Genomic DNA, 72,089 nt, shown 5'->3' with positions numbered 1-72,089 from the left:
TTCCGCGCTTTGGCAGGACGGTCTTGAAACCTTGTTTCTTAGAAGGAAGTGGAGAATTCAAAGACTCCCCCTTCCTCTTGTTTTTATTAATACTCATTGCTGAGCGTGGAGACGTGACCTTCTAAGAGGTTTTTTCCCAGAACGGTGTCCCTGCAGGATTACCACCGCTTGTCGGAATTTTACTTCCGCAAACGGGTCCAACGTAAAACGAAGGCACGGGTCCTTGCAAAGATCGTAACGGGATCAGTGGGTACAAATTGCGCTGAGAAGCACTGTTGAAATTAAAATAGCTTAGTATTAAAAACTTCCTTCCGCAAATAGAGAAAGAACCGCACAGCACGAAAGCACGATGCGGTCATCATGATGATTTATATTCGATAACAAATTATGAATTAATTTGATGTTAAAATCAAAATATGTTTTCTATATGCTCTCCAGGTAACCAATTTTGTTGGTATATTGTTAGTGTATTGTTAGGCGTTGCTCGAATATTGATTCCCTGATGCTCTCATTATGTTTTCGTACTTTTATAGGCTATCTAGCCTAAAGTTATTTGGCGGAGAATGTCTTTTGGTCGAACAGTTCATTTGGCTGAAAAAATCGTGAATATGTCCTTTAGCCGAAATAGTCGTTTGGATGAAAGGGTCATTTGACCAAAATGGACATTCGGTTGAACGAAAGTGTCGTTCGGCTTAATTGGTCATTTTGGATATTTTCAGGAACTTTCTGAATTTCGCCTGAAAAATTTGATGAACTTCCCCAGAAAATTCAAGATTTTCCAGAATTTTCATTTGAAAATTATTTTCAGATGTCCCACCACGGGAACTACACAGCAAATAATTTTGAAAAGTCAACGACGTGTAAAATTGCAGCTTATCCCATCAAACGAGTTAACATTCGATATTCAATTAAATTTGATTGAATTTTACAAGGAAGAACCATTTAAATATATTTCGATTAAAAATAATAGTAAGATCGGTTGAATGTTAAGTTTATTTGCATGCTCCAAATATGTGCATCAAAATACATTTATAATCACAACATATTTTTATCTGCGTACTTGCAAGTTTCGATAATTATTTGGAATTATCAAGAGGAGCTCTTTGGATTTACCAAGGAAATTGTTTGGGATTTACATGAGAATCTCTTCAGAGTTTTTACGGAAAGTTGATCTAAATTTCTACAGGAAAATCTTCAGAATATACACGAAAAGTTTCTATTGAGTATTCTTTGAAATTCACATAGAAAATTGTGACTGGTTAAAGATATGCTTTAACGTTGACTTCCTCAATCTAGATTAATAAGGACGGTTAGTTTTTTGTATCTTTTATTAGAGGGATTTTTTCGCAGCGCATATCTCGGATACTTATTCAAAAGGACGTATGTGATTTTGTAAACAAAAATTCAAACATCGATTTGTCCAATCTGATAGCACTCCCACGCAAACCATCACCACAGACAGGTAGGGGGAGCTTTCGGCTACCTGTTGGTGGTGTTGATTTGCGTGAGAATGCTATCAGAATGGACAAATCGACGATTGAATTTTTGTTTACAAAATCACATACGTCCTTTTGAATAAGTACCCGAGATATGTTACTACGGCGACTAGCCAAATGTTATGCAGATAAAAACAAGAAAAAAATGTTCTGAATCAATTTTGGTCTTTGATCCAAATGTTATTGACTGAGCTCGTACTGAACAGGTAATATGGTCAGAAGTGGCTACTTGTTTGGCGAAATGGCCTTTTTGTCAATTAACCATGGTGCAAAACTCCGTAGTCTCTCTATTTTTAAGGTCAATACTGGCCTAGACAGGTACCATTTAGCAAAACTAAACGTTTCACGGAAACTTAGCAAAACTAAACGTTTGACCGAAAATGTTGTTTGGTCGGAAGCGATGTACAGCCAAAAGGAAAATTTGGCTGGACTTGTAAAAAGTTGTTTACCCGAATAAGTCATTTGGCTGAAAATACCGTTCGGCTGAAAAAGTCGTTTGACCGAATATACATCATTTGACCAAAAATGCCGTTTGATAAGAATTGTCATTTGACAGAAAGAGCCATTAGGCCCAAAAATGTCCTTTCTGCAAGCTTCATTAAAAAGTGTCGTTTGGTTGAATTGATAATTTTACCAAAAATACGTTTAGCCGAATAGGTCATATGACAGAAAATGCCGTTTGACCGAAAGAGTTGTTTTGTAGAAAGGACATTTTCGGGTCATTCCTACCAAACGGCATTTTCGGTCAAATGTTCTGTTCGGTTAAACGATTTTTTTTCGGCCAAATTACCAGTTGCGTTGCGTTGCGTTGTAACGGAGTATTTCGTAGATTGCATACTGATAGTTGTCATGTATATTCTTTACCTTTCTTACCCCAATTGCTTATGGATTTCCATTTGGGATTCAATGGAAATCCAATTGGGGGTCCAAAATGATAAAACATGAAAGCTATCATTGCCGGCCACGCCCATCTTCTCCGTTACTAGGAAAGGGAAGGAAATCTCGCTTAACTTTTCAAAAGATCCTAAGTAACATTTTTTTCATGAATTAATTTGAATAGCGCAATCAACAGAAAAACATGAAAGCTTTTGATTGCAGTAATCAAATTGAATCATAAAAAAAAAATGTTACTTAGGTCTTTTTGAAAAGTTAAGCGAGAAATGATGATATGACATCTACTTAACGAGAGGCCAGCGACTCACCGACGCCCTCATAGATGTCAAGGAATTGGATGGTGGGTAGGGTATGTGGTTTAGGAGTATATATTTGTGGAAATACGTTGGGAGTGACTTTGCTTAGAAATTTATGTCACTCCATTATCCTTGCCGATGATTTTCCTCGGATGGGGCGAAGGTATTAGCCTTGCCCTGGCTAATAGCCTAGGTTTAAGCGCCTTTGCTCGCTCTCTGAAACGAAAAAAGAGCAAAAAGAAATTAAATTCCCCTTCCCCCCTGATATGATAATGATTTTGATCAACAAATGAATTCTAAGTGGATGAATAAATGATCAAACGGCTGCAAACAAGCCTCTATTTTAGCATTCAAACGCGATCGACTGTTGTTCAATTTCGATACACATAGTTGGGTAGAGAGAAAAGATGTGAAATATTGCTAAAGTAGGATTCGATGGATAGATAAATTCCTGATGATACAGGCTTCTGCATTTATTCGTCAGCACAAGTTCATTTGTCAACAAAGTATTGTTGTCCCATATACAACAACTCTATGTTGGTGCCGATCTACTGAACAGACGTTGATGCGAAAGCCTCCGATATCATTGAAACCGGTGAAATGTAGAAAATATTTTACAAGTCTGTACTTAAAATATGGACACAAACACCTGGAGACAACATAGAGTCAGCCCTTGCAACTACCGAGCGGCAACATACGCATACATCATTCACACAATGTCATATAAACTAATCTCCTAAGAACAGGGCACTCACAAAAAATAGAAAAAAAAATGTGCAAAACTGGTACCCAATTTTTCAATTTACAATAAAAAAAACATGTTTCGTTACTGATAGTAATATGAAGATGATGAAAATGAGTTAAAAGGGTCTAATTGGTTGGATCTTACTTGAATAGTTCAATTATTGGCGTCCACTCCTCGAACGATGGTGTAGACTTGCATGGGATTCAAACAGCATCACTTCGCTTCACCGTCGGCTGCTCTTGAATAAGTCGCCTCAGTTCCACAACGCAGAATTCCGCTGTATGCCTCCTTAACCTTTCCCAGTACATACATGTCTCATCAATTTCGCTGAATCTTGGGCTGCATGAAATTCTTGGAATAGGTCCCCAGGGTGAGCTGATCCTTGTCTCCCATCGTTCAAAACAAATGTCACTCCTCGCTATACTTTGGATTGAAATTGTCCAGGTATGCTTTTTTTAAATTTATTTCACTTCATTTATTTTTTGACGTGAGGAAAAAGTTTTACGTCCAAATTTCACCAAAGCTTGCTGAGACTCCGATTTTTTTCGGCCAAATTACCAGTTCGACTGAATGTCCTTTTCGGCTGTATGTCGTTTTTGGTTAAACTACATTTTTGATGAACCATTTTTGATCTGATAACAGTGTCGGATAAACCTTCAATTTGGCCTAATGGGATTTAGTTCGATGGCTTTTGGCTTAAAGGTCAGTATCGACTTAACAAGTAAAGAGGTTACGAAGTTTTGTTCAACGTTCATTTGACCAAAGGCCTTTTCAACGTAAATGTCATTAGGCCAAACGGATGGATATTTTGGACTAAATTACCCCAATCAATTATTGACTTTTGGCCGTATGACTTGTTGGCATACACATTTTTTTGGACAAATGGCCCATTATGCCGAACGACCATTTCGGCCAAACGGCATTTCTAGGCTGATGACCTATTCGGCCAAACGACCTGTTATAGCAAACGACTTTTTCGGCCAAATTACCAGTTCGGCCGTATGTCGCTTTCGGCCAATGGAATTTCCCTAGAATTTCCTATGGACAATACACTAGTCGTTCGATAACTGCAACATGTTTCCGTTTCAGTTAGCAAATGGAGTTTACGACGCATTCTAGTCGTCAAACAATGAACCACATACAGTGGCTGGTTTCATACTCGATGCTGCATCCAGACGCTAACGTAAATGTGAAAATTGCCAGCATGAGTTAACCACCAGAAGTTTGTATGGCAAAAGAAATCTAACGCAGGTTTTCTCAACAGTAGAAACTTTTCTCGAAAAACTATTTGGTACCAGGCCTACCAAATATTTTTTCGATCAAGATGCTTGTTTTCGAGATATTAAACCATAGATGCCTTTCGCCATACTGATTTCCGAAAGTTAACTCCTAGTGTGCCGCTGTAAGTACGCTCAAAGTAGGCGATTCATTGTCCGACGATGCACGATGGGCCACGCCGGGAAATTATTTTCACCTTGAAGATGATATTGTAGGAACAAAGTGTCGTCAGCGAAGTCAAAGCTTATTATTTAAACTTTATTTTGAAGTTGAATGTTCTACAAAGTTGTTTCTTATTTAAATTTAAGGCACTCGGCTGAAGAAACCATTGACATACGTCGTTTGTATAATTTGTTTGGGCAATTTCAAATAATAATATTAGGGTGACCCTAAAAAATCAATATTTTGATTGTGTCTTTTTATGGGAAAAGGGGGGATCCATTTCACCCTGGGTTAGACAGAGGAAGGGCTAAGGATTGCTCTGCGTATTTTGGAACTGGTTAATTTGAGGGGATTCGAGGTTTTTTCATCATTTTAAAAAATGGCTTTTTGTGCGCCACTGCCGTCGATATTTTTGCAACAGCATCGCGTGTCGCTGACCATCAGTTACCACAAATTGAAATTTCAGCGGAAATATAGTTTATAACAAAAAAAAAGCCACCCACGATACAGTGCCGCGCAAAATAACTGTAACCTATGTACCGAAGCGGGCGCCATTTTTCTATTGAATGGACTACATTAGTGTGTAACACTACCATTCTAACAACGAAACAAGCTTCAAATCCTTGAAAAAGGTAAAATAAATTACCGAAACCGTCGGATGCAGAAGTAAACTTGTTTTTGCTGCTTTACAAGACTGCAACGGCCGAAAACGACTTGATTTTCAATTAAGTTTTCCACAGTCGCCAAGAGTTTTTTAATATTTTCACGCTCCGTATCATCCTGGAGCAGGTCAACGAATTCCGAGAGCCCCTTTACTTGGTATTCATTGACTACGAAAAAGCTTTCGATCGTCTCATTCACGAGAATATGTGGGGCGCCCTGATACGCAAGGGAGTACCTGAGAAAATCATAGGCCTAATCGAAGCACAGCACGAAACATTCTCGTGTAGAGTGCTGTACAATGGGGTCCCTATCCGGGTCATAGCTGGTGTGAGGAAAGGATGTATTCTATCACCGTTACTGTTCCTCATCGTAATCGATGAGATTCTGGTAGATGCGATTGACTGTGAACCAAACCGTGGGCTGTTATGGCAGCAATGGAGCACCTAAGCGACTTCGAATTGGCTGATGACGTTGCACTCCTAGCTCAAAGGCGCTCTGATATGCAGAGTAAGCTCAACGACCTTGCCAAGCGCTTCTCTTCGGCAGGTTTAGTCTTCATATCAACAAAACCAAATCGTTGGATGTTTCATAGTAGCCGGGCAATCAGTGGAGAATGTTGAAAGCTTCCAAAATCTTGGTAGACAAATGGCGTCAGACGGCGTAACCAAGATTTGCTTTTGCTAGTTTAAGAAATATCTAGAAAAACAGAAAGAAACGTGAACGCACCAAAATTCGAATTTTCAACTCTAACGGGAAATCTGTGCTGTTATTATATGTTAGCGAAACATGATATGTTTGAAAGGAGAACAATCAACGGCTGCAGGTGTTCATCAACAGATGCCTGCGGTATATAATTCGGGCCTGGTGGCCTCACAACTGGATCTCAAACAACGAGCTCCATCGTCATTGTCACCAGAGGCCGATAGCAACAGAAATTCTGCAGAAAGAATAGCGAAAACAAGTTTTGAAAACAAGCACCGGATGGAGGCTGGTGACTTTGTGGAGGGTCACGAACACGATGGCTGCATGTGGTGAAATCAGACCTGGGGACCGTAAGCGTATGGGGAAACTGGAGGAACATAGCTCAAGATCGGCAATTAACAAGTTCTTCAATGCACCAGGCGTTCGTGTAACCTGTAGCCAACCAGGTATCTTTCAATCGCTTTTCAATCATATTTTTGAAAGTAAAATTTTGATCACTTTTTCATAAGACCTTTGTTAGACATCATTTTGTCTAATATGTCTCCTTTGAATAGTTATTCAAGTTTCTAAAGAGTAACTCTGGGTTTCGGAGTTTATAAGACCTATAACCCTTAACAACCAACCCACTTAACTCCACGCTACGGCACTCTTCTTCATTGGCATTACATCCCCCACTGGGACATTGCCGCCTCGCAGCTTAGTGTTCAATTAGCACTTCCACAGTTATTAACTGCGAGGTTTCTAAGCCAAGTTACCATTTCTGCATTCGTATATCATGAGGCTAACACGATGATACTTTTATGCCCAAGGAAGTCGAGACAATTTCCAATCCGAAAATTGTCTAGACCGGCACCGGGAATCGAACCCAGCCACCCTCAGCATGGTCTTGCTTTGTAGCCGCGCGTCTTACCGCACGGCTAAGGAGGGCCCTTCGCTACGGCACTGCAGAAGGAAAATATATCAGAGATAAACGCTACCCTTCGGTAGAAACCTAAAACACCCAAGACATATGTACACTAGACGGGTACTTTGCCATTAACCTACGAAGGGCTTCCGTCGGTCTTTGCAGTTAAGAAGAAAACCTACAAGGTGAATGACATCAAATGAAAAATAAATTCTCCACTTTAGAACAAAATTTTCTAAATCTGTTTAACTTCCAAATTTACATATTTTTTGTCATTGTTCGAAACAGCCAAAACCCAGGAAAAGTCCAGTCGATTTCCGCAATTTGTTTCTAGATTTTTCCAAATTAATTTTCTAGATTATCAATGTTGAATCGATTTGTTTTTAATCGAAAAGGACGAAAGATTATCTCAAACCGAGAGCGACAAAGTAATCTGCCACAATACTTCCCGCAATGTTCTCATGACCCCGAAGCAAGGTTTTATCCTCACACCGTCATAAAAAAAACGGATTACGACCGTTGAAGAGAGTATGAAAATTCTCATAAAACCCCCACAGAAATTGTAGGATCTGGTTGTGCTGCGTCTATCGCCGAGCTGCAATCGTATCAGCTCCGAGTCCACATCAGACCTGACGATCGTTCTCGTACTTGCCTCATCATTTGTGTTTCTCTGGTTGTGTCCAGTTGAGCCAGCAGCCGCCATTCGCGCGATCCGATACTTTATCCCTCCGCACAAATCTCCGGAACGTATTTCTAAAAATAACAAACTCATACACTAGCACAAATAAACAGCCAGCCAACATCGATCCGATAGGATGGGGTTATTCCTGCCTGGGCGTGTGATTGCTTGCGATCGATTCCCGGAGATTTTCGGTGTTTTGTGCTGCGATTGCCGAAAAGCGTCAGCGTGGCCAGCCGTGCCGCGGGCAGATCGGCTCATCGCACAAGACAACCTTCAAATGGCAGGGACTCCCAACTGCACTATGGGGCGGCTCCATACAAAGCGGTGGCCAATATTTTTTTTTTTGGTTTGGGCATCGCATCCGGAAGGTGTAACTAATATTTAACCCAGTACTCTACAACTCTACAGTACTCTCTACAGTACTCTTGAACAATAAACTTGAACGATTGTTTTTAATTTTTGGGCCAGTTCAAATGATGCAAATTAAAATAGAATAAGGTTGCTGTGCATAAGATTAAATTGGAGAGGTACAGGTGGAAGTATGTAAGGTACACTGGGGGAAGTGGAAAAGGAAAACTCGATAGCTCATGTTCAAATTATTGTAAAACCAATTTAAATTATCTAAATGCAATCAATCATTATGGGCTCTCAAAAACAGTCCATTTTGCACCAACGGTGCGGTAATTCATACCATTTAGCCACTTGAAATTTATAAAAATATATTTGAAATTTGGGAGTTATTTTTCCACTTACCCTATGGAATGGGGTAAGTGGAAAACCCAAGTTATCTTGACCTCCAATTGTCCAAAGATGTTTTTTAGGGAGAATGAGACTTACATAGTTATAAACTTATCGACTCAGTTTTACGAATTGACATGATGTCTGTGTGTGCGTGTTTGTATGTATGTGTGTGCGCATACACGTACAAAAATTATCACCTATTTCCATGCACTTGTTCCTACCCGATTTGTTCGCAACAAATTGCATTCAACGGCGAAACTTGTTATTAATATAAATGAATATGTATTATGGAATATATTTACCTATCAGTGCTATTTTTATCTTTCTCGTACATGTTTTTTCATATGTAAAAAATGTGAAAGGCATCAATACCGATAGGTGGATTGATTAGGCGTTTTCTTATGTATATTAGTCCAATCACCACTCAAATCCCAATGATAACAAAGAAGGAACATATTAAGATTCACAGCTATCAAAATAAACCCTGGAGGAAAGGAAAAATTTGCGTGATGAGAACATTTTCCACTTCCCCGTAGTGTTTGATACCAGGGGTAAGTGTAAAATCTTTAAATTATTTGGTTTCATGGTACAAACCACTACAAATTGAACGTGATTAGTTTAATTGTATTATAATGGTCACCTGTGGTGCAAAATCACCAGGAAAGGGAACAATTTACGCAAGTAAGAATTGATTTTATGAATGCATAAATTAACTTCTCGCGAAACCTAAAATGACAGGTCCAGCGTAAACTGTGTTAGTGTAAGTATAGCACAGATTTTAACATAGTATTAGTGTGAACATTAAAGTATATTTTTGCACAATGTTATGGTGATGTAAAAACTGTAAAGTCTTTTCAATTGAAATTTTTCGAGTCGATTTTTACACTTACCCCCGTTTTCCACTTCCCCCAGTGTACCTTACTTAATGTCCTATTTGATTCCGCCTCTTGATTGTTACTTAATAGATGTCTATTTCGACCTCAACAGTAGGGCCGTCTTCATTGTGTCGTTTGCATGAACGTCGTTTGGTCGAATATTCTCGAATAAAATCCGATGAACTACCCGTAGAAATTCAAAAGAACTTCTTATGGAGATTTCGATTTTTTTGTGAAAATTCCGAATAATTTCCCGTGAAGAGAACATCTCACGTATTAAAATCCTGGAATTTTCCATTTTTTTTGTATCTTTATTAAAGAAAAGATACAAAAAAAAAAAAATTTCCATGTGAATTGTGAAGAATATTTTAAGCTAGATCATTTTTATTTTTTTTATTTTGAACATTACGCATCACTGCTTTTATCTTAGTACTTAACTCCGATCAGACCGAAAATACTTTGTGTCCATGGGCGCCACACAGACTTTCGTGATTCAGACAACAGCCCTTCCGTAGTCAATGAATAGCAAATAAAGGGACACTTCAAACTTGTTGACCTGCTCAAAAATGATGCGGAGCGAGGCAAAATATTGCATAATAGTATTAAAAAAAAGGCCCGCACGGCGGTAATACTGATTTTGACCATGCATCGGTACTGAAGTTCAAACATATGTTTGCTTCTTCTTATGAGTTCTGAATTCGTTTTTGTACAGAGATCTGATTTCATTGCGTTTGGCATTTCGGAATCTCTCCTTTACACAGTGCTTTAATCAGTCAGATGGTTCCGCAGATCCACCAAATTCGTATTCGCTTCTTTCCTAATTAATTAGCGTTCTGGAGCTTGGAGATTCAGGTCGTCGGCTTCGAAACCAGCCCAAGATTGAGTTACGTTTTTGTAATATACTCCATTGACTTCATCCAAACGGTGCTCCATGTTCAGCTGATCCATTTCCAGAGGGGACAAATACTAGTCCTGCCAACTTAAAGCGGCTCTAGAATCAAGTCAAATGCTACTGCAGACGGGGAAAGCGAGTAGACTCCCCAGCCGACATTGCACTATGGTCCAGGATACAGATTTACGCGAAAAGATGAATTTTACGCCAAAACTATATTTTTTAGAAAAAAATATTGTTCTACAAAATTGTTCGAAACAGTAAGACTATCATTATCGTTCTATCAAAAAATAGGGTGGCCCATCATATAAAAAAAATAGAAAATATTTTTTTTTATTTCTCAGAATATTGACATGTTATGTTTTACAAAGTTGTAGCGCAGCTTATTCCAATCAATTTGGCTAGAAAAACTTTTTCTGTAGCTCTTGAGTTGGTTGATTTAGAGCAATTTTACCTAATTGGATTAGGGTGTACCTCAAGTTGGCTGATTTAGAGCAATCTCACAAATGTCATGTTCTAAAGACTTTTGGGGCTTTTTAAAACGCGTGTTTTGCTATAAGAATATCGTCTGTATCTTCTTCCGTTGTCGAGTTATCTCAATTTATTTGAAAAAAAAAAACATGATTTTAGTAAAATTTGAGTTAAAAAAATAACATATCTCCAATTTTTTGACACAATAAAGAATATGAATTCCTCTTTCAGATGCCGTGTGAAAATATTTTTTGGTCTGCCCTAACCGGAGATATCAACTTATGAAAAAAATGTAATTTTGACAGAAAAACGATTATAACTTTTATTGGGAAAATATATTGAGCATATTTATACATCAAAAGTTGCATTTTTTGAGCTCTAAAAGTCACCTGAACACGACGACATGTCAATATTCTGAGAAATAAAAAAAATATTTTCTATTTTTTTTTAAATGATGGGCCACCCTATTTTTCGGTAGAACCATAATGATGGCCTTACTTTTTCGAACAATTTTGTAGAACAACAGTTTTTTCTAAAAAATATAGTTTTAGAGTAAAATGCATCTTTCCGCGTAAATCTGTATCTTGGACCATAGTGCATTGGAAGGAAAGCTGTCGAGCAATCGAACAACCTCGACCCAGATGATGATACTGCTCTACCAACGCAACAGCGCTCTACCGTGTAGAGTAAACTGAATAATCTGGTCGTACGCTTCCACTCATCAACGTCAACAAGAACAAATCGTTAGATGTGAACAACTCCAATTAGACGATAACCGGGCAAACAGTGGAGAAGGTCGAAAACCAAAGCCAGCTAACGTTAGGCGGCGGAGCAAGATCAACATAGAACATGGAGATCCAATCGGTCCAGGCAATGCACCAAACCTCTAATACTCAACTCTAACGTGAAATCTGTGATGTTTTACTCCAGTGAGACTTGGTGCTTATTAGCAGAGATCACATAGATTTGTAAGTATTCAAAGGCCGATGTCTACGTTTTACAGCTCGGGCCTGGTGGCCTCACAACTGGATGCCGAATGCTGAGTCGCTTGGACAATGTCATCGAGATTTTCATATCAATAGCAACTCCAAAGTGCGAATGGAGGTTACACGGCCAGATACCATTAAAAAGCGAAGATGAAATCTACGAGCAAACGTTGAACTGGAATCCAACAGGACATCGCTGCAGATGCAGACCAAGAACCTCCTGACAACAAAACCCTAACAGAGATATAAACGAAGTCGATAGGAATCAAACCTGGGCCCAAGTATGGAGATCTTTTACGATGGCCCTATGTATCCCTAAAGGTGCTCAGAACTCAAGAGTGAGTGTGTGAAAATCGAATCTCACTTAAAGAATGTCACATATACATGGGTGCTGAGAAGGAAACCAATCATAATGCCGTATGATTTATGTTTTGTGTATCGTTGATTAGCTATTTTTACAAAGTTAGAAATTTGGGGCCCTCCTTAGCCGTGCGGTTAGACGCGCGGCTACAAAGCAAGATCATGCTGAGCGTGGCTGGATTCGATTCCCGGTGCTGGTCTAAACAATTCTCGGATTGGAAATTGTCTCGACTACCCTGGGCATAAAAGTATCATCGTGCTAGCCTCATGAAATACGAATGCAAAAATGGTAACCTGGCTTAGAAACCTCGCAGTTAATAACTGTGGAATTGCTTAATGAACACTAAGCTGCGAAGCGGCTTTGTCCCAGTGTGGGGATGTAATGCCAATAAGAAGAAGGAGAAGAAGAATAGAGATTTATTTTAGAACTTGTTTGAAAGAAAGTTTGATTTTTCATAAAACGAGTGGAACTGTAACTATCATAAGGTAAACGAAATTTTGCAATCAGTACCTGAGAAGATACATATCTCAGATCGTGTGGGGACTGGGAAGCGCCCAGAAAGCAACCGCGCCCTGCATGAGCCGGAATGATCTCCTTATGACTGTACCGAAATTTTGGCAGCTCATCCGCGAATGATTCTTGCATTGTGAGTTTAGCGTCATTGCCTCCTCTCTACGAGTTTGTCCGAGGTCGTCCCAACAAACAACGACAAGCATCTAAATTGAATTATTGTTTATTTATGGTCTTCATAGCTGAATAAAATTGTTGCTAAATAATACGCTAAACGGATTTCATTTCAGCATTTAATCCAACTAATATTCTACAGCACACATGTTGCAAAAAAAATGTATGCAACCAAATTAAGTTACATTTGAGTTGCTGCAACCAAATCGGTCAGCATATTGGAGAAGTTTAACAATGTGCAACATCTTGTACAGTTATTAATCAGCTTTAGTTTGACGGATTGTCTTGCTGAATAAGAGTCCTGTTATGATTCATATTCAGTAATCATCTGCGAGTTGTGGGGCTTTCCTAGGATGTGGTGAGGTCTGACAGCTCTGTACACACTTAATTTTTTTCACCGAGATCTCAGCATTTTTTGTTTATTTTCCCGAGGTGGGCACCGCCGAGTTTCAGCAAACATGATTTTTGCCGAGATCTCAGTAAAAGTGACGTTTCAGTTGCTGAGATATGGTAAATATTTTGCCGAAGATCAGTAATAGACCAAATTTTATGCCGAAGTTCAGTTCAAAAATTTACTGAGCTACAGCGGTGCCCGATTTTGCCGAGCTCGAGAAAGAAAAACTTAGTGTGTAAAACTTTTAAAAAAGCTGCACATATCCACAAGCAGGCTCCGCTAAAACGATTGTGCGCTGCTCAAAGCGCACAAGCCCGAGTCCTGGTGTCAGGTGGGACACAAAACAGACCTGACACGACGGCCCTCCGACGAGACGAGGTTTGCGTAGGCCCAATAAGCCGCCTGGAAAACCAATAATTACAAGCAATATAAGAGATAATACGACTCGATATAATCGGCAAAGACTTCTTCTTCTTCTTATTGGCATTACATCCCCACACTAGGACAGAGCCGCCTCGCAGCTTAGTGTTCATTAAGCACTTCCAAAGTTATTAACTGCGAGGTTTCTAAGCCTAGTTACCATTTTTTGGCGACAAATAAAGGAACACGATTGGAAGCTCGGAACAAGGAACTGTAAGTTGCTAGGTTTCGCAGGTTGCGACAGGATGATCTACGATGAATAACATATCCGCAACTTCGACGTCGTGGCGCTGCAGAAGATTTGCTGGACAGGACAGAAAGTGTGGAAAAGCAGGCATCGAGCGGCTACCTTCTACCAAAGCTGTGGCACCACCAACGAGCTGGGAACAAGCTTCATAATGCTGGGTAAGATGCGCCAACGTGTGATTGGGTGGCAGCCATCAACGCAAGGATGTGCAAGCTGAGGATAAAAAGTCGTTTTTTCAACTATAGCATCATCAACGTGCACTGCCCACACGAAGGGAGACCCGACGACGAGAAAGAAGCGTTCTATGCACAGCTGGAGCAGACATACGATGGATGCCCACTGCGGGACGTCAAAATCGTCATCGGAAACCTGAACGCACAGGTACGAAGGGAGGAAATGTATAGACCGGTCATTCGACCGGATAGTCTGCACACCGTATCGAATTATAACGGCCATGCATAAACTTCGCAGCCTCCCGCGGAATGGCAGTCCGAAGCACCTTCTTTTGCAAAAATATCCACAAGGCCACATGGAGATCACCTAACCAAGAAACGGAAACCCAATCGACCACGTTCAAATCGACGGCAAATTCTTCTCCGACATCACGAAAGTCCGCACTTACCGCAGTGCGAATATTGAAACCGACCACTACCTCGTTGCAGTATGCCTGTGCTCAAAACTATCGATGGTCTACAACCAGGTTTGACAAAACTCCTCAAACTCGCTAGTGTTAAATAAAATCATCATCAGCAAAATGCTGCGTTCGCATCCTCACGAATGAGAGGAAGCGTAAATGAAGTAGAGGCCCGAGCAAGCAGAGTGAAAAAGAGCGAAGCAAAAACACAAGCGAGTGTGGCGTCGGGTGGAAGAGCACTCATTAAGCCTCCTTTTACGTGTGAGTGAGAGTGAGTCACACAAGAAAAAGATGAACGTCAAACTCCCTCTTGTTTTACGATGCACATGCTCGGGTTGGATGATGCTCATTGTTGTGAGTTACAAGGCGGTAGACTAGCCCAAGGATACGCGCAGCAGCTGGAAGTGGCACTCCCAACGGAAGAGCAGCTAGGCGCAGCGGCTCTTGAAGATGGATGGAGAGATATTAGATCCGCCATTGGTAGCAACGCAACCGCTGCCTTTGGCACGGGCCCCCGGGTCAGAGAAACGACTGGTATGACGGAGATTGTGAGCAGTTAGTGGACGAGAATGCAGCATGGGCGAGATTGCTGCAACACCGCGCGAGGGCGAACGAGGCACGATAAAAAGGGGCGCGGAACAGACAAAACTCGATTTTCCGGAGGAAAAAGCTTTAGTAGGATGATAGAGACCGTGAAGAGACGGAGCATCTGTACCGCGCTAATAACACACGAAAGTTCTATGATAAGTTGAACCGTTCACGTAAGGGTTACGTGCCACAGCCTGATATGTGTAAGGACATACACGGGAACCTTCTTACGAACTAGCGTGAGGGGATCCAGAGGTGGCGGCAGCACTACGAAGAACACCTGAATGGCGATATGGCAGACGAAGATGGCGGTATGGTGATGGACCTGGGAGAAAGCGCGCAGGACATAATTTTACCGGCTCCGGATCTCCAGGAAATCCAGGAGGAGGTTGGCCTGCTGAAGAACAACAAAGAGCGCTGCACTGGGTCATTTCTAAGATTTGGGAGGAGAAAGTTTTGCCGCAGGAGTGGCTGGAAGGTGTCTTGTACACAAAAAAAAGCGATATACTAGAAGAGTGCGGTTTTTCCAAACCTTTGCATTATCAAACGCTGAATAAAAAAAGATTGTGGTGACCCATTTTGACCTTAGTGGTCACCGGAGTTTCTCCAGAAGATCTGGAACGTCGGTAAAAGTGGTCAATTCATGAAACTTATCATAGAAGAGTGCGTTTCCATTTCGAACGCTGAGTAACAAATGATGGTGGTTACCCATTTGAATGTACTTGAGTGGCTACCGGAAGTCCATTCTGAGAGCCGGAATATCCGTAGCAATGTTCAATTCATGATACTCACCATAGAAGTACGCGGCTTTTTCAAAGCTTTCCTTTAACGTACTCTGAGCTATAGATAATTATCGTTACCCATTCTTATGAACCTATGGCTGCTAATGTTCGAACACCGGATTTCCGGATAAACTGACACGGTTGATCAAGGCATTCTCGAGTCCATTTGAAATGCGCAGAGGGTTACGGCAAGGTGATGGTCTTTCATGTCTGCTATTCAACATCGCTTAGGAAGGGGTAATACGAAGGACAGGGATTGACACGAGTGGTACGATTTTCATCAAGTCGGTTCAGCTATTTGGCTTCGTCAACGACATAGATATAATGGCACGTAACTTTTGCAAAGATGGAGGTAGCCTACATCAGACTAAAGAGGGAAGCTAAACGGATTGGACCAGTCATCGACATGCCGAAGATGAAGTACACGATAGAAAGAGGCTTAAGAGAGGACAACGTAAGCCACCCACCGTGACGAAATCGAGGTGGTTGATGAATTCGTGTACTTGGACTGGTGACCTCCGATAACGATACCAGCAGAGAAATTGGGAGACGCAACATGGCAGCGGCAGGAAATCGTACGTACTTTAGATTCCGCAAAACGATCCGATCGAATAGAGTTCACCGCTGTACCAAACTGACTATCTACAAAACGTGTTTTAGACCGGTAGTCCTCTACGGACACGAGACCTGGACGATGCTCATGGAGGACCAACGCGCACTGGGAGTTTTCGAAAGGTAAGTAACATCTATGATGGGGTGCAGGAGGCGAATGAACCGTGAGTTGTATGAGGTGCTGGGAGAACTATCCATCGTTCACATCGTGAGAATCTGACGACTACGGTGGGTCGGGCACGTAGCCAGAATGTCGGACAGTAACCCGGTGAAAATGGTTCTCGATAACGATCCGACGGGCACAAAAAGACGAGGAGCGCAGCGAGCAAGGTGGATTGATCATGTGGAAGATGACTTGCGGACCTTCTGCAGACTGCGTGGTTGGCGACGTGTAGCCATGGACCGAGCCGAATGGAGAAGACTTTTATGTACTGGCCAGTCCACTTTGACCTGAATAAATAAATAAATAATATAACTTATTGTGATTAGAAAGGCTAAGAATAAGTGTCTTAAAATAAATGAATATTTGGAATGCATTTAGCGAATATAAAGCCTCCTGGATAAGATATTTTAGTGATACTTTACCGATTTTGATACGATTCCCAATTTGTTTTCATTTATTTCGTGTAATGACAGGTCAACAAATTGATAGTCTACATGGCTTGCTGCGTTTAACGCGTAAACAATTTTTGTGCGAAAACGATACTACCGCAACTATAGGAGCACCCACCCACGACTATCGGAGGTTTTACCCTACATGGATTTTTAGATTTGTATTTCCATCATATCAACTGTATCCATGTATATCCAACTGCAGTCGCGTTTAATTGAAGTTGGAACACTTTTCGGCCACAAACAAATGAACGGAAATCGAGGGTGACCACTGTGTCTGTCATTGCTGGGTCTAGACTCGCATGCACGTAATTCTGGCGGATGAAAGCTCAAACGATAATTCTTTTGAAAACCTTCTAAAATTAGTCTTTCGTCAATTGTATATTATTTAAGCACGTCGCAAAACTGTTGTTACATTCATATGAAGATATTCAGTGGAATGTGTTTACAAGCTGAAAAAACTGTTTTCCCAATTCAATATAATTCGGCCCATGAGCTTCAAACTCGAACAACATGTACAGTTTTTAATTATATAAGAAAAAAACTATATTAAAATAATATTAGAAAAAAACAGTACATTGAGTAAGGCAAAGTGCACTGTAAGTACCTCAAGTAGGTATGGTACCTCAATGAGGTATTTTCAGGAATTCAGTTGGCTATTACAAACACATCATACTTGTTGAATAACTTAACTTAGAAAAAGTATTGATTTGGTATTCAATATCTCTCGCATACCTGATGTGGTTATTATCAACAATGACTACTATTTAAGTATTATTATGATAGAATTCATCATTCATTGGTTCGCGTTGTACATATATTTTTGGGCTATTATTATACTTTTTAGAGAAGGTGGAAAACTTCATTCAATATTTTATGGTAAAGAGCATTGATTAACTTCCTGATCATTATCAGAAATGGTTTAGAAGAAAATCGTTGGTCTAGGACGAACTGTACAAAACGACCATTCACGGATGTTCCAGATTTGCGGAAAAGCCGTCTGGTAGCCAGTCGTTGCAGAGTAAGAACTGTGATGTGGTTTATATGCAGGCCATCTATGCCTTTCTTTGCTCGTCTGACATCAAAGTCTAATACCTCATTTTTTTCTTTCTCAGTTTTTTTCTTGTCTCTGTCTTATTATTCCGTGTACTATGAAGCTCTGGCCATCCGGAAGATGCTCCCTGAAGAACCATACCTCGAGCACGATGCTACGCTACACCAGTCATGTCAAATAGCCGGATGAGCAGCTGAAATACCTCAAACCTAAATCCCAACCCCGTCCGTCCTTAAATTACGTAATCTAACCTTGAGTCGCCACGAGTATCTTGGTCTATGTCCCTTCCTCGTACTAACTGCAAATAATAATGATATCAATTGTAAACATCAAAAAGAATCTCGGCTCCGTTAAGTGTTATACACGCCTGAGCCTGTCAAATAAATGCAATAGATAAAAAAAAGAGTACATCCTTAGTTTTTATTTCTGCAGCTCGGCAAAAATCCGCACAGCCGTGCGCCAGCAAAATAATAAACTGATATTTCAGCAGAAACGACGTTTGTTAGCTGATTTTCGGCAACATATTTGCTGATTTTCAGCAATTTTGACAGAAATCTCGGCAAAAAACATGATTGCTGGGGCACGGCTGTGCGAATCTCGGTAAAAGTTGACAATTTTGCTGAGATCCCGGTAAAAAAAAATTAAGTGTGTAAGAACTGTGAATTAACACTAAGGCCACCATCAAAAATGTCTTAGAAAAAAATGCACTACTCTAGGACGGACCATCCAAAATGACCATTTTACGGATGTTCTAAATTATTCGGAAGGCCGTCTGGTGGCCACCTGCAGTAATAGCTGATTAAGACTTTCAAATATCTCCAAGATCACCGTCAGAAATGGTTATGAAAAAATTGCGCTGCTCTTGGAAAAACTTTCCAAAATCACCATTTCAACGGTCGTTCCGGATTATCCCATTGGCCATCTGGTGGTCACCTGCGGTCATATCAGAGTAATAACTGTGAATTTCCTCCAAAATCACCGTTAGAAATGGTTTAGAAATATTGCGCTGCTCTAGGACGAACTTCATAAAATGACAAACTTTTACGGATGAATATTTGGAATGCATTTAGCGAATATGGAGCCTCCTGAATAAGATATTTTAGTGATACTTTACCGATTTTGATACGATTCCCATCCTGTTTTCATTTATTTCGTGTAATGACAGGTCAACAAATTGATAGTCTACATGGCTTGCTGCGTTTAATACGTAAACAATATTTGTGCGAAAACGACACTACCGCAACTATAGGAACACCCACCCACGACACGATCGGAGGTTTTACCCTACATGAATTTTTAGATTTGTATTTCCATCATATCAACTGTATCCATGTATGTATATCCAACTGCAGTCGCGTTTAAATGAAGTTGGAACACTTTTCGGCCACAAACAAATGAACGGAAATAGAGGGTGACCACTGTGTCTATATAGTCATTGCTGGGTCCAGACTCGCATGCACGTAATTCTGGCTGATGAAAGCTCAAACGATAATTCTTTTGAAAACCTTACAAAATTAGTCTTTCGTCAACTGTGAATTATTTAAGCACGTCGCAAAACTGTTGTTACATTCATATGAAGATATTCAGTGGAATGTCTTTACAAGCTGAAAAAACTGTTTTCCCAATTTAATATAATTCGGCCCATGTGCTTCAAACTCGAACAACATGTACAGTTTTTAATTATATTGTGGTATAAGAAACAATAGTCTTTTTGTTAACCAGTTAGATTATTTCACGAGCCCTGTGATTTTCCACTTTGCCAAATCACATAAATTTAAAACTCTGACAAAGAAAATTGCTCCTATTTTCCCAAAACACCTCAATTTTTATTTGTTGCTTTAATAATCCTTTTCGGATCTCTAAAATATCTCGAAAATATTATTCCGTTAACCTTTAATTGTGTAACAGGAACTTCCGGAATCTAATAAACGTTTTCGTTCTTCAAATTAACAAATTTCGATTTTCCATTTTATTTCATAACACTCTGCAACTGAAAGTCTTATCGTTAGCCACAGAAAAAACACGATGTCTAAGAGTTTCATTATATTTTTGTTGGGATCTTTACGTCTTCAATATTCTTTCCACGCATTCACACCAGAGTCGCTTTTTACGCAGATTTTGGGGATTCACATTGGAATTTTTCGTCTAAGAAAAATCTACTATACCAGCTGGGTCCATGGCCCACCTAGGCCGTGACTCTAGTTACGCCTATGGAAATCACCCAGACATTTTTCCGTAAATACTTTAAGATACTTTAGGAAATTCATCTAATATTTGTTTCGGAAATTCATTCCGAAATTCTTTCAGGCATTCAATCAGAAATTCTTTCAAAAAATAATTCAGGTGTTCCATTGGAATTTCCTCTTCCGTTGGAAATGAATCGAAAATTCATGAAAACTGTATTTATGAAAATCTTTGGTAATTCGTTAAGGAGTTCTTCCCTATTTTTTATATGAGTTCCCTTATGAATTCTTTAAGAGAAATCCTGAAGAATTCATTTGGAAATTCTTCCAGAATTTTATTTAGGAATTCCTTTAGAAATTTCATTCGGAAATTATTTCCGGAATTCCTCCGAAAATTCGTTCAGGTTTTCCTCCGGGAGTTACTACAGCAATTCCTTAAAAACATTATATTGAAAATTCCAGTTTTTCGGAAATTTCCACAGTAATTCCTTCAGTTTTCTCCAGGAATTTCAGAAAGAATTCTTGAAGAAATTTCTCACCTTCCTTCAAATATGGCCTCAAGATTTTCTTCGGGAATCTCTAAATAAGTGTTGTCCTACACTCTGTGCAAAAAAATATGCTCTTTGATTTTACTCCATCTAAACTTAACCTTCCACAACTCGCTTCAACTTTCATAACTTCGCGTGTTGTAAAAAGTACAACAGTAAAATCCGTTATAATGAAGCTAATTCAAATGATATCAACGTGATTTTTTCGGGAAAATAATAAAGGGGATATATACTCTCATTGAGGACATTTTTTTAAGTTCAATGGATCTTCTGATGGTCCTCCGGAAGATCCGGAACCAACGGAACACCGATGAAAATAGTCCATCTTCTCAATAAATGGCGCAATGTTTCTTATAATAATTCTAAAAACTCTAGAAACTAAGAAAAAAAAACTCTAAATCTATTTATAATCCCATGTTGCCCTATGAGTCAAGAAAAAAATTGATTTAGAATTCTTCCACTGCGCGGCGCTAGTGTATATAAAAATACCAGTTTGGTTCGATATCTAGGCATCTGTGGGAATTAGAAAGTTGCCGACTTCTACAAAGTTGTTCGAGGATTGAACACCAATATGTTGATAAACTGTTTAGTTCAGAATTCAGCCGTAAGGCGGCGCTAGGGGCTCTCTTTAGCCGTACGATAAGACGCGCGGCTACAAAGCAAGACCATGCTGAGGGTGGCTGGGTTCGATTCCCGGTGCCGGTCTAGACAATTTTCGGATTGAAAATTGTCTCGACTTCCCTGGGCATAAAAGTATCATCGTGTTAGCCTCATGATATACAAATGCAAAAATGGTAACCTGGCTTAGAAACCTCGCAGTTAATAACTGTGGAAGTGCTTAATGAACACTAAGCTGCGAGTCGGCTCTGTCCCAGTGTGGGGATGTAATGCCAATAAGAAGAAGAAGAAGAAGAAGAAGGCGGCGCTAGTGTATACGAGTTATTAGTTTGGTTAGATATCTCGAGATCTATTGATTTTTGAAGTTGCCGTCTTCTATAAAGTTGTTCGAGCATGCGAAACCAATATGTTGAGAAACTGTTTAGCTCAGAATTAAGCCATAAGGCGACGCTAGTGTATATGAGAGATCAGTTTAGTTCGATATTTCAGGATCTGTGGAATTTAGAAAATTGCCGTCTTCTACAAAATTGTTCGAGGACTGGAAACCAATATGTTGAAAAACTGAATAATTCAAAATTCATCCGCAAGGAGGTGCTACTGCATATGAGGTATCAGTTCTTCGAATCTTGGGATCTGGGGGATTTAGAAAATTGCCGTCTTCTACAAAGTTGTTCGGGGATTGGAAACCAATATGTTGAAATATCCGTCTTCTTCACAGCTGTTTAGAATTTTTAGAGAACTGTTTAGTTTGGATTACATCCGCTGGGTGGTAATATATGGATCAACCAGTTTTGTTAGATATCGCAGGATATGTGGGATTTGAAAGTGCCGTCATTTCCAGTTATTTAGGATTTGAAAACCAATGTGTTCAGAAAAGTGTTCTTGCCATATAACTACCGTTTCTGCCTCATACACGGGAGGCCTTGGGTTCGATCTCTGGTCCATTTCATTTGCCTACTTTGTATCATTTTGTATATTTCTCATGTTACAGTAATCGCTAGAACAGGAAATGGATTTCCGTGTCGTTTTCATTTCAATCCTGTACCTTCAACTTGACTAGTCTAACAGTAATGCAGGAAAAACTTGCTTCTTACATCCCATTAGAATTCCGTATTTTGCGTTCCTATCACATCCTAACAAAGTTTTTAGCTGAAATAGCTTCTTTTTGGCTAAATAAGACCTTTACCAGCATTCAATGTTTGTTGGGATTGGCCACTCGTTATTATTATCAAAAAAACTGATCATACTTGCCAGGATAAACCTAGATTTATAGTACATCGAGTTTATTTATAATTTAAAAATCACTTTAATAAAGAAATAAAAGAAAAAGAAAAAAACAGTACATTGAGTAAGGCAAAGTGCACTGTAAGTACCTCAAGTAGGTATGGTACCTCAATGAGGTATTTTCAGGAATTCAGTTGGCTATTACAAACACATCATACTTGTTGAATAACTTAACTTAGAAAAAGTATTGATTTGGTATTCAATATCTCTCGCATACCTGATGTGGTTATTATCAACAATGACTACTATTTAAGTATTATTATGATAGAATTCATCATTCATTGGTTCGCGTTGTACATATATTTTTGGGCTATTATTATACTTTTAGAGAAGGTGGAAAACTTCATTCAATATTTTATGGTAAAGAGCATTGATTAACTTCCTGATCATTATCAGAAATGGTTTAGAAGAAAATCGTTGGTCTAGGACGAACTGTACAAAACGACCATTCACGGATGTTCCAGATTTGCGGAAAAGCCGTCTGGTAGCCAGTCGTTGCAGAGTAAGAACTGTGATGTGGTTTATATGCAGGCCATCTATGCCTTTCTTTGCTCGTCTGACATCAAAGTCTAATACCTCATTTTTTTTCTTTCTCAGTTTTTTTCTTGTCTCTGTCTTATTATTCCGTGTACTATGAAGCTCTGGCCATCCGGAAGATGCTCCCTGAAGAACCATACCTCGAGCACGATGCTACGCTACATCAGTCATGTCAAATAGCCGGATGAGCAGCTGAAATACCTCAAACCTAAATCCCAACCCCGTCCGTCCTTAAATTACGTAATCTAACCTTGAGTCGCCACGAGTATCTTGGTCTATGTCCCTTCCTCGTACTAACTGCAAATAATAATGATATCAATTGTAAAGCTCCGTTAAGTGTTATACACGCCTGAGCCTGTCAAATAAATGCAATAGATAAAAAAAAGAGTACACCCTTAGTTTTTATTCCTGCAGCTCGGCAAAAATCCGCACAGCCGTGCGCCAGCAAAATAATAAACTGATATTTCAGCAGAAACGACGTTTGTTAGCTGATTTTCGGCAACATATTTGCTGATTTTCAGCAATTTTGACAGAAATCTCGGCAAAAAACATGATTGCTGGGGCACGGCTGTGCGAATCTCGGTAAAAGTTGACAATTTTGCTGAGATCCCGGTAAAAAAATTAAGTGTGTAAGAACTGTGAATTAACACTAAGGCCACCATCAAAAATGTCTTAGGAAAAGTTGCACTACTCTAGGACGGACCATCCAAAATGACCATTTTACGGATGTTCTAAATTATTCGGAAGGCCGTCTGGTGGCCACCTGCAGTCATAGCTGATTAAGACTTTCAAATATCTCCAAGATCACCGTCAGAAATGGTTATGAAAAAATTGCGCTGCTCTAGGAAAAACTTTCCAAAATCACCATTTCAACGGTCGTTCCGGATTATCCCATTGGCCATCTGGTGGTCACCTGCGGTCATATCAGAGTAATAACTGTGAATTTCCTCCAAAATCACCGTTAGAAATGGTTTAGAAATATTGCGCTGCTCTAGGACGAACTTCATAAAATGACAAACTTTTACGGATGTTCCGGATTTTCTAGCTACTGCGGTCGTGACAGAGTAGGAGCTGTGTCTTAACTTGAATGTCACCGTCAGAGGGGGGCAACAAAATAAAATTCGGATAATTTTGAGGATTTTCAGTACATTCCTTAACAAAGCCGAGGAGTTTTTCGATTTTTTTTTCATTTTGATATTTATTTTTTATTACCCCCCCCCCCTGGATCTTTCGGAGACCAGTAGGACAAAATGTTAATTAAATATTTGTAACGGCCTAAAAATATTAGAATTTTCTGAAAGTCATGTCAAACTGTCAAAAAATAGCACGCCAGAGCCACAAGAGCGCGCACACTGAAAAAACACTGGAGTTCCTGAAGTAGTTTTTCACTGAATTCCTGGAGGAATAACCGATTGAGTTCCTAAAGAAAAATCTGAAAGAATGAAAGACTTTTGGAAAGAATTCATATTGGATTTTCTAAAGAGGTTTCTACATGCCTCCATGATTACTTGCAGGATTTTTTTTTCAAAATTGCATACAGATTTTTTTTTTGCGAAACTAGTTTTTCTAGAAAACAATTGGAGTGAATATTCAAAATTAAGGAAAAATATTCAATTCAGTGGGTTACATACGCCATTTTGTCCATTTTTTCCAGTTCACAAGAAACAAATTCCTGCTGTGCTTGAAAGAGATAGTATATTAAGGTTCAACAGACAGACGGAAAACCTTATGACATGCTTCTTCTTCAGTTCTGAACAGCTTGTCCGTGGCTCATTGTTTTTTAATTAAAGCGTGTACTTTCGACTCATTGTTATTATTATTGTTTTTATTTAAGGGCTTTCAGCTCTTGGCTGGCTCACCTCTGCCTCTCGACTCCCCATTTGAACCTTTGAACAAACGATAGAGACACAACCTGCTCAGTTTCTCTTTGCCCGATTTCCCTGATTGCCCTACGAATACCCTGATAATTCCTTGATTTTTCCAGGTTCACAATAATTCCCTGATGATTCCAGGTTTTCCAGGTTTCTTCAGGTAGTCGACACCCTGGAGTTGTCCCAAGAATTATAGGAAAAAATCCTTGGAATTTTCTTGGAAATAAAAAAAATCGTGGGATTTCATTAGAATTTGCCATGGACATAAAGAATTACCCGTTGAAATTAAGAAGATGTTCCCATTGAAATTCATAATTTGAGAACCGCTCGATTCGATAAACGCAGCCCCGAAATAAGCCGGAATGGCATGCGAACGGGCTCTGGGATTGGGATATAGGATTTCCATCGACCGATCGCGCGCGCTGGCTGGTGGGCAGCGGAATGAGAGAACAAGTGCACCATACCGCACCATACCGTGTAGTGCGTGGGCCGGCGGAAAATTGTTGCTTAGCAAGGCAGAAAAAGTAAAACGGGTGAAATGGAAAATGTCTTGTTTGGTTTTTTGTTTGTACCGAAGGATTTCTCAAATTAGTTCATCGTTACGCTTCGTCGAGTTCGGTCGTGTGCGCAACCAGCTGGGTCTCATTCTCGTGGTGACCTGGGACGCGAGTCAAGTGACCTCTTGGAAGACAAATTAACTGGCTGTGGTTGATTTTAATAATCTATTAATGCGGAGCAAATATTTATTTTTTGTTTGATTCAAGTGGCCTAAATATTTACGAATAGCCATTAAGTTTGTTTAATCTCATGTTTGTGGAAGCTCGTGCGGGTGTTTACAGGATTCGTCCGGTGTCTAGTGAGGAAAACGTGTTAATTGAATATTGTTGTGACTGATTGGTGAATTTATAGATTTTTGTCAGAAAATGATCAAAACGGAAGAACATGCGGACTCCAGTACGTTGTCCGTGTCTGGAGGTTATCATTACAGAAACATTTCTTCAAATATTGTAATGGCTACTCCACACATAATCGAGAACCCTGCGCTTCAGAACATGGATAATCATTATCACTATCATACGTCCATTTCGTCGTCACAAATAGACGTGAAGAATGAAATGGATGAGCGTAACTCCCCTGCCTATCACGTGTCTGACGTGAAGATGGAAACTGAAAAAATCCCTTCGATGTATCACCACTTTGATAAAATATCATCGTACTACATCAATCGATCACCGTATCTCATCTCACAAATCAACGACGATGCGGACTACGGCGAGCCCCGTGCATCTTATCTGTCCCAACTGGACAACTCAATTAACTCCATGAAGCTATCGGACCCAGTTGGTATCCCTCCGTTGATTAACTATCAGTCCATAACGCATCCCGATATGACCACAATGCAACAGCGCTGCCGAAGCAATGGCAGCAGTGGCGGTCATATTTCACCCACTTCGTCAATGAACTCCGGATCCCTGCCCACGATCAGTAGTGTACAATCGATGGCCAGCAGTACCAGCGGGGGTCACATAACGATCGTCCCGAACACGATGCTGCACAAGTCGCAATCTACGTCGCCGATAACGCCGTCGGCATCGCCCACCTTGTCCAGCTCGTCACAACCGACGGCGGCGATGATCAACGGTAGTGGTGGATCGACGCCCATTTCGTCACAGAAGAAATCCCCGCACGCGGCCGTCGGCAACGGAAGTGGGGAACAACAGTTGACCAGCACCACGGGATCTGGGGAGAGTCCTGGATCGAAGAAGACGAACGGTGGCCGAAGGCAGGAAAAACCACAACTCAGCTACATCAACATGATTGTGATGGCGATCAAGGACTCGCCCCATCGGCGGAGGACCCTCAGTGAGATCTACAAGTATTTGCAGTCGAAGTGAGTAGCTTGTAGCTTAAACATTTGTTTCGAGTAAGTCCATTTTTCTTAGTCGTAGTAGCAAAGTCCCATCTTAATTTTGTCTACCCCCCATTTTGACAACATTTTCTTCGCGATTTCGGCAACATCCTCAAAAATAATTTTTTTATGTCTTTGTGCATTCGTATGTCGAATGGGAAGGGAAGTCAAAAAAATGTCCAATCCGGAAATTTCCTAGGCCAGACTGGGAATCGAACCCAGCCACCTTCAGCATGATTTTGCTTTGTAGCCGCGCATCTTAACGCAAGGCTAAGGAACGCCCTAATATTTTCCTTAATTTTTTTTAGTATCAATTTGAAAATATTTGAATCTTCTTAGTATTAATACGAAATAGGATAAATGAAATCAAAGAGAATGTCATTGAGGATTATACGCGTATTATAGACTCTTTACAAATAGTCACAGATAAAAATATGTTGTGATTTTAAATGTATTTTCATGCACATATTTGGAGCATGCGAATAAACGTAACATTCAATCGATCTCACTATTCTTTTAAATCGAAATAAATTTAATCGGCGCTTGCTTGTAAAATTCAATCAAATTTTACTGAACATCGAGTGTTGATTCGTTTGATGGGATAAGCTGCAATTTTACACGTCGTTGAAATTTCAAAATTATTTGCTGTGGTGACCACTGCGACAGGAATAATGAACCACCACTTTTATCACTGCTCGTTCCTAACAATTTCTAGTGAAGATAATCTGTACTTCTTATTCGCGTTTTTGTGTTCCTTTTTACACTTCCATCATGTAACCAGCCCACCGTAGAACGTCTTATTTTTTCTAGCATTCATTACCAGCAAACTTGACCTACACCATTATACATAGTGCAACACCTGTTAAATAAAGCCCGCTTGATGTACACTCTGCAATCGATACTGCATGAGTGATCCAAGAGCATGCAAACCCCGGAAGGTTCAATTGCTAGTGATTAGCATATTTGATTATCTGAATGCGTTATTATTTTTTGCTACCGAATCGTTTTGCTCGTACTGCGCTCTTCTTCTGGTATCATTCGGATAACTATCGAGAACCATTTTATCGAGTTCAGCATTCTGGCTCTATGCCACTGGCGGAGTTAAGCTGGGGCACGATGAGGAATCTGACCCACCATATCGAATATTTTCCCTCTTTAATTATATACGACACGATTGATCCGACAAAAAGAAACAGATTTTTCGGTAATTTTTATAATCTCTGTATAGTATCTATAGGAATGTCCGAAGGTCTTAAGGATTCATTTAGGAATTGTTTGACAAAAAAAAGTTGAAAAAGTTCTAAATCCAATTTCCAAAAGAATTCTCTAAGTTATTCACAAACGGAATTCTCCTAAAGGAATTGTGCAAGATTTTCGTGAAACAATTCAAAATTGGAAATACAAATAAATTTCCAAAGAAACTTACAAAGCAATTCCTAAAGGATTTTCTAAAGGAATTTCCAAAAGAATTTTCATTCCAAAGCAGAAGTTGCGAAGGAACTTTCGAAAAAATTTCGAAAGGAATAACCGGAAGAAATTTGGACTCTCCATAGGAATTCCTAAAGAAATTTTCGAATGAATTCCTAAAAGAATTCGTAAAGGAATTTCCGAACGGAATTCCCAAGTCGAATTCTGAATGAGTCTCCCACATTTTTTAATTTCTGCAAAAACAATCTTTAGACATTCCTCCAAGAATTCTTTCGGTATTTACTTCAGGGATTTCTGCGGCAAATCTCCCGGAAAATACTGCGAAGATATGTATATCCAGAAATTTCTTTGGATACTACTCAAGATATTTCTTCTACAATTCAGGAAAAGAATCTTAAATTTATTCGGAAATTCATTTAGGGGTCGTACACTTATTACGAAAGCAATTTTTCTGGGTTTTTCAATCCCCCATCCCCCCATGTAAGATTTTTTCCATATAAAAGATTTTTTACTTATATGACGCGTAAGAAAACACCAGACCCCCCTCCCCCCAAAAGTGCTTACGTGATATGGGTACGGCCCCTTACGAATTCTTTAAGAAATTCCTTCAGTTTTTTAGAATACCCTTCAGGAATATCAAAGGAATATCTAAGAATGCCTTTGGAAATTCCCTTAGAGTTTTCTTTGGAAATAGATTTGCGAAATTCTTCGAAATATATTTCAGGTATTCTTCCAGTCATTTTTCAAGAAATCCTATCGGATTTTGAATTCTTTCGATGTTTCCCCCAGAATTTCTTTCAGAACTTTACCCAAAATTTAAAAACAAATTCTTTTGAGAATAATTTTGATTATACCCCTGGATTGTTTTAGCAACTCTTCTGAAATTGCTTTAGACCTTTGGAACCTCCTTTGAGGATTCTTTTTTCAATTGGAAAAAAGAGCTAACCTCGGTGAAGGTTGGTACTCGGATTCTAAAGGGTTTTTCACAAACGCGACCAAACGTGGTCTTGTTGAGTGGGGATTATTACGCCTATCTAGAGAGTAGGTGGTTGAGGGTTCGAGTCCCTCTTATCAATTTGTTCATTCCGGAAACATGTGCTGTGCATATGCGCAGCCAAGTTATTTGACAATAAGATCATTCAGATGAGGTTTCATGAATTTATCCAAAAGCTCGTTCGGAAAATCTTCCAGACATTTTTCTCGTTAGAAATACTCCTAGGAATTAATTCGGTTAGTCATCCAGAATTTCTTTCAGGAATACCATCGTAAATTTCTCTATGTAATCAATTGGAAATTCCTCCAATGCTTCATTACAAAATTCCTCAAAAATTCACTACAAATAAACCTAGAAAATAAAATCCAAAACTCTTTCGAAAATTCGTTCAAAATATCCGAACGAATGATTAAAGGAATTTCCGAAGAAACTTCTGAAGGACTTTCAGACATTCTTCAATTTCTCTAGGCATTCATCCTTCAGAGATTCTTTCCAAAAATTCTCTGGAAATTACTTTCGAGATATAGCATAGCATAACATATGTAATTGTACAAACCGTGGGGTGCTATACAATGCTCAATTGAGAAATCTACTGTATATTGTCGCAAATTGGTACGCAAATTGGGATTAGTATTTTTTTCCTATACAGTAGCAGTTGTATACCTGGCTACGTCCTTACAATCACGGAAGGAAGGGAAGGAATGTTAGTTCAACATCTACTATTGAAGATGCAGGGAACCTATACTACCTTCATAGATGTCTCGGAAAAAAAATGTTTTTTAGTGGGTAAGGTGAATAATAGGGAGTTCTATTCGACAATATAGAGCGTTTGTCAATAACAATATATGCTGAAAAATTATTAAAGTATATTCATTAATTTACTTACGAACCGTCTAGAGCAGAACAAAGTAACTCAGATCTTGAAAATGATTCGCATCATATACAGCGTCCTACCTAAAAAACGTCCGATCGCGCACCAAATGCTTACTCACTCGACCGCGCGAACTATCAGACTACTGAGCAGAAACAAGACAAAACAGGCACTGATTGGTTTTTATTTTGACCGCTACTCTGGTAATTACTTTCGAGATATATCCAGAAATTCCTTTGGAAATGCAAAGAAAGCATTCAAAGAAGGCATTCCTTTGAAAATTCCATAATGATTTTATTTAATTTCTTAATTTCTTCGGAAATTGTTATTAAAATTCATTTGCCAATTCCTTTGGAAAACTCTTCAGAAATAGGGGAACGACCCGATCTCCATCTCACTGAACATATATTCATCTCATCGCGCCATAAACAAATACTACATCAATTTATTCGCTTCTTTTTGTCAACATGCGTGCTCACTGCTTAAAAAATCACAAAAAAAAGAAATTAATCAAATATATTTCCATTGCTTTGTTTTTGATGAAATGAACATCGGAGCCATGATATGAAATCCAGGAGCAGTTGCCCTACCTACGGAAATTGGTTCAGGAAAACCTTTCTAAATTCCTTTGAAATTTTTTCAGGAATCATTCGGAAATAACTATAAGAGTTCAATTGGAAATTTCGTTTCAAAATTTCTTTGAAGTTCATTTCTTGAAGGGGGGGGGGGGGTGGGAATCTGCTCAACAGACATCCTGGGTTGTCCAGGAAGTGCGGGGTTAGGGATCACGTGCACCCCAAATTGACCTTTCTGCGATAGGGCCTATTCGCCAGCACACAGAGGGACTTGCCGACGCGGTGCCTGCGCCTGCCCTAGCCTTGACGAGGACCCCTTTCCGTCCTCGGGCTCGGAACCCGCCCGGTTGACCGACGCCGCGAAAGCGACGATAGCATGTTGTTCTTCGCGCGGCCACTTGTTCGATAAAAGGATCGAGTTCGACCATAGAGCATGACCACCGGTATGACCCATGAAGCCGACTCCGATCCCTTGGACCACCTCTTATTTGCGCCTGAACTAGCCATCCTTGAGTCCACGCGCCATCTTCTGTGTAGCTCCGAGACGATTTGGGCGATAGCCGATAAAACGGCGTTCCAGCCAACTTCATCTTTAGACATCCTCCGAACTAGGTTGTCCGGGGTAGTGTCCAAACCACATGTGGCAAGCATGTGGACACGCATTGCGCGAAAACGTGAGCACACGAACAACACGTGTTCCGCCGTTTCCTCTAAACCTGCGCACACCAAACACTCGGGCGAGGCCGAGCAAGCCAGCTGCGTTACCTGCACTGTGATTTTGCAGCACGCTTAAACGCCGGGCACATCGAACCACCTATGGGGTGCTTGCTGTTCACAGCTTTGCTGGAACAAATCAAACAATTGGGAGGGTTCGTGCAGCATTGTGCCTTATGTCCCTCCACTCCGCAGCGTCGGCAGAGATTGCTTCTGTCAGGAGCTTTGCAGTCCCATTGCTTGTGCCCCGGTTCCAGGCACAGTTGAAGCAAACTTCGGGTTGCTCGTATATGCCCACAGGGCACATCGACCATCCCACCTTGACGCTCCCTAACTTGACTACCTTGGAGGCGTCCGCTGCAGATAGCTGAACCAATACTACCTGCGTCCCTGCCGGACCTTTCCGTAGCCGAACGGCTGCGGTGGGCGTCTCCACTTCACACTGTCGCCGCAGTGCCGTGACGAGCTCTTCGACTTCGGTGATCTCGTTCAGGTTCACCTCCGTAGTGAGTGCCCTCACCTTGACCGTCTCGCCTAGGACTTCCTCCGCCAACTTCTTGTAGGCGCGCCCTTTTGCGAGACGCCCCGCTTCAGCTCGAGGATCATCTCGCCCATCCGGGTACGTCTTATTCGACGTACGTCGGCGCCGAGTTCACCGAGCTTGACGTCACTCCTCATCGCCTTCAAGACTTAGTACTTAGTACTTAGCCTCGTCCGCCGTGATAACTAGGGCATCGCCCTTGGAGCGATTGGCGCCTACCCTAGACTTCTTGCTACCCTCATTCGCCTGGGCCTTCTTTTCGGCCCTTGACGTCTTCGGTTTCCTCTTGTTCTTGACCAGGGTCCAGGAGGCGTCACCCCCCTCTATTTCCATGGTCTGGTGCGGCTGAGAACTCTCAGCCTGCCGTAACCCCTTACCACCGTCTTTCCTGGGTGGATGGACCTTTCCAGGTCCTTCCTCCCCCGGTTCTGGAGGTACCTGGCCGGGGTTCAGCTTCCCAGCCCCACTACCCTTGTTCGGGGTAGTAACCCTCCGCGTTTTGGAGCGGCCCCCAGGGAGCTCATCCCCTGGAGACTGTCTCCCCCGTTTTTGTGTCTGCTCCGTTGGAGCAGTCACCCCCGACGTACCCGCAAATACTTGAGCCTCAGTCTGGGTAGACTTTGGTACCATCGTCTTCGCTGGCACGCCTTCGGTCGATTCGACCTTGCCCGAGTCCGCGAATCCTTGGGCCTCAGTCTGGGTAGACCTCGACTCCACCGATTTCACGGGTTTACACTTGGCCGTCCCGACCGCCCTCTCCAGCTTGGCGTCCAGCATCGACTTTCGAAGTTTCTGCAAGCTCCTCTTGAGGTCCTTACTGATATTATGCTCCGATGACGCAAAGTCGATGATGGCGTTCAGCTGTTCCGTCACCACCTCGAAGGCCGAAAGCCCATCGCGTTTGCGGTTCATCGCCTCCACAAGCCATGGGCCGTCAATAACCTCTACCGGCGTTTTTTAGCCGAGAGGAAGGTTACGTGACCCACGCTGGCGCTGCGCACTGAGTTGCCGACTATTGCCTCTGGCCTCCTAGGCGGAGACCTGAACAACCCACCTCTTGCGAAGGGGTTGTCGCTTATACTACTACCACTAATTGAAGAATTGACTTGGTTTTCCATTTTGGTCCCACGAGTTGCTCAGGAAAAGAAGTCCACCACGCCAGAGCCCAGCATAACGCGGTAAGGGACAATTACTGTGGAGGGTGCCCAGGTATCCCACAGGCTCCGTTAAAGGCCTAGCTCATTATTTCACCCCCCCTGGCCATGCATCCCCTCGGCACGGGTCGCTTGACGTCGGGATTAGGGACGATGGTCCCGGTCTAACTCGCAGTGGCCATGGGGAGGGGTCGTCAGGTCCTTGGACAAAGTCCCTGCTGCCCCCGTGTCTGTATGTGTGTATGTATGTATGTATGTATGTGTGTGTGTACAAAAAAATGTGAGACACACTTTTTTGTACTTAGCCTTACCCGATTTGCTTGCAAAATAGAAATTTTTTTTTTCAAAAACTTTTGCAATGCATTTAAATGAACGCAAATAAATCAGGGGGTCAAACGCAGAGGGGTGTAAGTGACAAAAATTTAGTTTTGAGAAAAATGGGTGCAAAGTTTTTCAATATTTTTTCGCTTCATACAAATTGTATGAAAGTTCAGAAAATTACTAATTTTCTGTGAATTTTCACATTTTTTATAAACATCTTACAAACTATATCAACATATTGCCGCGAGTCTCGAGAACCAAAGCATTTTTTGCTGTAGTCAACTCAATTTCGACCAAAATGTCACTTACACCCCTTTGCTTCTAACTCCCTCAAATGTGAATTGATGGAAATAGCTGAATCTATCTCCCTAAAGTGCAATTCTTGTTACTTCTATGAATTTTATTGTTTTGAAATACACGAGAAAGGCACCATCACCGCTAGGTGGATTATTCTGGGTTTTTAAATAATTCCTGTAGAATTTTTTTTATGGTTGAGCTAAAAGAATTTTTGAAGGAAGGACGAATGTCAATTCCTGGCATAATTTTCCAAAATAGGCCGGTACAAATATAATTTTTTTTTGTCCTGTTGGTCTCTGGATAACGAAGGGGGTGGTGAATAAAAAAATAAATGGATAAATTGATAAAACCGTGAAACTCATCAGTTTTCTTACCTTCCGGAACTCGCTTGTTCCTAAATCCTTCCGTAACTCGCTTGGGGGCAGCAGGGACTATGTCCAAGGGCTTGACGATCCCTCCCCAGGCCATCTGCGAGTTGTGGCGCCTGCCTAGGATGTGGTGGGGTTTGACAGTGGGCCCTGTTAATTCTCTATAAAAAGCTGCATGAATCCGTAAGTAGGCTCCGCCAAAGCGACCGTGTGCCGCTCAAAGCGCACAAGGCCAAGTCCTAGTGTTAGGTGGGACGCTAATCAGCCCTGACACGACGGCCCTCCGACGAGACAGAAGGTTTGCGCAGGCCCAATAAGCCGCCTTTAAAAACAACCATTACGAACGACATAGAAGATAATACGACTCGATACAATCGGCAACGTCCTAGGCGACGAATAAAGGGTCACGAATTGAAGTTTGAAACATGGAACTGCAAGTCGCTAGGCTTCGCAGGTTGCGACAGGATAATCTACGATGAATTACATTCCCGCAACTTCGACGTCGTATCACTGCATGAAATCTGCTGGACAGGACAGCAAGTGTGGAAAAGCGGGCATCGAGCGGCTACCTCCTACCAAAGCTGTGGCACTACCACCGGCTTCATAGTACCGGCTTCATAGTGCTGGGAAAGATGCGCCAACGCGAGATTGGGTGGCTGGCAGCCAATCAACGCAAGGATGTGCACGCTGAGGATAAAAGGCCGTTTCTTCAACTGTAGCATCATCAACGTGCACTGCCCACACGAAGGAAGACCCGACGACGAGAAACAAGCGTTCTATGGAGCTGGAGCAGACATACGATGGATGTGGGACGTCAAAATCGTCATCGGCGATAGGGAGGAGGAAATGCATAGACCGGTCATCGGACCGGATAGTCTGCATACCGTATCGAACGACAACGATGCATAAACTTTGCAGCCTCCCGCGGAATGGTAGTCCGAAGCATTTTCTTCCCCCGCCTGAATATCCACAAGGCCACATGGAAATCACCTAATCAAGTAACGGTAAACCAAATCGACCACGTTCTAATCGACGGTAAATTCTTCTCCGACATCACGAACGTACGCACTTACCGCAGTGCGAATATTGAATCCGACCACTACCTACCACTACGGTATACAACACGCGTCGAAGTCGTCCGCCGCGGCTAAACATTGGGCGGCTACAAGACGGTAGCCCAAGACTACGCGTAGCAGCTGGAAGTGGCACTCCAAAGAAAGAGCAGGCACTAGGCACGGTGCCTCCGGATCAGAGAAACGACTAGTATGACGGCGAATGTGAGCAGTTAGTTGAGGAGAAGAATGCAGCATGGGCGAGATTGCTGCAACACCGCACGAGGGCCAACGAGGCACGATACAAACGAGCGCGGAACAGACAAAACTCGATTTTCCGGAGGAAAAAGCAGCCAGCAGGAAGATCGTGACCGTGAAGAGACGCTAATAACGCACGAAAGTTCTATGAGAAGTTGAACCATTCACGTAAGGGCCACGTGCTACAACCCGATATGTGAGCTTGAGCTTTTTTTTTTTTTTTACAAGGGAGAATGCATTTACACACTAACCCAGTACACGTGCATTGTAGTTGCCAAACTACCACACGGAAGTGTACTGGAGTGTCGGACTCGACCATACCGGTAATACCGACTAAACTCCCTTGGGCTCCACCATCGTTTCCCCCAGGAACTACCTCGCAGTACTACTTCTGGGGGGACGGCAGTACTAAGCGTACTCGCTCATGATCGCTCACACAGGCACTCGTCCCACGCGAGACTGACTTGGGTGCTCGCACACCATTCACTCCATTTGAGTCTTACTTGGATGCTCTCCCGGACGCGCCGCTGCCATGCCTCGAGGTGTCAATAGCGGTAACTGCCTGGGCCTACAGATATTGCGCTACGACACTCCTGCCTCCAGCACGAGCAGATCAATCACACCACTGCCGAAGCAAACCACACGCTACCCTGCCGAAGCAGGGACACTCCCCATGCACCACATGTGCACGACTGTAGGTGTGTGGGTACAACCCACACACCTAGCCGCCGAAGCAGCTTCTCCAAAGACCATTCGCTCCATGTGACCCTTTTTCGGGTGCTCACTCTAACACTCCACTGCAATGCCTCGAGGTGTCGATGGGATACCTCGACTCCTACCTCAGCATGTGCAGTCCATACTCAGACTTCTGCTGCGCTTCGAGGTGACAATAGCGGTGACACGCTATGACACTCCTGCCTCAGCACAACCAGATCACTCACTCCCTGCCGAAGCAGCTCACGCACTACCCTACCGAAGTAGGGACACTCCACATGCCAATTGGCACTCCCTGGGCTTGTGCTTTTGAAGCGGCACACAGTCGCTTTGATAGAGTCCGCTTACGGGCACTTGTGGTTTTTTTGGGAGGGATTTTAGCAGAGCCCACTGCTAAATCCCACCACGCCCTAGGCAGTTCTCCCTGACTCGCAGACAGCTGGGGAGGGGTCGTCAAGCCCTTGGACATGGTCCATGCTGTCCCTGCTGTCCCTGCTGCCCCAAAGCTTGAGCTTGAGCTTGATTGACTGCTCGTAGTTGCTACTCCATTATGATCAGATCAGCTGTTCTTGCACAGGGAACCAACAGATGTTTGCTTGGGACTAGCTCACATCTTCAATGTACAAGTACTGGTGATCTCATTTGTTAAATCATACTGGCGCCTGCCACGTCAGAATGCAAGTCAATGTAGGGAAGGGGGAGGAAATGATGATGCAATCACTCGCCCACTGCAAGCCGAATATACCTCTGCACTTGCCACGAGTTCATGCGGAATTTGTTGGAATTTTTGGGTTAGGTTCGAGAGGCAGAGGTCCGTTTTGGTTAACGAGCTGCCAATGTGATAGATAGGAGAAAGCAACTGATGGAATTTCTAATTGGATGTTTGGAAACGCGCTTTATAGTTCATTTCCAATTCTAGCAGATTACTGTTAGAATATTCAAGTTGAAGGTATAGGAATTGAGATGGAAACGGTATGGAAGTCCATTTCCAGTTCTAGCGATTGCTAGAACATGAGAAATATAGAGAAAGATACAGAGTAGGAGAATGGAACGGACCTGGGATTGAACCCACGACCTCCTGCGTATGAGGCAGAAGCAGTAGCGATATGACTACTAAGCCCGCTACCACAGCCCGATATGTGTAGGGACATAAACGGGAAACTTCTTACAAACGAGCGTGAGGTGATCCAAAGGTGGTGGCAGCACTACGAAGAGCACCTGAATGGCGATATGGCAGACAACGGTGGCGGTATGGTAACGAACCTAGGAGCACGCGCGCAGGACATGCGACTTCGGGCTCCGAATCTCCAGGAAATCCAGGAGGAGATCGACCGGCTGAAAAACAACAAACTACCAGGAGAGCTGTTTAAACACGGTGGTGAGGCACTGGCTAGAGCGCTGCACTGGGTGATTACCAAGGTTTGGGAGGATGAGGTTCTGCCGCAGGAGTGGATGGAAGGTGTCGTGTGTCTCATCTACAAAAAGGGCGATAAGCTGGATTGTAGCAACTACCGCGCAATCACATTGCTGAACGCCGCTTACAAGGTACTCTCCCAAATTTTATGCCGCCGACTAACACCAATTGCAAGAGAGTTCGTGGGGCAGTACCAGGCGGGATTTATGAGTGAACGCTCTACCACAGACCAGGTGTTCGCCATACGTCAGGTATTGCAGAAATGCCGCGAATACAACGTGCCCACTAGAGTGATTCAAATTTTGACTTTTTTGCACCCCGATGCTTAAACGATTGCATTTACCTTTTTATTAACCCACCTAAATTTTTAGCTAGTTTGGATGAAATTTGAATGAGCACGCGCGGTTTGAAGTTTGTATGAAAATTACTATGAAAACAGTAGCTTTCATGGAAAACCGTTCCCCAACGCTTCCCTTTAAGCTCTAAAAATATATGAGTACATCGGCAACATGAGAAATTTTACAAGGAAGCAGACCGTCTTTGTTGCGAAACGATTTGATGCTCGCAAGAAAAGTTATTAAGGAAATACTGAATCGTGGGAAATTCAATTTAACACGTAAAAGAATAACATCAATATCAATAATGAGCATTTTTGTTTTCTTCATAACTTTGCTTCTAAACGAGAAATCGCTTCGCAACAACAACTGCCTTTCAGCTTGAGAAGTATTCTGTGTAGGCATTGTGTTGATTATATTTAAATAGTTCATGGGCCACCTCACGGAACGGTCTTCCACATAAGGGTCAGTTTTCACAGTAATTTCCATACAAACTTCAAATGACGTGTGCACAGTTGAATTACATCCAAAATTGCTAAAAATTTAGGAGGATTATTAAAATGCCAAATGCAATCGTTTAAGCATCGGGGGGCAAAAAAGTTAAAATTTGAATCACTCTAGTGCCCACACATCATCTATTTATCGACTTCAAAGCCGCATATGATACAATCGATCGGGACCAGCTATGGCAGCTAATGCACGAAAACGGATTTCCGGATAAACTAATACGGTTGATCAAGGCGACAATGGATCGGGTGATGTGCGTAGTTCGAGTTTCAGGGGCACTATCGAGTCCCTTCGAAACGCGTAGAGGGTTACGGCAAGGTGATGGTCTTTCGTGTCTGCTATTCAACATCGCTTTGGAGGGAGTAATACGAAGGGCAGGGATTGACACAAGTGGTACAGTTTTCACGAAGTACGTCCAGTTAGTTGGTTCGCCGACGACATTGATATCATGGCACGTAACTTTGAGAGGATGGAGGAAGCCTACATCAGACTGAAAAGCGAAGCTAAACGGATTGGACTAGTCATCAACACGTCGAAGACGAAGTACATGATAGGAAGAGGCTCAAGAGAGGTGTAAGCCACCCACCACGAGTTTCTATCGGTGGTGACGAAATCGAGGTGGTTGAAGAATTCGTGTACTTGGGCTCACTGGTGACCGCCGATAACGATACCAGCAGAGAAATTCGGAGGCGCATAGTGGCTGGAAATCGCACGTACTTTGGACTCCGCAAGACGAATAGAGTTCGCCGCCGTACCAAACTGACTATCTACAAAACGCTTATAAGACCGGTAGTTCTCTACGGACACGAGACCTGGACGATGCTCGTGGAGGACCAACGCGCACTGGAAGTTTTTGAAAGGAAAGTGTTGCGTACCATCTATGGTGGGGTGCAGATGGCGGACGGTACGTGGAGGAGGCGAATGAACCACGAGTTGCATCAGCTGTTGGGAGAACCATCCATCGTTCACACCGCGAAAATCGGAAGACTGCGGTGGGCCGGGCACGTAGCCAGAATGTCGGACAGTAACCCGGTGAAAATGGTTCTCGACAACGATCCGACGGGAACAAGAAGGCGAGGTGCACAGCGGGCAAGGTGGATCGATCAGGTTGAGGACGATTTGACCCTCCGCAGACTGTGTGGTTGGCGAAGTGCAGCCATGGACCGAGCTGAATGGAGAAGACTTTTATGTGCAGCACAGGCTACTCCGGTCTTAGTCTGATAATAAATAAATAATGGGTACCTATTTTGTATCAGGCAGATCATAACACGCATTCTCACCTACTGTGCAAGACAACGTCTGCCGGGTCATCTAGTTCATGAGAATAACACTTACGCCAGACCTATGTCTTGTCTTAATGTCCAAATTCTAAATAAAAAGAATTAAACTAAAAATTTTGGAACACATTTCTGTTAATCTGTTTTGCAATATTGTGATGTTTCAGACGTAGCAAACCGGCTTTTTATTATTCCGGGATATTTTGAAAAGTAAATAGGTAAAACAAGTACCTTCGAATTGCTTACATAAACTTATATTTAAACCTATGATGTTTGAGGCGTCACTAACCATAGTTTCCATTCAATAAAGAATACTGATTCACCCGATACTGCAGCTCCTCTCATTAACATTTCTGGTTGAATGGTGATTTCTAAAATAATACAATTGTCCCAAATACACTGGGGTCGCTTTTTACGCGGGTCGCTGTAAACGTGACTTTTTGATGATTTGTTTTTAATTACGCGTTGTTTCTTCCCGCGGAATTTAAAATTCATGTCATTTCTGTAAAACATCCATCAATAATCATTTAGAAAATTTTGTATTTGGCTAAATCATAGGTCTGGCGTAAGTGTAAAGATGACCCTGCAGACGTTGCCCTGCACAGTAGGCGAGAATGCGTGTTATGTTCTACCTTTTTAAAATTTCCATGCAAATTTTTATTTCAATTTTTCATATTTTTTCCAATTTTAGTCGAGATTTTTACATGAGAAAATAGTCTGTAAATCCGTCGGACATGCTGATAAACAAATTTGCTAAAAGAATGCAGAAAATCTATCCAGCCGTTTCTTAGTTATGCACAATACAGTCCAATTCATTTTTATATATAACAAGAAGAAGAAGTAAAAGATGTTCATACGGCACTTATGTCAAGCTATGTCACATATATGTTGCAATGCAACCATTCGTGCATGAGTTATACTTTCCATTACCTAAATAAAATTCTGCCCCTACATGTATGCAGTTATTGTTAAAATGCTCATTATTGAACCGAAAATCATCAATAACTTCGCCAATATAGAAAATAAAATGAAACTGTCTTCGAAAGGTTCATGTTTTTATCGCGACGGACATCTTTATAGAACATTTGAAAAATCTAAAAAATATATTTACGAAAGTATAGTGAAAAACCTTATTTTTGGTGGTCGTTCATAAATAACAACCCATATCTCAACTTCTATAGCAGATAGAAATATAGTTTATATAGCAAAATTTTTCGTAGAAACTTTTTTTGCAACTTTCTCGAAGACACCAATGATGTATCTTTATAATTGGAAGAAAAATAATTTCCATCTCACTTTTAGGGGGATTAGTCAAAAAAAAAAATTTTCCAAGGTATGGAGCTTAACATACTGAAACTTTTCTCCGAAGTCACGAGACTCTAAAATCTACTTTTCATGGCCAAAACATTTTCGATCACGAATTCCTGGGTTAGAAAACACTGTGCGATGGTTTGAATATAGGCTTACCGTGCAAAGGCCGTTTCAGGTTTGTATGACAGTTGATATGGCGAGGTTGAATTTTACATTATTCTTAATCTGGCACTCCGTCATTGGGCGCTGGCGAGGGGAGAGACCATATGACTGGATGATATATTCAAGACCTTCAACTCCATAGACAATCCATATTAAATGGTCGTTCGAATAGTTGGGAGTCGATTTTAATCGAGGTTGCGAATCTTCAGCATGATAATTAGGCTTCTCGGAAAGCATCAATGAAACGCGAAATTCAACAAAATACCCAGAATTTGTCTGTGATATCTATCGCACCAGGGGCAGATGCTTCTAGTCTAGTCTAGTCTACGCTATTGCACCAGGGACAGATGCTTCATATAAAAAGTGTGTCATGGAGGTGAGTGGGGTATAAAATGCTATTTTTGCGTTACGTAATCAATGGGTCTTTACTGTGGTGCGGTTTCCGTTCAGTGTTGCTTTCAGCTATGTGGGTTCTCTTTTCCCCAGCGTTTGGAGGGGAGGGGCTGTAGCCAGTGTAATGAAAGGTTTAGTTTCCCATACTAGTTTTCATATAAACTTGAACCGGCTTGTGCTCAATAACTTTTTGTTCAAATCGGCTTTTGAGGACACTCGGAGCATGGGACGGAATAGAGTGAGCGTGGTGGAGCTAGGTCTTTTTTTTAACCACCCTATTAATATTCTTTGTATTTTTTTATAAATACGACACCAATACTACTACAGTATATGCACGCAAAAAAAAAGCGTTCTCGAATTCGTGAACCAGCAAAAATACACCGTGATTTAATTCATGGATTCGGGAACACCAGCCACGTTTTCCAAAAAAACGTGACTGTGCACCTGAATCCGTGGCTGTTGTTCACGAAAATAGTGTATGAACTTGTTAGTTCACGCGAGGCGGCTCTGTCCCAGAGTGGGGATGTAATGCCAGATTTCGTTTCCGCCCCTACGTAGAGTGTGGCCGACCCAGCCCCACTTCCGATCCCGAATTTCTGTTGCTATCGGCCTCTGGTGACAACGACGATGGAGCTCGTTGTTTGAGATCCAGTTGTGAGCCCACCAGGCCCGAATTATTACCGCAGGCATCTGTTGATGAACACCTGCAACCGTTGAGTGTTCTCCATTGATACACACCATGTTTCGCTAGCGTATAACAGCACAGATTTCACGTTAGAGTTGAAAATTCGTATTTTGGTGCGTTTTAAACATTGGCAAAAAACTTTTGACATAGAGTTAAGCCCGTGTGAAAACCTTAACATTTTTCATTTACATAAAAGATTAAAACAAAATTCTTTTTTTTTAACTTGAATGCAGGTACGACTTCTTCAATGGCGAGTACAATGGCTGGAAAAACTCCGTCCGGCACAACCTAAGTCTGAACGAGTGCTTCAAGAAGCTCCCCAAAGAATGCGGCAAACCAGGAAAGGGTCACTACTGGACCATCGACGCCTCTGCCGAGTACATGTTCGAGGACGAGGGCAGCCTGCGGCGAAGACCGCGTGGCTTCCGGCGAAAGCAACAGCTCAAAGCCTATGCCGGTGGAAGTGCCTTCTATCCGGCAGGGGCAACCGGTTACGAAATCACGGTTCCCGATCTGCCCGGAGGATACATGTCACAGCCGTACGGTTCGTACGATTACCCTAGCGCAAATGGGCAAACATTTGGCGCCGACTCGTGGCACTACCCGTCGGAGGGACTGAGTCAGTACTCGAAAATAACCCACACATCGCTGCACGACCATCAACCTCCGCCGGGTTCCCCCGGCCAGCAGGGCCAGAGCTCAAGTGTGCTCGACTATGGCAACTATTCGTTCGGCTCCGGTTCCTACAGCATCGATAATGGTAAGTGTTACTTTTCGATGAATGAACTCTTTGTTTCGTTTGGGCGCATGTTGTTCTCGGCGCTACTATTGGAATCTTAATCGATGTCGAATGTGCCTCGTTGACAGTTTCACTTATTGTTGCTTCGACCTTCTCGGCTCGGTTTACGCTCAGATGAGGAGCGTGTAAATCATTGCGTGGAAAAGGAAAGTAGTGCGTCGCAGCTGATCATATTCAACAAGTTGTCAATTAATTTAGTAGTAAAAGTGTGACTTGCAAAGCATTTGAGTAAAGCCACAAAAGAGCTTGGTTGGTTTTTCATTAGAAGAATGTCTTAACAGCAATAGTTTTGTTCCGTAAATACACCCAGACGGCGGTTGTTAGATTTTTCATCAATTCTGTATAAGAATCTACCAAACCCTCTGCATAGGAACTGGGCATATGCGAAATTGCTAGATTCTTATACAAATATTGTATAAACGAGACACTGAAGACGACCTTACTGTTGAGGTCGAAATACGTATCTGTCAAAGGTATAATAAGTGGTAAAATTTAAGAACAACATGAATTGGAATCTAAATGTTCATGATTCTTAGCTTATTTCGCTTAGCATGGTATATTAGTTTAGTACTAGCTTTTATTACTCATATGAATTGTACCTTATCATGTTTACTCGCAGTATCAGCATTACTCCAATTGACGGTGGCAAATTTCACTTCTTCTCTTTGTTGGATTTTATTCTTTGCATTATTAGCTCTGACTACTGAGTCAATAACTTGAGAGCATTGATTGCCATCGAGACGCAATAAGTCAAACTGCTCAAATTTTAAAAGCACAAAACAAGTGTGAAGCGGACGAAAATCTGTTGAAACATCACTTTGGCATCGATTAAGAATGTATGATTTATGGGCCGTTAAATATATTCAGCTGAAACATTGTCCCACCGCGGCCGGCCTAATGGGGTTTCCCTTTTCAACAAAAAGCAATAAATAACCCAACACTTTGTTTGCTTCCTTTCATCCATCAGGTCTGAAAATGGCACCTCTCTCGCAAATGGTTCAACCCACGGGATCGGGCGGTGGAGGGACGCCATCAACTGTTGGTTCGTTGCCTTCGCAGCCATCGCCATCTTCAGGTGGAAACGCTGGGCCGCAGTCGGCAGGTGGTGTTGTAGGCGGAGTGGTATCGATGGCCCCGACCGCAAATGGCAGTCCTCAGCAGCAGCAGCAGCACTCTGTCATGGGAAACGGAATGACCAACGGATGCGGAAAGGTGATAACCGGTTACGGTGATTCCCCGCTGGGCAGCAATCACTCATCGATGCTCGCGGCGCAGCAGTTGCACCATCCTCACCACCACCATCATCACAACCCGCACCATCATGGCGTGTCCAATGGGGGACTGAACACAGTCCTGACTGCCAACGTGCAGTACGACCATGGGAAATATGCTGCGAATTGATGGCGGACACGCATGGAGGATTGGATTCGTTCGGTGCATCAAAGATGGAAGGATTTTGAATAAAAGTCATTATCCATTATTGATGATGAGGGTGGGTTGGATCATTACAGTACTAATAGGAATTTAAGTTCAGAGTTTAGAATGGCTGCTTGAATAGAAAATCATTTCATGCTGTGTTCTTTCGACATTGATTTCTTTGAGATAGATGTAAATAAATGATACCAAAGATTAACATTTGATAGTTTTTTTTTGTGGATTCTTGTGTTTGCATTCCACAACATGTTGTTCAAACCATTTCGGCTGTAGTTCTGTAACAAAAAAATGAATTGATTTACCTTGATTTACGCAATGGAAAATATTCTATTGTATAGGTGATGCAACCCCTTTAGATAAAGGAGTAAGACTTATATTTTATTACAACGAAATATTGTATGGATCGAACACCAAAACAAATGTTTTGTTAAGTTGGTGAACCAGTTCAAATTAAAAGCCTGTAAAAATAAAAATTGAGAGAAACATTGCAAATTTAGCGCCGTGATCGACCCCCGTTCAAAAAATATTGTCCGACCAAAATATGTTCCCATCAAAGTTTCTGATAGTAAAGTTACACAAAAAGGATCTGCTTACACTGATTCTGAATGATTATTTATTTATTTATTCAGACTAATGCTGAAGTGGCCTGTGCAGTACATAAGAGTCTTCTCCATTCCGCTCGCTCCATGGCTACACGTCGCCAACCACGCAGTCTACGGAGGGTCCACAAGTCATCTTCCAACTGATCGATCCACCTTGCCAGCTGCACACCTCGCCTTATTGGGCCCGTCGGATCGTTGTTGAGAACCATTTTCATCGGGTTACTGTCCGATATTCTGGCTGTGTGCTCGACCCACCGCAGTCGTCCGATTTTAGCGGTGTGAACGATGGGTGGTTCGCCTGCTCCGCGTACCGTCCGCCATCTGCACCCCACCATAGATAGTACGCAACACTTTCCTCTCGAAATCTCCAAGTGCGCGTTGGTGTCCTCCACGAGCATCGCTCAGGTCTTGTGTCCGTAGTGAACTACCGGTTTAATAAGCGTTTTATTTATTGGTATTTATTCCATCTGGCTTGAAGCCTTAATGAACTGATGAGGGAAAAAGCCAGTTTGAGTTGACATTGTTGGCCATGCTCAAATTGGCGTAAAAACCTCATATCTTTTCTTGAACGAATTTAACATGCAGTGCACAAATATACAAACAACACATTCTAAATTAAACATAGCATTCTGGAACAATTATTTCTCTACTAACAACAAAAACTTATTACTGACGATGATTGTTACGAAGTTGGACTAATAACTCTCTTCTAATTCTATTCCGAAACATGGTGGACGAGATGCCGTTGAAATCGAACAGTGCGTAGAACTCGTTGAAGCGTGCTGAGATAAACCATATGGGGTCGTGCATGCCATAATTGTATGATCGACCTTCTAGCTGGAGTATGTTCCTGGACCGGAGTGTCCGCTCCGGGGCATAGAAGTTCAGTTGATTCAGGATTTCAGGGCAGTCGGTCTCGTCGGTTAAAATTTTTGCAACGAACACCGCCTGAGTGATAGATCGCCTTTGTTCGAGGGTCTCTAGACCGAGCAACTGGCAGCGTTCTTCATAAGGGGGAAGGTTTGTTGGATCATTCCATGGAAGATTGCGTAAGGCGTACCGAACAAATCTTCTTTGAACGGCTTCTAATCTTGTAATCCAGGAAGAATGGTATGGACACCAGATTACCGAGCCGAATTCTAATATTGACCGAATAAGTGAGCAATATAGAGCCTTAAGGCAAAGAGGATCATGAAACTCGTCAGCAATTTAAAAATAAAACCAAGTTGTCTGTTGGCTCTTGCGACGATATCTACATAATGCTGCTTGAAGGACAAACTGGAATCCAGAATTATACCCAGGTCACGTACACTGCTGGTACGCTGCAGATTTGTATCGTGCATCACGTATTGGTAGAGTATTGGGGTCTTTTTGTGGTGGAAGGTAATAACATTACACTTGTGTACACTCAGTATTAGGACATTTGTAGAACACCATTCCTCGAACTTTTTTACCAGATTCTGGAGTAGTAGGCAATCTTGGATACAGCGTATAATCATGAAGATTTTGACGTCGTCAGCATAAAAATAACGGAATCCTGGTGGAATAGTGAATCCGACATCATTCATGAATATGGAAAAGAGTAAGGGTCCTAGGTTACTGCCTTGGGGTTTTGTAGATAGTCAGTTTGGTACAGCGGAGAACTCTATTGGATCGTCTTGCGGAATCCAAAATACGTACGATTTTCAGCCACGATGCGTCTCCAAAAATAATTGCTGAAGCAATTTCTAAAAAAAGTTCGAAGGAATTCCCAAATCAATTTCCACAGATATTCTTAAAGCCATTTTCAAAAGAAATCCTTAAGATATTTCCTAAGGATTTATCCTAAGCAATTTCCGTAAATATTTCCGAAGAATTTTAAGTAGGAATTCCTACCAAATTTTCAAAGCAAGTTTCGATGGAATTTGTAAAAGAACTCCTTAAGGATTTTTTAAGGTTTTTCTAAAGGAATTTTTGAAGGAATATCTTGATGTATTTCCAAAAAAAACTGTGTTTATCCCCAAAGTTATTTCCTGAGAATTCGTCGAAAGAATCTCGAGAGGAAATTCCGAAGAAATTCTTGGAGCATTTAACAGAGAAATTCAGGAATTTCGGAAATACCTTCAAGAGTTCCTCCGGAAATTCCTGAAAGAAATTCCAGCGGAATTACGGGAGCCGATGGTATGGAATTTCCGATGGAATACCTGGAAGAATTTCTTAAACTGTTGCTAAAGAAATTCCTGAAGGACATTCCGGAGGGGTTTCTAAAATAATTCTTAGAAACATTTTTAAACGAATTTTCGAAAGAATTCCTCAGGAAATTTTTAAAGGTATTTGTAGATTTATTTGCCAAGGGTTTTTGTAGAAATTCTTCCAGGAGATTCACGATGGAATTCTTGAAGGAATTTTCGAATGTATACCTAAAAGAATTTCTGGTTGATCAACCGTGTTTTAGGCTTAATTTTTTGTTAAAAAAACGGAGTAACCCTGGGCTGACGTATACGCCATTTTCCAAAAATGATGTTAACGAGTACTACTCATCGAGCTCTTTAACAGAAAAATGGAAAACATGTATGTTGTAAAATAGCTGTTACGTCACTCTTCCAGATTACGGCAGTGGGGGAGGCTTTTCCGAAAGAACTTTTGAATATATCCGTGAAATTTCACTTGAATGATTATTGAAGAAATTTTCGAAGCAACTCCTGAAGTAAATTCATAAGGAATTCTCGAGAATATCCGAAGAAGTATGATGATGGATACACTGAAATCCCGATATTTTTTTTTAAATGGAGAGTACTAAACTCGTCTTAGACGGTTGAATACATTCCACTAAAAAGAGCTTAACCCTTAAAAGACTGCGACGACACTTTGACCATACTTTTGGTCATAGCTTATGACGCCGTGGGCCGAATTTTGTAATTTATATACTTTTACAAAGGGAAATAGCAGCACTTTCAAATGCCGTTACGAAATTCCGGTAAATAGATTCCCGTCCGGAGGAATAACCGGAAATGTAGGGGACACCTCGCATATTTCCATGTATCGAAGGTCAAATTTTAATTGTAGTCAATAGTATTCTAATAAAAATAGCTCAAATCGACAATTATATTAATATATGATTGCCAGGAATCGATATCTGTGAATCGATAGACTTATATTGACAACTACGTCCACTATTCCGGGACCGGAATCACCGGTATGTGGTTCCGGAGGACCAAATCAAAATTTCAGAGAACCATACCATGCGACACATCAAATTACACTGCCGCGACGAGATATGGCCAACGAAAGTGTAATCGGACCGTTTTGGACACATGTGACCACTCTGGCACAGGTTCCGGGACGCCACTATCCGGTTCCGGAGGACCAAATCAAAATTTCTGAGAACCATACCATGCGACACATCAAATTACACTTCCGCGACGAGATACGGCCAACGAAAGTATAATCGGACCGTTTTGGTCACATATGACCACTCTGGCACAGGTTCCGGTACGCCACTATCCGGTTCCGGAGGACCAAATCAAAATTTCAGAGAACCATACCATGCGACACATCAAATTACACTGCCGCGACGAGATATGGCCAACGAAAGTGTAATCGGACCGTTTTGGACACATGTGACCACTCTGGCACAGGTTCCGGTACGCCACTATCCGGTTCCGGAGGACCAAATCAAAATTTCAGAGAACCATACCATGCGACACATCAAATTACACTGCCGCAACGAGATATGACCAACGAAAGTGTAATCGGACCGTTTTGGACACATGTGACCACTCTGGCACAGGTTCCGGTACGCCACTATCCGGTTCCGGAGGACCAAATCAAAATTTCTGAGAACCATACCATGCGACACATCAAATTACACTGCCGCGACGAGATATGGCCAACGAAAGTGTAATCGGACCGTTTTGGACACATGTGACCACTCTGGCACAGGTTCCGGTACGCCACTATCCGGTTCCGGAGGACCAAATCAAAATTTCAGAGAACCATACCATGCGACACATCAAATTACACTGCCGCAACGAGATATGACCAACGAAAGTGTAATCGGACCGTTTTGGACACATGTGACCACTCTGGCACAGGTTCCGGTACGCCACTATCCGGTTCCGGAGGACCAAATGAAAATTTCAGAGAACCATACCATGCGACACATCAAATTACACTGCCGCAACGAGATATGACCAACGAAAGTGTAATCGGACCGTTTTGGACACATGTGACCACTCTGGCACAGGTTCCGGTACGCCACTATCCGGTTCCGGAGGACCAAATCAAAATTTCTGAGAACCATACCATGCGACACATCAAATTACACTTCCGCGACGAGATACGGCCAACGAAAGTATAATGGGACCGTTTTGGTCACATGTGACCACTCTGGCACAGGTTCCAGTACGCCACTATCCGGTTCCGGAGAACCAAATCAAAATTTCAGAGAACCATACCATGCGACACATCAAATTACACTGCCGCGACGAGATATGGCCAACGAAAGTGTAATCGGACCGTTTTGGACACATGTGACCACTCTGGCACAGGTTCCGGTACGTCACTATCCGGTTCCTGAGGACTAAATCAAAATTTCTAAGAACCATACCATGCGACACATCAAAATACACTGCCGCAACGAGATATGACCAACGAAAGTGTAATCGGACCGTTTTGGACACATGTGACCACTCTGGCACAGGTTCCGGTACGCCACTATCCGTTTCCGGAGAACCAAATCAAAATTTCAGAGAACCATACCATGCGACACATCAAATTACATTGCCGCGACAAGATATTGCCAACGAAAGTATAATCGGACCGTTTTGGTCACATGTGACCACTCTGGCACAGGTTCCGGTACGCCGCTATCCGTTTCCGGAGGACCAAATCAAAATCTCAGAGAACCATACCATGCGACACATCAAATTACATTGCCGCGACAAGTTATTGCCAACGAAAGTGTAATCGGACCGTTTTGGACACATGTGACCACTCTGGCACAGGTTCCGGTACGTCACTATCCGGTTCCGGAGGACCAAATCAAAATTTCTGAGAACCATACCATGCGACACATCAAATTACACTTCCGCGACGAGATACGGCCAACGAAAGTATAATCGGACCGTTTTGGTCACATATGACCACTCTGGCATAGGTTCCGGTACGCCACTATCCGGTTCCGGAGGACCAAATCAAAATTTCAGAGAACCATACCATGCGACACATCAAATTACACTGCCGCGACGAGATATGGCCAACAAAAGTGTAATCGGACCGTTTTGGACACATGTGACCACTCTGGCACAGGTTCCGGTACGCCACTATCCGGTTCCGGAGGACCAAATCAAAATTTCAGAGAACCATACCATGCGACACATCAAATTACACTGCCGCGACGAGATACGGCCAACGAAAGTATAATCGGACCGTTTTGGTCACATGTGACCACTCTGGCACAGGTTCCGGTACGCCACTATCCGGTTCCGGAGGACCAAATCAAAATTTCAGAGAACCATACCATGCGACACATCAAATTACACTGCCGCAACGAGATATGACCAACGAAAGTGTAATCGGACCGTTTTGGACACATGTGACCACTCTGGCACAGGTTCCGGTACGCCACTATCCGGTTCCGGAGGACCAAATCAAAATTTCTGAGAACCATACCATGCGACACATCAAATTACACTTCCGCGACGAGATACGGCCAACGAAAGTATAATGGGACCGTTTTGGTCACATGTGACCACTCTGGCACAGGTTCCAGTACGCCACTATCCGGTTCCGGAGAACCAAATCAAAATTTCAGAGAACCATACCATGCGACACATCAAATTACATAGCCGCGACAAGATATTGCCAACGAAAGTATAATCGGACCGTTTTGGTCACATATGACCACTCTGGCACAGGTTCCGGTACGCCACTATCCGGTTCCGGAGGACCAAATCAAAATTTCAGAGAACCATACCATGCGACACATCAAATTACACTGCCGCGACGAGATATGGCCAACGAAAGTGTAATCGGACCGTTTTGGACACATGTGACCACTCTGGCACAGGTTCCGGTACGCCACTATCTGGTTCCGGAGGACCAAATCAAAATTTCAGAGAACCATACCATGCGACACATCAAATTACACTGCCGCAACGAGATATGGCCAACGAAAGTGTAATCGGACCGTTTTGGACACATGTGACCACTTTGGCTCAGGTTCCGGTACGCCACTATCCGGTTCCGGAGGACCAAATCAAAATTTCAGAGAACCGTACCATGCGACACATCAAATTACACTGCCGCAACGAGATATGACCTACGAAAGGGTAATCGGACCGTTTTGGACCCATGTGACCACTCTGGCACAGGTTCCGGTCCGGTATGCCACTATCTGGAGGACCAAATAAAAAATGCTGAGAACCATCGAATCGAAATTTCAGGAATTGCAATTGAAGCGTTTTGGGCTCATTTGGCCTTTCAATTTAGCCAAAATGCACATACTAGCTCGAGATCAGGAAGAGAATATCATAATATGGATGAGCTGTAGTATGGAACCCACCAGATGGTAGTGTATCAAAGATACAGGGACAACAAAACAACATATCATGAGCAGGGTAACCGTACAACTTGTAGCTGCTACTTAGTGAATGACTAGAACTTGAGAAATTGTATTGACCACCAAGTGATTAAAGCTTGAATTTTTAGCTATTCATGTACAAATTTTGGAATTTCAATGCATTGTGGCATTGACTTAGTAAGTCAGTGGCCGTTACAAATATTTAATAAACACTATATCTTACTGGTCTCCGAAAGGTAAAAAGAGAACAGGTGTCCTTAAAAAAAATTAAAAACTCCACAGATTTATAAAAGAATGTTTTGAAAATCCTCAAAATATTCCAGTAATTATACGGTTCCTCCCTCAAATACTTATTCTTATTAGTCCGATTTCACTTTCGTTGGCCATATCTTGTCGCGACAGTATAATTTGATGTGTCGCATGGTATGGTTCTCTAAAGTTTTGATTAGGTCCTCCGGATCCAGATAGTGGCGTACCGGAACCTATACCAGAGTGGTCACATGTGCTCAAAACGGTCCGATTACACTTTTGTTGGCCATATCTCGTCGCGGCAGTGTAATTTGATGTGTCGTGGTTCTCAGGAATTTTGATTTGGTCGTCCGGAACCGGATAGTGGCGTACCGGAACCTGTGCCAGAGTGGTCACATGTGACCAAAACGGTCCGATTACACTTTTATTGGTTTTATTGGCCATATCTCGTCGCGGCAGTGTAATTTGATGTGTCGCATGGTATGGTTCTCTGGAATTTTGATTTGGTCCTCCGGAACCGGATAGTGGCGTACCGGAACCTGTGCCAGAGTTGTCACATGTGTCCAAAACGGTCCGATTATAAAGTCGTTGGCTGTATCTCGTCGCGGCAGTGTAATTTGATGTGTCGCATGGTATGGTTCTCTGAAATTTTGATTTGGTCCTCCGGAACCGGATAGTGACGTACCGGAACCTGTGCCTGAGTGGTCACATGTGTCCAAAACGGTCCGATTACACTTTTGTTGGCCATATCTCGTCGCGGCAGTGTAATTTGAAGTGTCGCATGGTATGGTTCTCAAGAATTTTGATTTGGTCCTCCGGAAACGGATAGTGGCGTACCGGAACCTGTGCCAGAGTGGTCACATGTGTCCAAAACGGTCCGATTACACTTTCGTTGGTCATATCTCGTTAAGGTAGTGTAATCTGATGTGTCGCATGGTATGGTTCTCTGAAATTTTGAGTTGGTCCTCCGGAACTGGATAGTGGCGTACCGGAACCTGTGCCAGAGTGGTCACATGTGTCCAAAACGGTCCGATTACACTTTCGTTGGTCATATCTCGTTAAGGTAGTGTAATCTGATGTGTCGCATGGTATGGTTCTCTGAAATTTTGAGTTGGTCCTCCGGAACTGGATAGTGGCGTACCGGAACCTGTGCCAGAGTGGCCACATGTGACCAAAACGGTCCGATTACACTTTTGTTGGCCATATTTCGTCGCGGCAGTGTAATTTGATGTGTCGCATGGTATGGTTCTCTGTAATTTTGATTTGGTCCTCCGGAACCGGATAGTGACGTACCGGAACCTGTGCCAGAGTGGTCACATGTGTCCAAAACGGTCCGATTACACTTTTGTTGGCCATATCTCGTCGCGGCAGTGTAATTTGAAGTGTCGCATGGTATGGTTCTCAAGAATTTTGATTTGGTCCTCCGGAAACGGATAGTGGCGTACCGGAACCTGTGCCAGAGTGGTCACATGTGTCCAAAACGGTCCGATTATACTTTCGTTGGCCGTATCTCGTCGCGGCAGTGTAATTTGATGTGTCGCATGGTATGGTTCTCTGAAATTTTGATTTGGTCCTCCGGAACCACATACCGGTGATTCCGGTCCCGGAATAGTGGACGTAGTTGTCAATATAAGTCTATTGATTCACAGATATCGATTCCTGGCAATCATATATTAATATAATTGTCGATTTGAGCTATTTTTATTAGAATACTATTAACTACAATTAAAATATGACCTTTGATATGTAGAAATATGCGAGGTGTCCCCTATATTTCCGGTTATTCCTCCGGACGGGAATCTACGAACCGGAATTTCGTAACGGCATTTGAAAGTGCTGCTATTCCCCTTTGTAAAACTATATAAATTCCGAAAATCGGCCCACGGCATCATAAGTTATGACCAAAAGTATGGTCGAAGTGTCGTCCCAGTCTTTTAAGGGTTAATAGTAGTTTGTGCAACTAGTTGCAAAAAGATGATTTTTTCAGCACGAGTTGTACGTTTATCAAACGAGGCTTGCCGAGTAGGATAAATACTACGAGTGCTGAAAAAATCGAGTTTTGCAACGAGTTGCACACGCTATTTTTTGCAATGACGAAAAATGGGCTCTAATGTGATAAATCTGTACCAAAATGGTAAAATTGTATTTATTTCACATAATCAATCTTGCAAAACTGTCATTATGCTGCAAAAAATAAACATATTCCATGTTATCGTGCCACAGTGTATGCTCGACAGACCATAAAGCGGTAGATAAACCTGCTTTTAGAGAATTTGATATCATGTCCATTGAATTATTTTATTAATTACGTGACACAGAGAATACACTGTTTGAACACTCACCCAAGTAAATTGAGCTACATCTGGTCATATATATATTGTTCTAATGCTGGTTTTTCATTATAGCACCCAAATGAGTGCTATAATGGATATTATGCAACCCATTTGAGTTGCATAATGTTCATTAAAGCACCCGTTTCATTGGTATAGAAAAGTAGGCCGTTTTATCACTCAAATGTCAACTGTAAATCAGATATTATGATCAGGAATTGCAAAAAATATTTTTTCTGACTCTTTTAGTGATTTGTTTGAATAATTCCTTGGAAAACTGATCCCGAAATATCTTCGGAAGTTCCTCCAGGAATTGCTTTGAAAAATCCTAACTATTTTTTTTTTAAATATACAGGTCGGACTCGATTATCCGGAGACTCGATTATCCGGGGACTCGATTATCCGGAGTTCGATTATCCGGAATTTTAGACTCGATTATCCGGAGTATTTTTTTTTCCTCGATTTTTTTTATTTTTATTTTTAAATTTCAATATGATAATATACAATACAATTATTTTAGCAATATGGGACGTACCAAGGTTGTTCGAGGGGGTTGGAATGGGGCTATTTTGTATATTGAAATTTGACTATAGGCTTGTATGTCAAATCCATGAATTTAAATGAATATATTACTGCCATATTCATACAAAATATTATTATATGAAGAACCATGAACGTAGCTGGAATGGTAGGGACTGCAGTAGGGGTGTTTTATCTATTTAATCTTAATTCCATGTATAAACTATTTTCTCTAAAACATGTCCACAAACTTCTCGCTCCAAGTACTTTCCCGTGGAAGTCTGTTTTCTCTTTTTTCTGTCATGTAATTTCATGATCGATTGTCAATTAAGCTGTTGCATTTGAGACAACATCTTCAGATTAGCTATTTATATCAATCCAATGTGGTTCCAAAATTGATGAAGCAGTCACTCATTCGACACATGAAAGCGTAACCTCGCCGCCATAGTTTAGGTGCATAACAAGGATGGCAGAATTCGCCTCTAATATATATATTAACGACGATAGACAAGAAGCCTCAAGTTTTTTCGATCATAACAAGACATGAAAAAAAAAATTGCTCATCACATGATACAACTGCGAAAAAAGGGCAGATAAATATTTCCCCCAACGACGTTGTGATAAAACGGTTTGTTCTAGTACAATTGTAATTGAGGACCATGAGTAAAACAAGTAGAAATGCATAATCAGAACCGATCTCCTTACAATTGGAGGTTTTGTAAAGGAATTTATCTTGCAGAATATCCCCCTATAATCCATTAATTTCGTAATGCAAAAATCAAACTTTTTATATCAATCATTTTAAAATTGTGCATGGATTGTCACACTTATGTAATTTATGGACGTTCATTTAGGTGAGCAGAGTTTAGGTTTAGTTAACAACTTCAGTACAACCAAACTGTTAGTTGTGAACACGGCGACCCCTTCCAGCTTCCAGAGGAAATCTCCCAAATTATCTTTAAATTTTTAACATTATTTTAGATGGCTAGCAGATTCATATATGAATCACCCAACCAGGGGATGGTAGATTTTAATACAGTTCTGCATAAGAACCTTACAGAAACTGTATAATAATTGGGCATATACAATTCTGTAAGCTTTCAATACAAATATTGTATTAAAATAATACAGATTTGTATTATTTTAATACAATATTTGTATAAAAAGCTTACAGAATTGTATATGCCCAGATTTTATACAATAATTGTCAGATTTGTTTTTTGGGTGTAGTATTATATACCGACCGTCTATGATCAGCGAATTGAGGTGATGTCTGTGTTTTTGAGTGCACAAAATCTAACCCACTTTGCGGTACTTATCCTTATTCTTATTTGCTTCCAACTGGTTGCATTTAATGGGAAATCCTGTTTCCTATTGAAGCATTGTTTAGTATTGATAATTTCATGGATCGGACAATGGACTCAAAAGAAATAAAGGCAAACATACTATTTATTGTACAAAAAACTTAAATAGTCTAGCTATTTAATTGGCACCTATTGTCAACCATCAAGTTGCATTCAAATGGGAATCCTGTCTTATCATTTCATATTGAAAATTGACTGAATCCGACTATGGACTCAAATGTTTTGGCAAAAATACTATTTTTCCATATTACACCAGAGAGTCACCGATTCCGCTAGGTGGATTAATCAATGTTTTTCTCAAATAAATTCTGACTACACCAATGCAAATAAAATAAAACAATTTTCTGTTATTTAATTGCAAATTTGATTTTTTTGTGGTGATTCGATTATCCGGAGGATTCGATTATCCGGAGTGAAAATAAAATCGATACTCCGGATAATCGAGTCCGACCTGTATTCCTAAAGAAATTCCGAGGGAATATTCAAAAGAATTTACAAAGCAAACCCTAATTTATTTCGCGAATACACCCGATTCTTTTTTTACAGGGGGGATGCGTTCCGTGTAAAAAAGTTGTCAGTTCGAAATTTGAAAATCCGTGTAAAAAAACTTTTACGATTTCTCGACGAATCATGCAAAATGGAGCAACTTTGCAAAAATTTGTATGGGATTCCGTCGTCGGGGGTGACAATGGGTCAAATGGGGGTGAAAAATGGGTAACTGTTTCAACTACTTAGAATGCTTGTAGAATGGATTGAATGTATTCGAGAGTAAGAAGACTAAAATGTAAGAGACCTTTTTGAACGATTTTGCTTTACGACCGTCCAGCACACGGTTCGGCCCGTGAAGTCATTTGGCTTCCGTGCCTAATCCGTCAAGGATTGTGACGTCCTTCACCGGACGATTCTTCGGGCCGTAGGTCCTAATCGTCAAGGAAGAATTCCCCTCTCGACCGTCCAAGGTGGCTAAGCCACAGCCAGCCGATCGCGCCTACGAGAGAAGACGCGTGCCCACCATCGTCCAGCAACGCCCGCTGGTCCCGTCGGACGACGATCGTCCGCATCGCCGCTCGCCTCGCTAGTCGGCTAGATTTCTGGCTGCACAGTTGGACTGGAGTCGCTGCGGTGGCTATTTTGGCCCCGTCATCAACAGTAGCAGCGGTATGTACCGGTACAACAACTAAATTAGGTCACACATAACAAATTCACACAAATTTACTACACAGAACAACAAGCACACGCCACAATTAGGAACACATAAAAATTATACAAGTAAAGTGAAAGTTCCCAGTGTTAGTTTTTTTTACCGCGAAAAACCCTTGATTACCCAATAGTTAGCCGACCCTGGGATTTCCGGAGAGTCTCTTGTGTCCTGGTCTGGCCTAGGTACTGCGTATTGCCGATCTAGTTTCATAAGTTACCGTTTTCTACAAAGTTGTTCAGTTGGTGAAAGTCAATATGGAATCAAGTAAGTTTAGGAATTTATTAGCTTGGCGGCGCTAGTGTAGAGGGATCACTCTTCAAGCTAAATAAATCGGAAAACTGTCATCTTCATAAAAGTTGTTCGGGTATTGTAAGTCAATATTGAAGCAGAATTATTTTGGAACTCAACCACTTGGTGGCGCCAGTGTATGAGTAATTACTTGTAAACATTAGGAATTCAATCGCTTGGCCGTGCTAGTGTGTGAGAAATCACTTGTTCGAATGAATATCTCGAATTTGTGGCATTTAGAAAGCTCTCGTCTTCAACAAAATTGTTCGGGTGGTAAAAGCCAATAAAGAGACAGTTTTGATTGGGAACTCAACCACTTGGCAGTACTAGTGTACGAGGAATTACTTGCTAAGTTAGATATGTAGCAATAGGGTAGAGAACCATTTGGGCAGCACCCCCAATTCCCGTCCACAACGTTCATTACTCGAGCGCATTAAAGCCAAATTACTTGTTTCTTAGTACATGGTTAGTTTCTGTCGATATCTAGTGATGTACAGAAAATCAAGCCATTTGGTTGGAACGCGGTCGAGTTATTAACGTTGCAGGCGGGAACGAGCTCTATAGTTCATTTCCAATTCTAGCAGATTACTGTTAGAATACTCAAGTTGAAAGTATAGGAATAGTAATGGAAAAGGTATGGAAGTCCATTTCCAGTTCTAGCGATTGCTAGAACATGAGAAATATAGAGAAAGATACAAAGTAGGAGAATGGAACGGACCTGGGATTGAACCCACGACTTCCTGCGTATGAGGCAGAAGCAGTAGCCATATGACTACCAAGCCCGCTGAGGAAGAAAAGAGAAGAAGGAAGAAGGAAGAAGGGAGAAGGGAAAAGGAAAAAGTAAAAGGGGAGAATAAAAAAGAATGCCGGAATAAGGAAGCAGTATGAAGGAAGAATGAAGAAGGAAAAACAAAGAAGAAAAATAAATAAAGAAGAAGAAGGAAGACAGAAAAAAATAATAAAGAAGAAAGAATAAAGTAGAAAGAAGAAAGAAAGAAGAAGAAAGAAGGAAGGAGGAAGAAAGAAAAACAAATATGAAAGAAGAAAGAATTAGGAAGGAAAAAAAGAAGAAAGAAAAAATAAGGAAGGAGGGCTAAGGAAAAAAAGATGAGGAAGAAGGGATAATTAATAAAGAAGAAGGAAGAAGATGGAAGTAGAAAGAAGGAAGAAGTGAAAAAGAATATAGCAGAAGGAAGAAGAAAGAATAAGAAAGAAGGAAAAAGGAAGAAAGCAGGAAGAAGAAAAAAGGAAGAAAAAAGAAGAAAGAAGGAACAAGGGAGAAAGAAGAAGGTAGAAGGAAGAAAGAAGAAAGTAGAAGGAAGAAGGAATAAGTGGAAAGTGAGAAGGAAGAAGGAGGATTGAAGAGAATGAAGGAAAAAGAAAATGGAAAGAAAAAAATTAAAGAAGAAGGAAGTAGGAAAAACACACTTCTCATTTCTCACTTCTTACTTCTCGTTCTGCATATTGACCATTCGGCCTCATGAAGATGCAATAAGTGATTTTTAGGAAAAAAATGCTGAACTTATTAGATTAGGTGTGTCGTATTATTTGTTACGTTTTATTTAGAGTAGAGTGGGGCAATAGGGCAGTTCAAATTTTAAAAATGTTCAAAAATTCCAACTCCCATATGTCTATTAGCATCATTTTGATAATATAGGAGTCCTGGCAAAATTTCAAGCAATTCGGTGGCCATTTAGGGGTGGCGCGAAGTCAATTTATGTTTATATGGAAATTTGTATGGGAAAAACTTAAAATTTATTCTAATCCCCCTACAACTCTTAAATCGTGATGAATTCAAATAAACATCCCCAACCTCCATTTTTGGAATATATTTAAGCTCAACCAGTGGGTAACTCATTAATTTTGATTTAAATTTCCACTGCTACATTGAGGCTAATTACACCATTTTAGTCATTTATCTCATATTCACACTATCAATAGAACCGTTCAATCCACTCATAACTAATGTGTTATCCGGAGGTCTCATTTGTATAGATTCCAAAAAGGGAGGTTGGGGATGTTGATTTGAATTCATCACAATTTTACAGTTGTAGGGAGACTTGAATAAATTTAAAGTTTTTCCCATACAAATTTCCATATTAACATAAATTGACTTCGCGCCACCCCTAAATGGCCACCGAATTGCCTGAAATTTTGCCAGGACTCCTATATTATCAAAATGATGCTAATAGACATATGGGAGTTGGAATTTTCGAACATTTTTGAAATTTGAACTGCCCTAGTGGGGCAAGAGTACGCACTTAGTTTTCAATCGAACATGGGGGCCTTATGAAGCAAGCTTTTGCATATCAAATCAATGTCGACGAATCGTATACTTTTCCTCTATGGTAGCCGGTGGAAAAAATATTGAAATTATTGAAATTCGTTTCAGTAGAACCCTTATTGCAAAGCAAGAGTGCAGAGCCTTACAGATTTAGAGATATCCAAGTGAATTTGTATTCCTATTACACTAGCGCCGCACAGCGGTTGAATTCTAAACTAATCTGCCTTCCGTTACGATGGTTTTGACCACTTGAGCAGCTTTGTAGAAGACGGAAATTTTCTATGTTTCACAGATTTTGAGATATCTAAATAATAAAAGATAAAAGATATCTAAATCCTAAATGTTTTGAAATAACCACCCAACCAAGTCATCGCACATATTATAGCGCCACCATGCGGATGAATTTCTAACTAGTATGTATTACGGATTGAAGGCCTGCATGTCCTGAACAATTTTGTTGAAGATTGTAAGCATCTACCTCCTTAACATTAAGAGATATAATATTAATAAACGCACACGTAATACTGTTGTACAAAATACAACGCACGCGTGCTCGTTCTGAAAAGTTAAGAAATCCCTTCCGAAACTCTAGGAAGAAGTTCTTGGAATTCTTTCGAGTTCCGGAATATCTTCGTAATTTCACCCAGGAATTCTTGAGAAAAAATAATCAAAAATTCCTCAGAAAATTCCTTAAGGCTTTCGAATATTTCTTTATAAGACACATTCCAGCGTAACGCGACACCATGAGGAGCCGACTTTCAGCGAAAAATTAGGTCTGCATTCGAAAATTGGCCTCGGGGACATATGATTAAACAGGTGTAAAATCCTCACTAAATTTCCTTTCTGATAGAACATTGATTTTGAGATTTTCCGCTTTGAATATGATAAATATAACGCGCAGCATGTCGTAACGCGACACCATCGCTGAATTGCACTTTTTCGCATTTTGAAATGCAATTGCGTTTTTTAGCTCTGGTATACGGTTTGGAGTCTTGATTTATTCTAAGCATTTCTCGTATACATCAAAAGAAATGAGGCTGTGAATTAAAATCGCTGGAAAAAACGAAAATTATAATGAAAATAATATGATACCGATATAATGGAAATGATATGAACACCGCCGCGTTACGCTGATTGACAAACAGTGTCCTGCAAATGGTGTCGCGTTACGCAAACGAAAATAAATACACTACTCAGAAAATAAATACTCAACTTTGAAAAGAGTGTTTATTTCCTGGTGTAAAATAATTGTCTTACTATTGCGTATTCATTCAAGTCAGAGCGAAGATCATTAGGATGCCTAATATAATACACCCGATTCTTTTGACGTAAACTACGTCTAAGGGGAAGACTCTGATACAGGGTGTAAAACGGAAATTTCCAAATTCGAGACCGTCACGAAATTAGGATAGATTTCAAACTCTAATAGCTCCTTTAACATTCAATGGATTTGTGAGATTTTATTATCAATCGAATCGGCAACTCTCCAGCAATTTTTTAAGCCTATTGGAACTATTAATTATCAACGTAAAAACATTAAAATTCCAAATCTTTACCAACCTAGTAAAATTTTACAGTTTCGTTACGACCGCCGTCTGCGGTTGGGTCTTGCGCTCTACTTTTGTGCGGTGATTCGGTGATTCTACAAAATAGAACCAGAGCAATGACCGCGGTCGGAGCAAAAAAGTAGTGTTTATGAAAAAGTGCTACAGATGCTGGATATGTTCATGTTAGCAAGAGGTGAATATTAAAATTGATTATCAACTTCAAACAAGGTTACACTCTAACTGTTTTGACGGGAATTGAGTAAAATTTCTGTGGGATAGAAAGAGAGAGCAATGCAATTTTACTCAGTCACTGAGTAGGTGAAAGTTAGCGTGTATCCTACTATTTCGGCAGCATCCCTTTAAAATAACACTTCAAAAGCATTAATCGCCATTTAATAGGCTTTTTGGATTGGTGAAGCTTTTTGCCTGATGCTATTCATTATATTTTCGACTGCCGGTGGCCAACACTCTTAAATTATTTCACCGATATTGACTGTGAAAATCTCTGTTAAGGTTCTTAAGATGAAATATCGACTAAATTGACGTATGTTTACAGCATCTTCTTTGAGCGCTAGGGTACTCGGCTGTGACGATCTCGGTCAAAGAATAAAAAATGCCGAGCTAGTGAGTGAGTAAAAAACATGTCTGCGGCTGCGTAACGCTTCACGTCAAATGAGCCTTTCAAATAAACGAACCATTGAAAAAAATATAATCATACTTGGCATCCATAAACAAGTTTGACGGTTCGTGAGATGGTAGAAGAAAACCGTGTTCGTCAGCAAACCGTTCGTTACGTTTACTCATATGAATGGCATAGTGATATTGCGTGGAAACAGAGGTTTAAAAAAGCCTCACAATTTATTCGAATAAAAGAACTCAGTTTCACGTGACTTATTAACGGACGACCCCAAAGGATCCTACACAACACCAAACATTTGTAATTTCCCACCACTCTGTAACATTTTTATATGGTAACCCAATTTTTGTAGTATGGACAGTTACCAAATGACACACCTAGTTACCCCAATTTGGTTACGCTATTCATGTTAAGCCCTATTTTACTTAAAAGAAACTTTTTCTAAATTTCTAAGCCATTGTGATACTGTATCAATAAACCGAAAGCATTTCATCCCTTATTACACACTGAAAACATTATACACGTCCATGCTACAGGTTCTACACTTGAATTTTCACTAGTTGGGTAGCATTCCAAAATAACGTGTAATTCCAGTACCAAACGTCAAAAACCGAAACGTTCGATGCATTTGAACTACATAAAAAATTAAAATGAAATACACGTTAGATCGTTATGGAATTCTTTCGATGGGAAGTCAGTATGGGTATCTTGGGTTTTCTCAAGAATTCCAGAATAATAACAATTCAATAGAATAATGAAACACTTTTCTGATATTTGAGAAACAATTTTCACAATTTTTTAATTTATTATTATAGTTTTCATTTAAAGACACAAAGTTAGTCAATTGCACTTGTTTATATAATTATGAAGCTGGAACTCCAAGCCTGCTCCGTACATGAAAATAGCTGGTGCCCAATTCACTCAGTTAAATACCTGTAAATTCGATCATTAATTATTAATGATTAACAAGAATATTCGATAAACAGATCTGCAACTTACCTTTTTATTTATACGAAAGTAAAAAGTTTCAGCGACACTGTTCCTGAACCATTGAACTTTGGTTTGTAAGACAGCACAACAATGTTTTTGTTATCCTCTGTACAAGGAGGTTCAGTATACTGAACCTTGGAAACGATATTTAAAACACGTTATAATGAACAGGATTGGCAAGTGGTGTCGTTTCAAAATTATTTCAGATGAGTTTAACGTGGATTGTTATTCAAAATGAAAAATATCGAAGCACGTTAGATGCACGTGAGAAAAAGCATTGGAACTAACGTGGATCATAAGTGAAAATAACGAGAATTGAAACACGTTGAATCTACGTGGAAAAGAACATTGAATAAGCGTTTGGATTATTTTCAGTGCAGAAGCACATTTAATTCGCGTAACGCGACACCATATTTTTGTACCTAGTGTAACTTCATGGAAAATGCTCCGATTTTGGATCTTAATACACGAAAAGAAAGCTCTTGACGAGTACTAAGAGAATCTGAAATATTACTTTTCTAATGTTTGTACTTTTTGTCTAGTATCAATTATACCATGATATGGAAATGCTAATATCATCTTCCAAATTTGGACGTACATGTTCATGATAGAATTAGAGGCGAAGTAATAGAATTGATAGTTCCGTTAGGATACGGCAGGCATGAAGAATGTTTTTATAGAAGTCGATTTGAAAGCGAGCGGAGGGCAATATGTGTGATGGCACATATCACACGACCTTCCTTCTGGACTTTCGCCTCTAATTCTATCATGAACATGTACGTCCAAGTTTGGAAGATGATATTAGCATTTCCATATCATTGTAAATCGTTTAACTTCACGTAGAAGTAACACACACGAAATCATTAATTTATCAATTATACCACTATTTTCGTAACGCGACACCATTTCAATGTCACTGTTTTCAAAGTACAAATATTTCATGTAAACTAAAATTTTCGAAGCAATACAATGTGCACACAAAAAGATTATTAAAAATTGTATTTAAACCAATATATTTGAACCCAAATAGGTGCGATAGAGCACATTTGTAAAAAAAAAGATTGGGGAGTCTTTTTTCATACTAAAGGTCTGCTACTTTAATTGGCTATTAAACAATGTTCCCAACACATTGTTCAGTGGAAGAAATGTTTTTCTTGTAATTCAATATGTATGTTTTCGTGTCCTACAGATATTGGATCCTAATTTTTAGTTTGAAATTTTGGTCCCTTGGTGTAGAAGTGCGTGGATTGTGTCATAAATGTTTTTGGAAATCAGAAATTCATACGGACATTCTTTTTGGAATCATTAGGAAATTACTTCCAGAGTTTCGTTGGAGATTACATCTGAATATTCAATTGACATTTACGTTAGAAACTCTTCGGAAAATTCCTTTAGGGTTTTCTGTTTCATTCTTTAATACATTTCCGGAAAAAATCTTCAAAAAAATCTACCAAAAAAATCCGATGGAATATCCGAATGAATTGAATCTCCAGAGAATCCCTAGAGGAATGACACAAGGAGTTGATGCCGTAATTTTCCAACTTATTCCTGGTAGGAATTCTTGAAGTGGAAAGAATTTCTGAAGATTTTCAAAAGAAATTATCGAATTTCAGAATGAATTCTCAAACAAATTTTCAAAACAAAACCTTCAAGATTTAGGAAAGATTTTGCAAAGAAATTTCTAAAGGAATTGCTAAAGTTATTTCCGAAGGAATTTTTACAGGAATTTAAGGTTCCCCCAAACACACGCGACGCGACAGTCGCGATGCGATTCTATCGTTTGGCGACAGCGATTCTGTCGCCGTTGGTATGGAAGCGTAAATAGAACGTTGCCTGTAACGACCCAACGATACAATCGAGGCGACCAGTTGTCGCCGTCGCGGCGATGAAATCGCTTAGGTCTGGGGGAGCCTTTACAATGGAATTTTGGAAGAAATACCTATCAGAATTTTGTATAAAAATCCGAGATTTATTAAAAAATTCTTTCAGAAATAACCACAAGAAATTGTAGGAAATTCAGTTTTTTGGCTTATATATTAATATTATACTAGTCGACCCGGCAGACGTTGTCCTGCATAGTAGGCGAAAATGCGCGTTGTGAACTGCCCATATGAAATATCCATACGAATGTTAATTTTAGTTTTTCACGATTTACTCAACCCTACTCGTGATGAGGAAATATCATATAAACCCGTCGGAAATGATAACGAACATATCTGCTGAAGAAATGAAGAAAATCCATCCAGCCGTTTTCAAGTTATGCGGATACGAACACAGACCATTTCATTTTTTTTATATAGAAGATTAAATTATGGGGAACATATTCGATTTGGTGGGTCACGTGCCCCAGTTTACTCCGCCAGTGCGAAATAGTACTAAACTTGTCTCATGAAAACTATTTGTTAATGATTCTTGTACGAAATAAGTGAAATTATGATTCTGGGGCCTGTAGTATAATCGAAATTTTACTAATAATATTAGTAGAGTAGCTTGTAACTTGTATTTTTTTGTTGCATAATGAATCTACAAGTATGAATTTACAAGACTAATATTACAAGTAAACCGCACTAATAATATTAATGGAATTTACAAGTAACTGTTGCATAAAGAAAATACAAGTAGAAATTATTAGCGTTGGCTTGTAGTTTCTTTTACAAGTATGAATGGTGCTGTAATTTAATTTACAAGTAGCTTTTATTTTATTATTTTAGTTGTGCAAAGTAATTATGCATAGTTTCATTGTTTTTAACGACTTAACAGAGAAAGTAACTATTATTCTAGTTGCTTCAAATTACCATATAATGAAATACTGTGCACTAAAAATAAATTTCTCGTTCCCATATAACACTGAGAATTATGAAAATTTATTGTCAAATGATTTTGGATATAGTAGAAGTAATTTAAGTGCTGACATCAAGTATTCAAATGGTGGAGCGTTAAAGATCATTAGCAATTATGCAGTACACAGAAACCCAAAACTACTCAAAAGTGGATTGTTTTAGCTCAAATCCGTACTTTGGACCAATAACCCAATTTTGAGTAAAATGAGTTTCCTAACGCTTAGTAGTTTAACTTAATCCACTTAAACCATATTAACCAAAGCTGAGTTTAGTTTACCCAAAGTTGACTTTATTCATCTCAAAATTGAGAATATATTAATTTACTTAAATTTGTATTATTGTAGTATTATTGTATTATTATACTAAACAATCTCGTTTAAGACCATGCATATTGTTTTATGATGAATTTATTACGATATTTTCATCAGTTAGTATGTTGAACTAAAAAAGAAATCGTCCGAATTTCATAATCGAATTAGAAGCTTAAGTCAATCCCAAAGACCACGTAAAAACGACTCCAGTGTGCATTACATTGGCTTGGTTAAAAATATCAATACCACGAAGCCGGCTTATACCGCGGAATCAATAAATTTACAGAGAGTGTTCCGTGAATACCTATCGCAGTCAAAATATATATTCTATTCACAAATTTGCAAACAAAGGTAAACAAATCGTTTACCTCAGCATTGACAGTGAACAACTGTCGGATGAATTTTGACAGGTAAATGAACCTGACGGACTTGTAATTTCAACCTTACTAATATTACAAGTACTAATATTATTAGTTGGCAAAACATTATTATGCGACGCAAATTACAAGTACTTGTAATTTGTTGACTTGTAACTTGTAACTTGTAGCTAATATTATTAGTCTGATTATGCTACAGGGCCCTGGTCTTATTATTTTGACGCAAGAGCTTAACCCCATTAGCAATTACCGTTTCGTTCCCACTATTTCAACAAACCAGTAGATTTTTAGATTTCTTCTAAAGCCCGCAGTCCATTGTTTGTCATAAATGACAAATATTTGTTAAGTTTATCCAGACATCAATGAAACTGATGAGAAATCGACATGGATATATAAACAGTGCGTGTACTGACGAGCTCGGTGGTCTAGTGGCTACCTAGGTTGTGGGTCCAGTTTCAGGCTCATCTGTTTCCTTCTTTGTATTTCTATCTTAGTTCTTTCTGTGTTTCACGTTCTACCAAAACGATTCCTACTTTTATGACCTTCCACACAATCCCAAAATCTCTCTTGGCACATATGAGAGGTCGTAGGCTTCTCTGCATATTTCTTAAGTAGGTATCCAACTAACCATCCTTCCCCTTCCTCAGCATTCGCAAGGACGTGGCCAGGACAGATCTCGACTATTGGAAAGTGCATTGCTTCCATCTAAGAGGTAGTGATTACTGATTAGTCCCAAATCATTACCTGAGGTAACGGAGGTAACGGATAAAAATGATGCTACTCTCGTACAATAGTCTTGGCTTTTACCACCTACGAATTGCGAATTGCTCAATGCTAATGCTCATGACAAACAGTGCGTGTACTTAGGATCTGTTTCATTTTGAGAATTAAACTGAAATTAAACATAAAAGTAACAGTTCAATATTTATCGAATAACGCTGCTCGCAGAGCAAGATTACTTTTGACAGATATCGAATCAATTTACATTGATGTCTTATTGGAATATCCCAAACATTCTAAGATTAATTCTCCAAATGAGACAGGCCCTTAATGCTTAGGTTTTGGTCCGATTCGCGAATTAAAATCAAATTAAACTTATTTAAAAGTAACAGCTCGGAAATTGTGAAATCACCCGATCGTAAGAATGGCTGGTGCTTCCCAGCATAACCGACAAAACATCTATCAAAAATGATTCGAGCAGGGTTATTTGGAAATTATTGAGATGTCATTATTATGTCAAATTATTTGATTTTAATTCGTGAATCGGACCAAACCTAAAACTACAATAAAGCCATAATTAGCCCGATACAAATATTTAAAATCTATTTTGTCCCCCCCCCCTCGGATTTTTTTTGCCAAAAAATAATTATTTGAGAGGGAAATAAAAAAAAATTCGGATAAATTTGAGGATTTTCAAAACATTATTTAACAAATCTGAGGAGTTTTGATTTTTTCATTTAATATTATTTTTATTATCCCCCCCCCCTGACTTTTCGGAGACCGGGGCCTGTAGCATAATCAGACTAATAATATTAGCTACAAGTTACAAGTTACAAGTCGAAAAATTACAAGTACTTGTAATTTGTGTTGCATAAAAGTTATTCGCAAACTAATAATAATAGTACTTGTATTATTAGTAAGGTTGAAATGACAAGTCTGTCAGGTTCATTTAACTGTCAAAATTCATTCGACAGTTCACTGCCATTGCTGAGATAAATGATTTGTTTATGTTTTTCTGCAAGTTCGTGCATAGAATACTGCGATAGGAATACACAGAACACGAATTTATTATCCTTCTCTCTGGTAATTTATTGATTTCGCGGTTCAATCCGGTTTCGTGGTGTTGACATATTTTACAAAGAGAAAGTAATGCACACTGAAGTGGTTTATTACTTGGTTTTTATATGATTTTGGGATAGACATGGGTTTTAATTTGGGCGATTTGTACATTACTTGAACGTATTTATCTTTCATGAAAATTCTAATCTCGCTAAACTTGTTTGACGCGGATTTTAATTTATGTGTAATGCGGGACTTATGTGGGTTTGTATTTTGTTTTTAGTCCAATTATGAAATTTAGGCGATTTTATTTAAAAAAAAACATAAAAAGTTTAAGTAGTTTTTCCTGTCTTGTTGTCAAAAATAGGGCAAGATGCATGGCCCATGCATTGAGTTAAATAAAGTCAACTTTAGGTAAACTAAAGTTACTAGACTCTGCTTTGGGTAATATGTTTTTACATGGATTGAGGTAAACTACATAGTGTTAGAAGAGTCATTTTACGCTAAATTGGGTTATTAGGCCAAAGTACGGTTTTAAGCGAAAACAAACCTCTTTTGAGTAGTTAGCGCCTCACCATTTGAATGCTTGATGTCAGCACTATACAGTATTTCTGCTTTCTGAGTTATTTGAAAAAAATTAATAATTCTCAGTTTTGTATTGGACCGAGAAATTTATACTGTATTTCACTGTATAGTAATTTAAAGCACTTTTTTGCAATTCCTGATCATAATACCTGGTTTACAGTTGTCATTTGAGTGATAAAACGGCCTACTTTTCCATACCAACAGAATGGGTGCTTTAATGACCATTATGCAACTCAAATGGGTTGCATAATTTTCATTATAGCACTCATTTAAGTGCTATAATGAAAACCTACATTGGGACAGAAGTTACTTGACTACATTTAGCTGAATTAGTTTGGGTGAGTGTTTAAATAGTGTACTCTAAGCGTCTCGTAATAAATGAAATGGTTTGTTGGACATAACATCACAATTTTCCAAAGGCAATTGCATCCATCGCTTCATAGCTTTTCAAGCTATGGAATTTGGCATGATAAGATGGAATCTTATTGTTCTCTGCCGCAACATAATTTATTGACATGAATGATCATGTGGAGTAAACTCGATTGTACAATTTTGGTATAGATTTATCATATTAAAGCCCATTTTTCGTCATTGCAAAAAATAGCGTGTGCAACTCGTTGCAAAACTCGATTTTTTCAGCACTCGTATTTATCCAACTCGGCAAGCCTCGTTGGATAAACGTACAACTCGTGCTGAAAAAATCATCTTTTTGCAACTAGTTGCACAAACTACTATTAATAATATTTTCTTCCTCTGTTGAGTCGTTAAAAACAATAAAACGATGTATATTTACTTTGCACAGCTGAAATAATGAAATAAAAGCTGCTTGTAAATTAAATTACAGCACCATTCATACTACTACAAAACTACAAGCCAACGCTAATAATTTGTACTTGTATTTTCTTTATGCAACTGTTACTTGTAAATTCTGCTAATATTATTAGTGCGCTTTACTTGTAATATTAGACTTGTAAATTGATACTTATAGATTCATTATGCAACGAAAAACTTCAAGTTACAAGCTACTCTACTAATATTATTAGTAAAATTTCGATTATGCTACAGGCCCCCTGTAGGACAAAAAGTTAATTAAATATTTGTAACGGCCTTATAAACAAAAATGTCGAAATAGACATGAATTTAACTGATTCACTGTTCCACGGTATTCCATTTTTCTTTATCTCTATTCGATCCTCCTGAGATGTAGGCAATCTATTTCCTTTTTCTCATGCTGTGCTTTCAAGTTGCAAACGTTTCATCGCAAAGGCGAGCAAATCGTGTATTTTTACACGCTAACTTCCATCTACTCAGTGACTGAGTAAAATTGTATTGCCCCTCTCTTGGGACTAAAAGAGTAGTCCTGCTTTTGACGAAAATTGAGTAAAATTTGCGTGGGAAAAAAAAGAGATGGCAATACAATTTTACTCAATCACTGAGTAGATGAATTATGAGCGTAAATATACAACTCAAACCTGCTCAGCTGCTGACAGCATACACATCATTCTCATATGGAGCAAAGCTTATCCGAGCAGAGTGCACAGAAGCACGAAAAAAGGGACTTTCAAGTTAAACAATCGAAAGCTTTGTGACTATTCGCGCAGTTCAGTAACAAAAAGCACATGTTCTGGAACTTTATGCTTTCGTCACGCAGTCTTCTGACTGTGCTTTTCAGATTATCCAGTCTAAATGGTATACCGTGAACGTGGTCTTCATTTGAGTATAAAAAATATTGGACCAAATGCACAAACTATTTAACGGCCTCTGTAAATAAATGACTGTTTTCTCAATAGCTAAGCACTCGGTAGTCACAGAGTGTATGTTATTAAGGCTTTGGTCCGATTCGCGAAATAAAATCAAATTAATCTTAAAAGTAACAATTCAATAATTTTCAAATAACCCTGCTCGCAGAGCAAAATTACTTTTGAAAGATATTAAATTATTTTTGATATTTGTTTTATTGGTATTGCTGGGTAGCACCAGTTATTATTATAACCGGGGGATTTTCGGATTTTGAAATTTTTGAAATGTAACTTTTAAGTTTAATTTGATTTTAATTCGCGAATCGGACCAAAGCCTAAGAGTGGTGACATGTGCCGCATTTCACAGCTCTCCTGCTCGTTTGGATCTCGGATTTATGTAGTGGTGTGCTGCCAATCTTCATTCCCCCTTAATTACATATACTCTGGGTAGTCAGTTCTGTAAAAAGTTCAACTATTTACAGCGTCCTCGATTCTGTACTCTCACACTTGGTGTGAATTCTTTTACCTCAAGTAAAAAGATTGTCACACGCTGGGTTCAATCAAATTTGCATCCTGACATCGTTTTTTTCTGACTAGCGGAAAAACCACATGGAAACTAGCGATTGCCCTATTTGTACGTGACATAAAAATCCCGAAGGCCAAAAGTCAATCTTTTAATCCTAATCCTAACCGCAAAGATCCTTTGTCTATACACATTCAGGCAGCAGACTGGCCGACCCCGATCTGATCGATCTCCACAGTCCCGGTCGGTCAGAGGCGAGAGGAGCGTGGTTACCTCAACAGCCGTCAAATCTCGTCGCTTGTCGCCCGTCGTGACCAGAAGGAGACTAGCAGACAGAGCGCAAAGTTTGGAGGAGGTCCCAACGCTAACGATAATGACGATGGATACTGCATCGGACACGTCGGGACCGGACACCCGCAGTTCCATCCACGCTAAGTACCTCCGCCGGTAGGAAGACGTTTCTGGGATTTCTCCTCAAAAGTTAATCCCTTTGTTTCGCCAACAAAACGAGTTAATGCATTCACTCGGTTTTCTGCTCATTATAGTTATCCTTCTGGAATCCGCTGGGGCCCAGTGCGGATGACTCTTCTCCAGTAGTGTCCAGTAGGTAGGCTGGAACGAGCAAAAAAGGCA

At 40.5% G+C, this 72,089-nt stretch overlaps 1 protein-coding gene across 1 annotated transcript; it reads left to right on the top strand.

Moving 5' to 3' along the window:
- Nucleotides 1-25,830: 25,830 nt before the first annotated feature.
- On the top strand, nt 25,831-44,928 carry LOC134214783 (forkhead box protein F2). The gene is made up of 3 exons (XM_062694095.1): nt 25,831-27,107; nt 42,730-43,256; nt 44,263-44,928. The coding sequence occupies exons 1-3, from the start codon at nt 26,140-26,142 to the stop codon at nt 44,694-44,696; spliced, it is 1,929 nt and encodes a 642-aa protein (XP_062550079.1). The 5' UTR covers nt 25,831-26,139; the 3' UTR covers nt 44,697-44,928.
- Nucleotides 44,929-72,089: the final 27,161 nt, after the last annotated feature.

The sequence above is a fragment of the Armigeres subalbatus genome, chromosome 2, assembly GCF_024139115.2.
Source record: "Armigeres subalbatus isolate Guangzhou_Male chromosome 2, GZ_Asu_2, whole genome shotgun sequence".
NCBI lineage: Eukaryota > Metazoa > Arthropoda > Insecta > Diptera > Culicidae > Armigeres > Armigeres subalbatus.
The sequence above is the reverse complement of the archived record's forward strand: the minus strand, read 5'-3'. Positions and strand labels throughout refer to the sequence as shown.

Bases quoted from the DNA above. Each gene is read 5' to 3' on its own strand.
- LOC134214783 (XM_062694095.1), top strand. From the start codon at position 26,140: ATGATCAAAACGGAAGAACATGCGGACTCCAGTACGTTGTCCGTGTCT. The intron at 27,108-42,729 runs GTGAGTAGCTTG...ACTTGAATGCAG, and splicing joins TACAAGTATTTGCAGTCGAA to GTACGACTTCTTCAATGGCG. The intron at 43,257-44,262 runs GTAAGTGTTACT...TTCATCCATCAG, and splicing joins TTCCTACAGCATCGATAATG to GTCTGAAAATGGCACCTCTC.